This window comes from Camellia sinensis, chromosome 3, assembly GCF_055761805.1.
Source record: "Camellia sinensis isolate YWXY chromosome 3, ASM5576180v1, whole genome shotgun sequence".
In the NCBI taxonomy this organism is placed as follows: domain Eukaryota; kingdom Viridiplantae; phylum Streptophyta; class Magnoliopsida; order Ericales; family Theaceae; genus Camellia; species Camellia sinensis.
The window spans coordinates 36,433,222-36,505,310 of record NC_138963.1 but is presented as its reverse complement, the minus strand read 5'-3'; the positions used below and the strand labels follow the sequence as shown (position 1 = coordinate 36,505,310).

General features: G+C 35.6%; 3 protein-coding genes and 1 long non-coding RNA gene across 4 annotated transcripts; 1 reads left to right on the top strand and 3 right to left on the bottom strand.

Annotated features, from left to right (window-relative positions):
• Window positions 1-15,641: 15,641 nt before the first annotated feature.
• Window positions 15,642-16,760, bottom strand: LOC145821427 (uncharacterized). The gene has a single exon (XM_082917943.1). It carries the CDS (start codon window positions 16,758-16,760, stop codon window positions 15,642-15,644), a length of 1,119 nt encoding a protein of 372 aa, XP_082774069.1.
• An 8,157-nt stretch (window positions 16,761-24,917) lies between these two features.
• On the top strand, window positions 24,918-27,712 carry LOC114262886 (uncharacterized). The gene is made up of 4 exons (XM_028203314.2): window positions 24,918-25,365; window positions 26,312-26,422; window positions 26,589-26,669; window positions 27,265-27,712. Exons 1-4 carry the CDS (start codon window positions 25,114-25,116, stop codon window positions 27,337-27,339), a joined length of 519 nt encoding a protein of 172 aa, XP_028059115.1. The 5' UTR covers window positions 24,918-25,113; the 3' UTR covers window positions 27,340-27,712.
• Window positions 27,713-41,425: 13,713 nt separating this feature from the next.
• Window positions 41,426-43,575, bottom strand: LOC145820955 (uncharacterized). Its single transcript, XR_014362997.1, has 4 exons — window positions 42,459-43,575; window positions 42,217-42,265; window positions 42,086-42,138; window positions 41,426-41,799 (listed from the first exon to the last, which is right to left on the bottom strand). It is a non-coding gene; the product is annotated as an uncharacterized LOC145820955 (long non-coding RNA).
• An 87-nt stretch (window positions 43,576-43,662) lies between these two features.
• Window positions 43,663-46,922, bottom strand: LOC114305670 (uncharacterized). Its single transcript, XM_082917615.1, has 4 exons — window positions 46,530-46,922; window positions 44,865-45,011; window positions 44,699-44,789; window positions 43,663-44,220 (listed from the first exon to the last, which is right to left on the bottom strand). Exons 1-3 carry the CDS (start codon window positions 46,596-46,598, stop codon window positions 44,721-44,723), a joined length of 285 nt encoding a protein of 94 aa, XP_082773741.1. The 5' UTR covers window positions 46,599-46,922; the 3' UTR covers window positions 43,663-44,220; window positions 44,699-44,720.
• Between the last annotated feature and the right edge of the window lie 25,167 nt (window positions 46,923-72,089).

The following is a 72,089-nucleotide window of genomic DNA, read 5'->3' as shown; positions in this document are numbered from 1 at the left end:
ATGGGTCAATGCTATAAATGAAGAGTTAAAATCCATGGAACAAAATAGTGTTTGGGATCTCGTCGAATTGCCTAATAACTGCCAAAAGGTCGGGTGTAAATGGGTCTTCAAGACTAAACGTGACGCAAAAGGCAATATCGAACGATTTAAAGCCAGACTTGTTGCCAAGGGTTTTACTAAAAAAGAAGGCATAGACTATACAGAGACCTTCTCTCCAGTATCCAAGAAGGACTCGCTTAGAATCATCTTAGCATTGGTAGCTCATTATGACTTAGAGTTGCATCAAATGGATGTGAAAACTGCTTTTTAAATGAGAATTTGGATGAAGAAATTTATATGGAGCAGCCAGAAGGATTTCCAAAGAAAGGTAACGAACATTAGGGGTGAGCATGGTTCGGATTGGATCGGATTGGGGTAAAATCAGGACCAATTTGTTATCTACGGTTCCTGAAAAATTGGAACCAATCCAATCCGTTTAAATCATGGAACCAATCCGAGCCAATCCATTTAAATACGGATTGGATCGGTCTAGGACCACGGATTCACATAATTAAATAACAAAAAAATATATATAACACTTTAATTTCATAAAAATATAAACATAGCACTATATTAGTTCCACAATAGCAACATCTATTTCTATAATAGCGACATACTGTGCTAGAATTTAAACAACCATAAGAAAACTGGTTTCACCATAAATATTTAGACCATTACAAATTAAAACTAAAAACTAACAAACAAAAGTAATAAACGAAGATATTATACAGTTTTAGGTTTGAGTTTAGATTTTATATAGAATAAGAAAAGATACTATGAGGGAGGATGTATAATAAAAATATATACTATTTGTATACGGTTCGGATCGGTTCCAATCCGGAACCGTGGGGTTCAATTCGGAACCAATCCGTGTACTACGGATTTTTAATTTTTCAATCCGAAACCGAACCACGGATTCAAAAAACCAATCCAAACCTATCGGATTGGATTGGACTGGATCAGATTACGGATTTCATGGATTCCTTGCTCAGCCTTAACGAACATTTAGCGTGCAAATTAAAGAAATTCATATATGGCCTTAAACAAGCTTCCAAGCAATGGTATTTATGGTTTAATGATACCATTATCTCTTTCGGATTTAAGGAAAATGCAGTTGATCAGTGCACATATCTGAAGGTTAGTGGGAGCAAGTTCATTATTTTGGTGCTATATGTGGATGACATTTTGTTAGCTAGTAATGACCGTGGCTTATTGCATGAAACCAAGGAATATCTCTCCAAGAACTTTAAAATGGTCAATATGGGTGAGGCAAACTATGTTATTGGCATAGAGATCTTTAGGGATCGATCTCGAGAATTGCTAGGACTATCTCAAAAAGGATATATTGATCGTGTTTTGGAGAGATTCAATATGCAATTTTGTTCAGCAGGTGATGCATCTATCACGAAGGGTGATAAATTAAGTGAAAAACAGTGTCCAAGGAATGACTTGGAAAGAAAACAAATGAAGGACATTCTATATGCTTTGAGGTTACAAATCATGCTTTATGGTTACGAAATTTCATCTCAGGACTTGGTGTTGTTGACTCAATTGCCAGGCCGCTAAAGATATATTGTGACAATACCGCAACAGTTTTCTTCTCTAAGAATGGAAAGTACTCTTGTGGTTCCAAACACATGGAAGTAAAGTACTAAGTCGTTAGAGAAAGAGTCCAGAAACAACAAGTGTTAATTGAAAACTTAAGCACATCTCTTATGATTGTTGATTCATTCACAAAGGGATTGTCACCAAAGGCATACAAAGAGCATGTTATCAGGATAGGTCTTTTAAGCAACCCTTGATGTGTATGGTTAATCGTGAGTGTTTATTTTTATTTGACACTATTTGCGCAATAATAATTTTGTTTCTATTTTTCCTGTTTCTAAAAGTGTGTGTACACATTAATTTGAATATTGATAAACAGGGAATGTCTTAACAAGACAAATTACAGGGGCCTTTCAGGAAAATAATTATATATCCCGATAAAGGATTGGGTTGGTGAAGGTTATCAATGGTGTAGTGCATAGAAGGAAATATGACATAAATGTTATATAACCGCTATGACTCACATTGGTGATCTGAAGTAATCACAGTATTATAGTTTCTAATATATCTGAACTTATTGGCTATTTTTAAAATTCATGATCGCGTGTCAAAGTTTTTAGTGTGGAATCCAATGAGTCAAAATTTTTTTATAAGTTGCATATTTTTTGGAAAAACTCATAATTGCATCATAATCGGCTTAATGGGCCAAGTGGGAGAATGTTGGATTTATTTTCTAGTGTGGCTCAATAGCCTACATATTTTTACATGTTTTATTTTATTTGGACTCCACAATTAGATAAAGCCAATATTATATATAAAGTTCAGTAATTAGAATTTTAATACAATCACTCTTCTAAGATAAGAAGGAAACCTTGATGAATTAGGAATTCTTCTGATAGAGTTTATTTGGCCATCTTCTCTCCTCTATATATGGATGGGTGACTTCCCTTTCATATCATGAGCATTTCTCCATCACTCTAAGTTTATAGTCATCCTAATTAAGAGAGACAGAGAGAAGAAGGTGAGCCAAGAATTCAAGGTTCAACTATTAGGGGTATTTTCTCAACTTCTTTAATTCAATGGCTGACAAAGCTATTTTCGTTTTATTCTTAAGTTGTATTGAATTCAAGATGCTGTTAAGTTTAATTTCGCATTATTATTATGGTTACATGTATTATTAATACTTACAATAACAACTAATGTATTTAGTAGCCAAACACTTAACTAACGGCGACCACAATTTTAATCACCAAAAGTTCATATTTGTCGACTAATTTTGTTTTCGTTGGAAAAGTTTACTATACCACGAATCTGTTTTAGTCACTAAAATTACATATTCGTTGACTAATATTTTGGTCGCCAAAGAATAACAATAAAACTATGGCTGTCATTTGGCGACTAAATTTCTTTTGGTCAGTAAAAATTAGTATACCATGACTAAAACAAATCTTAGTACCTAAAAACTAGATTAACGCAGACTATTATTTTTTTTTGTCGCCAATAGATAACATAACTCGACTAAAAAAATTTAGTAGTTAAACCCTAAACCAACGTTAACCAAAAAAAATTTAGTCGTCAAAAGTATAAATTGTTGTAGTGCATGTTCATACACAAGTCTAGGCCCAGTCCAAACTAAAACTAAGTCCAACTTTAATTGATACCTACTTTATAAGACAATTCTCATTCACAATTCAATGATTTCGGCTTATTATTTTTATATTGTAATATTATCATTTAAGAAAATACAACTCCATTTGAACCTACTTCAACTGGCAGTTGGGTTTCATTTTAATTTCTAATTAAAGTTGTCCAAAAGTCATTAAGTATGTTTGGTTTCAGTTTTCCAAGTTTAGTTTTTTGTTTTTTGTATTTTTTTTTATTTTTAGTGAATATTTTTAAAATTTTAAGCATTTATTTTTTTATTTTTTTTAGATACACCTTACTTAAATGTATCTAAATAGTAAAATAATTATGAAAAAATATTTTTAAAAAATTAATAAATACACAAAATATGAAAAATATAGTGAATTTTCTTTTTTTGTTTTTTTGGTATTTAGTGACTTTTTAAAAGATTTTTTTCACAAATATTATATTTTTTAAGTATATTTATGTTATGTGTATCTAAATTTTTTTTAAAAAAATTACTTAAAATATTTAAAAAATTCAGTAAAAACAAAAAAAAAATGAAAAATAACAAAACAAAATTTTCTAAAAAGTATTTTCTACAAACCAAAACCAAGCAAAGTATTATTTTCCAAGAGAGTCCACCAACCATAACGTCATTCACTTATAAACAACCATAACCTCATCCACTTATAAGCAAGTCGGACTCAAGATTTTAACAATTTATATATATAATAGTACTGTCATTTAGATGCCAATAGAGGTTTAGTTACCAATCCAAATTATATGGGGGTGAGATAGTTAAGATGGTATGTAAATGCGTGCTAATTAATAGAAAGTGATAAAATTAAAATTTAAAATTTTGCGTATTAATTAAGTATTTGTGAATCAATGATATAGTTAAAATATGTGTTTAAGTGAGTATAGCAATAAATAAAATAAAATGTGTTAGCTCCTCTCCTTTCTCTCTCTTCTCTCCTCTTTGTTACCCCCATCTCTGTATAGTTAACACGCATTTTAACTTATGAAACTAACACATAACACTTTCGGATGAAAATTGTCATGGGTGATTATTAACTATTAACAATTGACACTAATAATACATTTTTGTTTGGGCGGACTGGATTAGCATTCCCATGACTAATAGTCCTAGGATTACGAATCCGTTGGATTATGTATCCTATCTTAACTAATAGTCAAGTTTAAAATAATTAGTCCGTATTTCAATTGTTTAACCAAATATCAGATTAATAATTTTGTTGGACTATTAGTCCAATCTCAAACTCATGTCCACCCAAACAAACATGATCTTAGAGAGTCCATTGTAAATGCTCCCATGAAAAAAATTCATCCAAAACTTGTTGAAACCTAGTAATATTTCTTAACGTGGAAAAGCATATGAAATTTAAAAATAAAAATAAAATAAAATCAAAGGAGGACTTATCTAGCTAATTACTTCTTCTAGACATATTTATGGATATGTAGACGTAGACACATATGCATAAATCTATAAGGAGATACATACCATTGTTGAGGTGAAATTAATATTCTAATTGACATTGATTTGTCAAATAAGCCAATAAAACACCTATGTATCCACAGGAAACATGCTCCTTTGTTTCATCCATTATTTAAAAATGTTGTTTTATTTGAGTAAGAAACCATTAGCATAACATAGAGGTTATAACCATAGTATAAAATTTGTCGGATTCTTCCGTTGCAATTATAGGTTGCTGAATCTAATTTTCTACCTACTACATCTGCAGGGTGTATATGGGCGAGTTTGAATAGGCCAAAATGGGCTATGTGATAGTAATAGCAGTGGTGGAGGTGGTGGATGTAATATGGTGGTGGTATTGGTGGACGAGGTGGTGTGGTGGAGGATATGTTACCTATTTTTTATTTTTTTATTTCAAGAAATGTGGATATGTTACCCTTTTAAATGGTTTAAACATGTATCCCGTTTTAACTCATTTAAATCTAATTTTATTGGACATTGGACTAGTTTAGTAGGTGTAATTGGACAAATTCATAGTTTAGGTTGAATTTGTCACCTCTAATCAAACTTTGACATGATAGTTGGCCTAGTGATTCATGTAGCTTTCTCTTGGGACAGTAAGAAGGTTAGGGGATTAGGATTCGAGTCGATGGAACGACTACAGTCCTTTTGTTGTAATCTCATTTTTTAATCCCCTAACATCTTATTGTATGACCAAAAAAAAAAAACAAAACAAAAAAAAAAATTTAAGCAAGAAGTTGGTGCACTAAATATACTTATTTTTTATTTTATTTTTAATGTGTTGGATAAATTTGTAATAAACTAATTAATTAAAGTCTCAATCTTCTAGATAAGAATCCATATCCATACGCAAGAAGTTAAACCAACCAATCCTTTTCACAATTTATTTTGTGTGAGTATTAGTTTCAAGTTATGCATATCATAAGTGTGACAGCATAGAGAAAGAGAGGTTATACACGTCATCAATACTAGCAAGTGAAGCTTTCAAATTAAATCGAAGCAACTATTCCCTTTGTGTGTGAAAAGAATCTCTTGCCAAAAAGAAATTCTGACCCCATAAAAATAGAATAATGTTATATACATTAATTAATATATTAATTAGTGTATCAATTAATGATATGGTATAATTTAAGAGATTTTTGATATTTGTAATTTGTATAATAAGTGAGGTTAATAATAATGTTATAACTAATATTGATACACTAGTTAGTACACTAATTGATTGTAACTTTATATATTTTGTTTTTTTTAAAAAATTTAATACCAAGTTTTGTGTCGCTTTCACTGGTATGTGTGTTTATTCAATGCTCAAAATTGGCTCTCAACTACCTAAAATATTTGAAATACATAATGAATTGCTTGTCCTTTTAGGCTGTTTTTGACACTCGGCAAGTTGATCTTGAAATTAATATTGAATTTTACTTATTTATTATAATTTTTTTAAGAACTTGAAAACTCATAAGTTTCCTTTCGGATAGATAAATTGAAAATGAAGAGATTTATAGTTAAATTATATAGAAATAAAGTAGAGCAGGTTGGATAGATTGAGAAACTAAAAGTGGTAGAATTATTTTATTATGGTGTATTCTTACAACTATAATCCTCATATAAGGGATAGCAATTCTGTTTTTTGTATAACGCCGCGTAGAAAAGAAAGATTTATGTAGCTGATCCCATTTGATGGAACTTAGGCCATGTTTGTTTGGGCGGACTGGATTAACATTCCCATGACTAGTAGTCCTAAGACTACGGATCCGTTGGATTATGTATCCTATCTTAACTAATAGTCAAGTTTAAAATAATTAATCCGTACTTCAATTGTTTAACGAAACATCGGATTAATAATTTTATTGAACTATTAGTCCAATTCCAAGCTCATGTCCACCCAAACAAACATGACCTTAAGGTTTGGTTAAAAAAAAAAAAAAAAAAAAAACTGATGTTTTTAGTAATTGCTAAAACAAACTACACTTTTTTTTTGGGTGAGAAATGATCATATTAATCTTACTTATTTAGCAAAAAAACAAATATGTTTTTTTTAAAACTAAAAATAGCTTGTTTAGCTATTTTCATACAGGGCCTTACCATGAATAATTTCAAATAGCTTTTTTAAAAGCCTCGTAGGGGTGTTTTAGGAAGATGATTAAAAGTTATTTTTTTGATTTTTTTGACTTTTTTATGAGAGAGAGAAGTAAGTTAAAAACTGGAAAGTAACTTTTAACCCGCTTCCCAAAATAGCTCATAATCTATGCTCCATGAATGATTACAATCCATTTTTTTTAAAAAAAAAAAATTTCAAATTCATAAATGCAAAAACATATCCTTTTATGTTATAACTTTTGTAATAGTTTCAAATCTTTATGATGATTTTATACTTCTTGTAATGAGAGCAACTGACTTCTTTTTTGCTGTTGGAATGTCATTTTCAAGAAATATATAAATATGAACAAACTTATAGTATAAAATAGCTTGGTGGTTATTCTACAATATTATGGTGATGCCTGCTTTGATGCATTTTACAAAAAGAAAAAGATAAAGTTGGAAAGGACGACGCAAACAAACAAAAATTAAAAATGTTTCTGAAATGTAGCATGAAAATGGGAAAGAACAAAGAATGCAAAATTAGAGAGCTATAAGTAAAATGTGTCAAAAAGTAATTTAGAAAATTAGAAAAAAACTAATACGAATTGTAAGCCTAGAGAAGAATAAAAATTTGTATAAAAAATGCATGATTTTTTTGGATAAAGAGATAATTCAATCTAGTGATTTGTGAGGGAAAGGACTAGATCGGCCAGTAATTGAAGAAAAGCCAAATCATATAAAAAGTCATCTATTGTATGTAAAAAACCAAAAAAAGGGTCCAAGGACAAAGAGAAAAAAATTATAAAAACTATTTTTTTCCCAATTTTTTTTTTGTCTTGTGACCTAAAAAGCAAACATATAATTTGACTTTTTCTACCAAAACAAGCAAAGTTCGACAAATAGAATTCATTAAAATTTGTAATAACTGAAGAAAATCATTCAACCCTACAACAGTTAACATCAGAAATATAAAACATAAGTAAAGGCTATGATCGACATGCATATTATAAAAGTTATGAATTTTTGTCGCATTAGTTATGATCTATTTAGTTATGTTATGAAAGATTACAACATATATTAGTTATGAACCATTATTTTTACAATATGCATCTTTTTAATAGTGTGAAGTATAATCTTTTCCTAATATGACGAAATATATAACTATTTTTTTATTTGCTTAATAGAAAATAGGCATGCTGTAATTATATAGTTTATTAGTGGACAAAGTAGGAAAATATTTAGAAATCCATTTGTTTATTTAATTAACTATGAAGATTGTTGTTGGAGCTAAGCGCGAGGGCCATAGCTGAGAATTTATGGTGCAGTTGGTTAGCTACCCCTAACCATATGATACTCTGACGGTTGTGATGTAATGTTGAAATTCTTGGATCAATATCAATGGAAAAAATGCTAATTATTAAAAATTAAGGGTAAATTATTCTTCACTTTTTATTTTTGATCACTTTTTCATTTGATCTTTAAAATTTATTTTTTTCACTTTAACTCTTTATATTTCAAGTATTTTCCACTTTACTCTTAAAGTTAATTTTTATTTAAAATTAGACAAAAAATGTCATAATAACTGTCCTATAACATAAAAATATATTATTGCATTAAAATTTAAATTTTATGTCAGAGGTGTGAGTTATATATAATAAAATATTTTTATATTATGTGACTGCTAATGTGTCATTTTTTTAATATTTAATTTCGAATAAAAATTAACTTGAAGAGTAAGGTAGGAAAAACTTGAAATATAAAGGGTTAAAGTGAAAAAAAAAAAAAAACTTTAAACGCTAAACTAAGAAAGTAACCAAATATAAAAAAGGCAAAGTGAAATTTACCTCAAATTAAATTACTTATCAATTGTGAAGATATTCGCAGGTAAACATACTTTTGTAAAGTGAATTAAGAAATTTGAATTGGCATAAATAGCACTAGAAAATTATTTAGAGTACCACCGTATTATGTAGAAGCTGAATCAAATAGATTAACACAAATTCTCAAAACAAAAAGGATATAAGAAGTTATAGAAGCTGCACCAAACAACAAAATGGGTCAAGTTAATTTCATTTGTCCTTTGAATATCACGCCAATATGTTGAGTTGGTACTCAGCTTATAAGAGTTTGTATCAAAGAATTTGGTGCGATTTTTACTTCTACCCCTATAAAACAAGAATAACTTAAATAAATTAAAAATTTTAATTATTTAAAAAATATTTTAAACTTTTATTTATAATATAAATTTTTAACTTGAGAAAAATTATTAAGGCCAATAACCGTACCAATATGCTGTCAAGTTTTGCTATATGTTTTTTTTTTTTTTTCCTTCTTCCTAATTGAGCTCCAAAAGTGGACACACACACACACAACAATGTCATTTTAAATTGGCAAACATAGCATTTAACTAAGAAATGTCTATGCTTTTCAATTGATTAATACTATATACATCAATTTATATATTAATTAATATATTAATTAATGATGTAACATAATTTAAAATATTTTTAATATTTATAATTTATATAACAAGTGAGATAGATAATAATATCATAATTAATATTAATACATTAATTAATACACGTAATACGATCCTTTTCAATTAGGTAGAAGTTCCCTATCATTGAGGGCTTTATTAAATCAATTTAACTCTGCATCACGCGAGGGGATTTGATTATCTGCATAAACAGCCACCATGTGATGATGAAACCCATCTTAAGTAAGTGCAGAATCAGTCTGATTGTATGATCAGGGCCGTTCCATTCATGGGGTAATTTAGTAATTTAAGCGAATGAACTTTTTTAATAGGTCAAGTGCTGAAAGGGTCCCACTAAACCAGTAAAATAAATGTCTAGGCAAAGAAATAAATGAAAATTTTAAGATATACACACACATACTATTTTTTTTTTTATATATCTATGTATATATATAGTATACATGCATATTAAAAGAAGATTCTTGCTATGAAGTTCTTGTTGGGAAGGTAGCATATTTGTCAAAAGGTTAGCTAAGCTGCTTCTGCCCTCTGCCCTGTTTCCTACTCTGCTTGGCCCTATAGCAAACTTTTTCCTAAAGCACCATATCTTCAAGTGATGGCAAAAAAATAAAAATAAAATAATAATAATAATAATAATTTCAATCACATATTAATATCTAACATTTTTATATGAGTTTGAGCAGTGTGGATTTTTTTTTGTGATTGAATTTTGTGTATATAGAAATCCTCTGATTGAGAGAACTACATTTTATGTTCCAATCCCATTGTCATTCTATTTAAAGAGATAGATCAAATGATATAGAGAATGTTTGGGATGAGGGGACATGGGATAGTAAAACATATATTTTCAACCTTTGTGAGAAAGCTATGATTAATTCTATCAATAGATTTTGTGTGTATAATATCCGTAAAACACAAAAGGAGATAGAAAGAGAAATAATATATATGTAGTGAAGCTCCATAATTTTTCCTAGAAAACTCTTTAATCTCATTGGAAATACACTCAATAGACTTGTTTGACAGAGTTTTTGTTATAAGTTGAAAGGTGAATTAGAAGTAAAAATTAAAAGTACCTCTGTCTTTTAGCTTATTCATTGATTTTGTTGAACTTATTTAAATCATTTTAATCTCATAACATGTAAGTAAAAATTGTACCAAAAACTCCGACTCGATTCTCTAAAATTAAAAAAAACCACAAACTCCACAAAATGCACTAAACCGTCACAATAAAAATATATCTGATGGGTGGTGTTGTAGCTGATTTTTCATATTACAGTCTGTATCTGCTCTGAGCTCTCTAAGCATGAGACCAATTCATATATGCTAATTTTAATGATTGTACACATGAACAAGATTCATAATATATATGACAGTAAACAAGTGATATATGCCAACGGTTCTCTCTTTGAGCCGGCAAAAAGGAAGCGTTACGAAATGGATTTCTCATAATTTATTTCATTTTTTTATTTTTACAGACATGGTGTATTACAGATATAGACATGATAACAAATATATACATATACTTTTATTATTTATTATATATATAAATGTTATATGAGGCCATGAATGTGAGTGACTATGTGCATGTGTCAGCCACCCCATACCATCTTAACCCCCATGTGGAATAAGCATAAGAGTTAGTTGGAATTGGGGCTTTGTACCTACTTGACAAAATAACTACCTTTACAATGACAGCTCCATCATCCATGTGCTTTGTGAACACCTAAACAAGTTTTCATATATGACATATAATAATATTGATGTGAAAAATTTATTTGAAACCATTTGTAAGGTGCCAGGCCTTTTTTGGTATCATTTTCATATTTCATATTTTTAAAAAGTAAAAATAAAAAAAATTGAAAGCACTAATAGTTATTTTATTTTATTGTTAAGCCCATAGTCTAATGGTATGAAAGTAGCGTGTAAGTACTTGCAAAGAAGAGATTGGAGTTTTAACTTTCTCTATTAACTAATTTAATAATAAACAATTAATTTTTATTGATAAAAAAAATTATTTAAATGATTCAAAATAATTTTCGAAAACATACTACCACTACTAAAAAAAATACTTTTTGCGACCGCCATAAACCGTCGCAAATAATAAAAAAACAGTCGCAAAAGACTTTTTGCGACGGCCCATGCGACGGCAAATGGGGGTCGCGAATATGGGGGTGGCAAATACTTTTTGCGACGGCAAAGCAACGGTCGCAAATTATTTGCGACCACCTAAACTACTTATGGCGACCCCTATTTTGCCGTCGCAAAAAACAAAGAAAAATACTAACATGATCTTTGGCGACCATCTTGTTACCGTCGCAAAAAATTAAAAATAAAAATAAAAATAAATAAATAAATAAACAAATTGTGAAACATTAAAGCCCTTTTACCTATCCAGCTGTTTATCAAACAAATTAGACAAATCAAACCCACAGCTAACCTCTAGATATTCTTCCTATTTTCGTCAAATATTAAAGCTTGAACAAAATAAAAACAAAAAATGTCACAATTAAACAATTACTTTTAATATGTGAAACTTTTTTTCATCATATTCCAGTTGGGGTAATATCTGTCAAAACACTTCCAGTATACAATACTACTAATAGAACTTATAAAAGGCATGTCAATGAAGCACAAGCATTTCAAAGCCCAAATGATGAACTAAAGGTTTAAGATCTAACACGAGGCCTTTAAAGGACTGGGAACATCATTGTGAGAAGACATAAAAATGCAATCAAGTAAAGACAACCAAACATGCAGAACTAAGCTTCTTATGGAGCTCATCAAATTCCGATTGATAGCATAAGAAACCACATGTGTTAACAGCATTAAAATCCACAAGCAAAAATAAAGGTGAATAACCAGTAGCAACAATAATTCTTTGTTCTCACATGATAAAAAAATCTTATTCCAATCTCTAATCAGAGTAAGAGGGGAAGGGGAATGGAGGCAGGATAAGACAAATCATTGCTTACTTCTAATATCCATACTACCCTTGTTTTTTACCGGTCATACCTGCAACCACCTGCAAAGATGCAATCCGAATAATCAAATTAGTTAAAATTACCCGTGCACAAAATTCTTCCATCAGGTACATATATATTTGAAGTAGTACATAAAATGCCCGTAACGTAAAAAATCACTTTCGAAATGTTGAAATGCATAAAAAAAAACCTTAGGGGTAAAGTACATGGTTTTTATAGGGGAAGAATCCTAGTAATTTTTCTAGGCAAGACATCAAAAAGGAGCCCAAAACTCCAGTTATCAAGATCTAGAGAAAGCAGCTGGGAAGCACTAGGGTCTACAAAAGGCAGCTATTGGAAGATGCCTAGTGATTACAATAACATCCTAATCTCATCACACCAGCACCAAATATAATATAAGGCCCACCTACAATATGTTAGTATAATGTGTTAATAATTTCCATATGTATATATGCAAATTGATAAAACGTAAAATTCGTCAATTTGTAAGTATTGCACCTCTCTCAAGCTCATACTCCCAGCCATACCCTGTGACTCTAAGAACAAAACACGTGCCGTTAGGTTCTTGATCATCGTAGTGAACCTAGACTCAACGTCTTGTGTCACACGCTGTGTGATCTCATCAATAAATGAAGGGGCTGCTAATGATTGGGATGGGCCGCTTCCTCGCGCATACACCGCACTCCAGGGCACTCCTCTCCCATAGGTCTTGCAATACCCATGTCCATCCTTCCCAAGGATTTTATGGTAAATCCCATCGCAATACTCAATCGTATGTTGCTCCTTAGGAACTTTCCAAAGATGCGCATTATATTCCTCCTACATTTTGAAAACATAAGGACAATGTTTGGTAAAAAGCAAAATATGTGTAAAAACATGTAAACCATAGACATACCACAATTGCTACCACATCAGGATCATTCAGGTTGTGTGCCCTCTTCCAGAGACTCATCTTATCTATTCGCTCTCCTTTATGTGTCATCTGCATTTTTTTGCAAGTTAGGAGCTCAAGTCTTCACAACATAATAAGTAAAAAATGCAGCACTAGGTGCAGCCACAAGTGTCACACCAAGTGCACTAGGTGCGTCTGCGGCTGCAGCTACAGCAGCAATTGTAGTCACAGATGATGCCTTAGGTGCAACCACAAGATCAATACATTGAAACGAATATCTGAGAAAGATGTCCTTCCGGTCGTATGTGGAGGCCCACGAAATCCCCGATTAGAAGAATTCTTCTTAGCAATCGCCTATAACATTGGTTAGAATATCAAACATTAGTTATTTATCATTAAAACATTAATTAAAATTTTATAAATAATACATATACCTGCACTTCTTTACTCGCCCAATATTGTACAAGTTTCCTCCACTGGGTTGGCACTATGTTACTAGGTACTCTAGAAGCAATGTCCGGATCATTCTTGAATGGAACCCAATACTTGGACTTTGTCTTGCTTTTATGATCTTTCCACGATGTCCTACAAAGTCTCATGCAAACCTCCTTGAATTCATCTGGACAGTATACCAAGTTGTCCTACAAAGCACAAATTGAAAGCCAATTTCATCCTCATAATTATAGAGCATACACAAATGCACAAGCAAGCTAATAATTAATAACTAAACACAATTAACAAGAAATCATAAATCAAATAACTAATAACTTGGAAAAATTCAAAAATCTAAGCATAAACCCTAACCGTAATTAGCAAAAGGGAAAACTATATACCTTCACCTCTTGCCAAATATTCTCCTTTATATCAACATGCATCACATTCCAACTGAGATATGTAAGTGGGACTTTATGCCCGCTGCGCACGATCAACCCTAATTGTCCTTTCAACTTTTTGCCATCATCCTCCACTGGCTGAAACTTATCATCAAATTTTACTTGGATCTTAGTGCCTGTACCCCATTCCTTTATCCCTCGGGCAAATCCTCGACCTCGTCGTGTTAAGGTAGTTGTTTCTCCTCGGTCGATTAGATTTGGTTTCCACATCAAGGAGATAGCGAGAACAAAAGTTCATGCATTCTTCCATCAAATACCCCTTAGCTATTGAGCCCTCCGGATGAGCTCGATTACGCACATATTGTTTCAATGTAAGAAGAAACCTTTCAATCGGGTACATCCATCGAAACTGTATTGCTCCAGCGATCAAAGCTTCATCAGCAAGATGTATAGGCAAGTGTTCCATTATGTCAAAGAAAGATGGTGGAAAAATTTTTTCAAGATGACAAAGAGTTATTGCTATACGATCCTGAATATATTCCAAATCACTTGTACGATTCACTTTGGAGCACAATTGTCTAAAAAAAGTGCTCAACTCAATCAATGGTTCAATCACATTCTTAGGCAAGGACCTCCGTATAGCTAAAGGAATAAGTTGTTGCATCAAAATATGACTATCATGGCTCTTAAGACCCCAAATACTTCTATCTTGTAAGCGCACATGTCGCGAGATATTGGATGCATAACCGTCTGGTACTCTTACTTCCTTGAGTACTTTGAGAAACATATCTTTCTCATCATTGATCATTGTGAATTGTGCAGGAGGTACATAAACTTTATTGAACCCTCTTGACTGCAAGTGCAATGGTTTTCTGATATTCATTTCTTGTAAATCACGTCGAGCATTCACATTATCTTTGGATTTTCCTCCAACTCCTAGTATTGTCCACAATATATTATCGCAGACATTTTTCTCTATGTGCATCACATCGAGATTGTGTCTTATTAAGTTGTGCTCCCAATACGACAATTCATAGAATATACTTTTTTTCTTCCAATTATGGCCTTTTCTTCCGTTATTTTCCCTCTCTTCTTGTCTCCTGAACATTTCCTTCAGGTCATTCCTCTTGTACTGACTAAGGACACCTTCTGATTCCAACTGATGCAACATCTCAGATCCAGATAAAATTTGAGGTTTTAGTCTCCATTCTCGACTACCATCAAATGATACTTTATCCTTTCGAAATTTATGATTAACTGGTAAGAAACGACGATGACTCATGTATGAATACTTCCTACCATGCTTCAACCAATATGATTGAGTTTTCACATTGCAGCAAGGACAAGCATATTCACCTTTCGTACTCCATCCTGATAAGTTGGCATAGGCAGGAAAGTCACTGATTGTCCATAACAAAGCTGCATGCAATTGAAACATTTCATTGGTTGATGCATCAAATGTTTGTTCACCTTCATCCCATAATTCTTTCAACTCTTCAATCAATGGTTGCAAATACACATCGATCTTATCGCCATGTCCTTTTGGCCCATCAATCAGCACAGACAAAATCAGATTTGGTTGTTTCATGCACATCCATGGTGGTAAATTATACGGAATCAACACAATTGGCTAAGTGCTATGAACTATATTCATTGATCTAAATGGGTTGAATCCATCTGTAGCTAACCCAAGACGTACATTACGACTATTACTAGCAAAACAAGTGTTTCGCCGATCAAAGTCCTTCCATGCGAGGGAGTCAGCAGGATGCCTTAACACACCATCATCAACTCGTTCTTCCGCATGCCATCTCATGAGCTTTGCCGTTTTCGATGACATAAACAATCTCTGCAACCGTGGCTTCAAAGGGAAATACCTCATTTGTTTTGCTGCTACCCGTTTACCAGATTCCCTTTCATCATTTCCAACACCACCATTTTGTTTCCATTTAGAACTACTGCATATAACACATTTATCAAGCTTTGTATCCTCTTTTCTGAACAACATACAACTATTGGGGCAAGCATCAAAAGTCTCATATGTGAAACCCAAATCTGTAGTAACCTTCTGAGCTTGATAATATGAGCTTGGAAGTTTTGTGCCCGTAGGAAAAGCCTCATTCAAAAGTTCAAGTAACATGTCAACGGACTTGTCAGTCCATTGATTGAGCACCTTCATATGCAAAATTCGAACAATGAATGATAATGAAGTAAATTTGTGACACCCCGGGTACAGATCAGTTTGTGCATCTTCCAAAAGTTTAAAATATTTCAAAGTTTCGTCATTTGCCCCTATCTGAACCGGATCATCTTCCTCTACATGGCTTGGATCACTTGCCCCTGCTTGGGCAGGATCACTTGCCCCTGCTTGGTCTGGATCACTTGCAGTTGGTTCATCATTCTCAACACCCATATGTGGAATTCCCAGGGCCTCTTGTACCATCCCAACCACATCATCTCTAGTCACTGAATCCGCCATTAATGTTTGGTTTTCTTGGTTACCATGTAATTGGACATAGGATTCCCCATGATGAATCCAATTTTTGTACTTTTTTACGAACCCATTGGAAATAAGATGCTCCCTTACAACCTCTCGTGAAAAATTGTATCGATTACTACAAAATCGACATGGACAACTAATCGATAAACTTTCATCTCTATTTTTGTATGCAAATCTCAAGAAATTATCAATCCCATTCACGTATTCAATTGACATCCGATTTGGCAAATCAATCCAATTCTTGTCCATCTTTCTATTTCTTTAACTGTTTTTGTACACATCCATAAAAAGAATGAGTTTGCAAAGTATCACAATAACAATTGCATATTATAGTTCAAAAAGTATCACAATAACATTGACATTGCACCAATAGGAAATGTGATATGCATGATTGGCCTGCAAGAGAATGTAATGTTTTCTACTTTAAGGAGATTCTCTATTTCGACTGCTTTACCTTAATATGAATTGCAAAAGAGTATTCAGACCATAGTTATAAATATCAGCCTAGACTAATACACTCAAGTATATTTATAGGAATGAAAATCAAGTATATTAATAGGAATGAAATTTGGAGGTTGTTTATAGGTTGTTTGTTTGTTCAGTTCTCAAATCCATTTATTGATTTGGGATTTGGGTTTTCCTTAGTGATGTTAGCGGATCAGTAGGTTAGGTTAGAACAGCTGGGCAATCAACGCTTCTCCATAAGCTCGAACCCCAAACCTAAATAGATAGTGAGAATCAGGCATATCTTTTTTGTAATCCTTGTTTTTTTAAGACCAATAGCAAGATTTCACACAGTTTTCCATTGGTGATGACTACTTACTACCAGGCTAAAAAATGTAAGATGGTAAAATCAGCCACCACATTTGGTTCAGTGTCTAAATGCTCCATACTACAACTTCACAACTACATTGTAAGAGAGATATATATATAATAAAATAAAATTCAACATATTGGTAGCAAATATATAAGCTCTATAGTAGACTGTACATGGTATTTCTTGAAGGAAGTCTCATTTTTCAAGCTTAAATATCCTTATATATTTACTTCATGGCATTTCTTCAAAGTAACAACTAAAACTCTGTTAAATGCCCATAATTCTGCTATCAATAGGAATTCTGAAAACAAGCAGTAAGTGTAATCTGTTTTTAGCAGACAAAAATGCAACTGATCAAGGATCTTTTTAAGGTGTTGAATGTGTTGTTTGGATTTGTCAACTCCTCCAGATGATTGTATTTGCAAGTAAAGAAATATTTCTTACTTCTCACACGAATAAAAGAGATAAATTTCATAATTTTACCTAAATCCTATTTAATTTGAAGTACATTTTTAAATAATTCACATCTTATCTAAAAATATTATATAATATTTGAGTGTTTAAGACGTGTCTCCGTACCCATCCCAACTTTTGGATGTATATATCTTAAAATTTAGGTTTAGGAAGATATAACGCTTGAACATGCGCCCACACCCGATATTCGCACCTGAGTCCATGTAGCATAGCTTTGAACCCGGCCAACTTTCACATTTTTATGATTGTTTTGAATTTGCTTTTTCCTGGGTATCTTATTGACCACAATACATCAATATGTTAGTTTACAGAAATTGAATTATAGATGATTCAAAGATGTAAAACACATGAAAAACAAACGAGTTTTCTTTTGCTTTTTCCAAACTAATCAGTGGAAAGCTGATGGGATTCCAAAGCTTCTGAAGTGTAATAGACCACATGCAAGTTAATAACAATGGAACTAGTTATGCTATTGGCTGTGTGGATGAGTAGGTAGTGAATTGCAATTATCTATGTTTCTCTAGAAGCTTTGGTCGAATCATATAGGTGAACTATTCAAGGGTTGCATGGGGATTAAAAAAAACTCTTCTTCAAAAGAATTTGGACATGCTTTTTTAAAATTTGTTTGTGAGAGTATCTTGAAGTGAACAACGCATAAAGTCTTAGACTTCTGCAGTGTTTGCACTTCTCTCAATGTCTTTGGAATTATGCTAAAGAGAAGTGAATTGGATTTCGATTGTTTTTCTTAGTTTTGCTAGTGATAAAACTCAAATTTTCCCTCCTAATTGATTTCACAAATTCTCAGGAAGGCTAGCAGTTTGGCTTGATTAGGCCACATGGCCTGTGTTTTTCAGTTTGAACAGCTATTGCTTCAACTTTGTGATGCCCTGAAATTCCTTATTTTCTTTGATATGTTTTCTTGACATTAATTTTGAGGCTTTGACTAATTTTTTTCCTTTCCTTGCAAAACCCTTGAACTAACAACGACTACCTTCTATCAATTTCGTTTCTGCATAGTATAGTTCCATTCATGTCATTTTCCCTCTTTTGCATAAGAAGTTTGTAAATATAATTTCAACCATTATTGTCTCTCCTTTCTGTTATAGACAAGTTATTAGTTATAAGTCAACCAACTCTCTCCATTTCTGGTTTATACATTTCCACATTCATTATTTCCTTGAAAACCTTGCTCTCTTTTGTGAATATATGGTTTACTTACACTCATTTGTTGCCTGCAAACCTGGTCTAGCACAGCGTTATAAATTTATTTGATTCATGTTAACTTGGTTAAATTAAATCTGTCTTTTAGTGGCTACCTAAACAAAACAATTTCGAGCGATGAAGATGTGTCATTACAGAGAGTAAGATTCGAGCGATGACGATGAATCGATGAAGATGTGTCAAACATTACAGAGAAGACAAAGAGAAGTGTTTAGGCTTACCGATTATGAATCTCGATTATGAATCAATCGAAATCTTCTTCAACAGCATCTTCAAATCTTCAAATCTTCAAATATTTGGCTTCAAATCTTCATCAACAGCATCTTCAAATCTTCAAATTTTGAAATCAAATCTTCAAATCTTCACTGTCGAGCGAGAGAGACAGTGAGATTCGAGTGAGAGAGAGCGTGGAGATTCAAAAGAAAGAGTCGAGCGAGACAGATTTTGAGAGAGAGAGAGAGAGAGAGAAGAAAGAGAGTTCAGATTTGGGAAATTAGGAAAAAATGGACATAGGTCACGTTTTACGTTTCACGTTTTTTGTTTTGGGGGGGGGTGTTCAAGTAAAATGAGATTTTAAGACAAAATTTTTTTTTTTTTTGCGACGGTTAAACAGTCAGTCGCAAAAAATTAGACGCAAATAGTCATATACTAAGGTATCGTTTAGTAACTTCACAATTTTTTTTTTTGTTTACATAACAACATTAAATATGTTTATCGTTATTTGTAGCAAAACAAGATTAAAAAAAAAAAAACAGTATGCACATATTTTTTTAAATTATTTTGAAATATAGGTGACGGAGGGTGGCTAGATGTGGGAGGTAGTGATTGAAAGTGGTCATCAATGATCAAAGATAATGATCAAAATTTATTTTTGATAAGAGATGATAGTTGAAGGTGGTTTTCAGTGGAAGGTGCTGGTAGTAGGTGGTGGTGACGGGAAGTGATTGCTGGCAACCAAAGCTGATTTCTTACTATGAGAGGCATAGGTTGTTGGTGTTTGTGGCAAAGAGGGGGTAGGTTGTCGGTGTTTGTGGCAAAGAGGGTTGGAGGGGGAGAATCAATAAATGAAAAATTAATTTCTAAACATAAAATCAAATTTTTTTTTGGTAAAATATTTAGTAAAATTTTGTAAACTACTTATGATTTTTTAAAAACAAAAACAGACACTAAAAATAAGTTTTTGTTTTACAGTTTTCAAATTTTTTTATTTTATATAATCCAAAAACTATGAACATAAACATTTTATAACGGAATAATTTTATTTTTATTTTTATACAAAAATAAAAACAAAAACATAAGAAAAAACAAAAACAGCAGGAAAAAAAAAAATACCAAACAAAATAAATTTTAAAACTCTTCTCAGAATAATGTGTGTAGCATCAGAGTGGATTTCACGAATAATTGTAGAGACAAGTTTTCAATTTGCTCAAACAATCCTATTTCTATAAGGTGAATTGTTCACCTATATCTGTTTTTTTCAAGTGGTGGTTGGTAGTTGGGTCGTTCCAAGTTATGCTTTTGTAACTCATATGCATGCGTACAGATTCATTGATTATTCATGGGTAAAAATTACATTGACTTTTTTCAAAACTTAAAAAAATTTCTCAATTTTTTTAAAAAAATTACAATAAGTCTTATAATTTTAATAACTTTTATTTTAGTACGGTTAAATTAATAGACCAAAATTAATAGACCAAAACAATACAAAGTCTATATTTTTATGTAAAAGAAATGGTAATATTATTTTTTATTTATATAATTAAAATTTTTTTTAATGAAAAAGAGACTAGTGTTATTTAAATCTCAAGAGAGATTAATGTAATTATGTCAAAACTGTATTCATTTGGAAATTGGGTTGACTTTTTGATTTTTTGACTTTTTGACTATTTTAATATGGGTTAAAAAATCTCGTTTAGATTGGACTGTTTGGCTTTTTAAAAAAAAAAAAAAAATTGCGAGAGAAAAAATAAAATGATTATTGTTTGAATGTAACATTTTGTTTTATTAATTTTTTAGTCTATTTTGTTTATTGGTGACTATTTTAGCTTGGTAGCCCCATGCCAAACAAGGGCTAATTGTATTTTCTTCAAATTTCAAGGGAAGTTAGTATAATTTATCATTTACTTATTTTCAAGAAAACATATTTAATTATTTAAGGAAAAATAACAATTCAATATATATTTTGAAAAGGTAAATTACAAATAAATCCTCCAAGGTTTGATTAAAATACGAATCACCCTTGTGATTTTTGAAAATTACATTTTAGCCTTGAGATTTATAATTTCACAACAAATTGCCTCTTTTATTAATTAATTATGAAAGTCAATTAATAATTTTTAATGATGTTAGAAATATGTTTCAATTAATAATTTAGGTAATTTGTTATTGTATATGAGATCAATTATGAATTTTATTTTTTAATTAATTATGTTAAATAAAAAATTCTGATAAGAGGGTATTTGTAATTTTTCAAATCACAGAAGTAATCTGTACTTTAAGAAAATCTCAAGAGGTGCATTTATAATTTACCCTTTTGAAAATCAATTACAAATCATTGATAAAATTTATAAATATTAATAATTAAAATTTTAAATTTTTTAATAAATTAATAATAATTTTGTGAAAACAATATTGTGCGGTAATTTTCCCATTATTTAAGTATGCTTTTTTATTTTGGATAAATTATATTTTTGCCATTTTTATGTTTGGTCATTTTTTCACTTTGGCCCTTAAAGTTTATTGCCTCTCACTTTGGTCTTCATATTTTAAGTTTTTCTCAATTTACTTCCAAAGTTAATTTATGTTCAAAATTAGATAAAAAATAATACATTGACAGTCACATAATTTAAAAATATTTTGGATTCGTTTGGCATTGGTTTTTTAAGCCAACTTTTTTATGTTAAGACTTTTTAGCCTCGTTTGGTTTTTGTTTTGAGGCTTTTTTGACTTTTGTGGAAGAAAAGTGTAATGATTATGGGTAAAATATAGTATTTTGTCTTATTGGCTTATATGGCCTTCGTTTGCCAACTTGGGCGGGGTTGGGTTTGGGGCTATTTTAGGCCTTGTTTGGGATAAATTAAAAAGGTCAAAAAGTTACTAAAAAACTAAAAAGTTTATACTATTCAAGTGTAGCTTGTGGGGATAACACTAGGACAAAATTATTATTTTATCCTTTGAATTCAACTATCTAAAAGTCAAAAAGTTAAAGGCAAAATGATTATTTTAATTTTACTACAATATTTTATTCTACATCTTTTCGTAAAAAGTTAAAAAATTATTCCAAATATATATTTTTTTCTCTACTTTTTTAACTAAAAAGTTAAAAAGTGCTATAACATATCTCGAACAACTATTTAGGCCAAGTTTGACATGATTGAAAAAAAACAAAAAATCAAAAAGTCACTATCCTATTTAAGTCACATCATCTTATTTAAGTCACATCACCTCTCTAACACATCACTTCAAACCCAACCCAAACCCAATCCATATTTCATAAAAAGTCAAAAAGTACACTTATTTAGCCTTCCCAAACTACGAAAAGACAAAATAGATTTTTTAGCCTAGTAAGACAAATTGTTACATCTAACCCATAATCATTATATTCTTTCTTTCATAAAAAGTAAAAAAAATAATAAAAAAATCTATCCCAAACGAGGTTTTTTTGCCCCAAGCTAAAATAGTAAAAAAAAATCAAAAAATCAACCAACTTTCCAAACGAACTCATAGCCTATTTTGTCTTTTTGTGATTATTTAGCTCCAAAATATTTGCCAAACCATGGCTTTATTATATAGCTCACACCTCTAATATAAACTCAAATCTCAATATAATAATTTATTTTCTATATTATGTGATAGTTATTGTAGCATTTTTATCAACTTCAAGAATAAATTGAAAAAAATTTAAAATATGAAAGGCCAAAACGAAATAAAAAATAATTAAGAACCAAAATGAGAAAGTAGCCAACATATTTAGGAAGAGAATTGGGCTAAAGTAGCCAACTAAAAAATAAAATAGATTAAAATAGCTAATAAAACAAAATGGGTGTTTGGCAAATTATTTTTTTAGCTTTGGGTTAAAATTCACAAAAAGACAAAATAGACTAAAATAGTCAATAAAATAAAATGTTACATTAAAACCATAATCATTTTATTTTTTCTATCACGAACATCATATCCAATTACAAAAATAATCCAATCATTTTTCCAAACATAAATAGGTTAAGAGCTAGTTTTTTTGATTTTTTTTTTGAAAAAATGTGTAAAAAATAAAGAGGTGATGTGACTCAAAAAATGTTAAAAGTCAAAAAGTTGGCTTAATCTCTTGCCAAAAGGGGCCTAAAATAGACAAAAACTAAAATAACATACTAAAATAGCCAGCTTTATAAACGAGGTCAAAATATCACATTAAATCCATAATCATTTCACTTTTTTTCTCACAATCATCAAATTAACTACAAAAAAAAAACTAACCAAGTTCTCAAACACAAGCTATGTTAAAATAGCCAAAAAATCAAATAGCTTAGATATGATCACAATTTATGATAACATTAGATTTCTCATATATGATATTGTCATTAATTAGGTTATTTTGAATTTCAAATTTCTAACCATATAGATATGATCACAACTTATGATAATATTGGATTTATCATATATGTTATATCATTAATCAGGTTATTAATTAATTAAAATTGGGAGTAGATGTATCCACAAGAAAATCACAAGATCTATTGGATGATAAATTTTTTATAGAACCACATATTATAGAAATCTTTCAAATAGGACTTATAAATATTCTACCTCAAAAAAAAAAAAAAAAAAAAATAAAACTAAAAAGATGACTTTGGTTGACCAAATAGAGCCCATTTCTCAAACAAAGGCAAAATGTAATTTATTTATTTTTTCTTGTTTTTGAAATTAAATAAATTATAAATACACACGTTAAGATTTGATTAAAATATAAATCTCTCCTTGTGATTTAGAAATTACATTCTACTCCCTAAAGTTTGTAATATCATAACAAATAATTCATTTTATTAATAAATCATTAAATTAATTAACAGTTTTTAATAATGTTAAAAATATGTTTCAATTAATAATTTATATAATTTTATTATTGTATAAGAGAATAATTATAAATTTTATTTTTTAATTAATTTTATTAAATAAAATTTTTAATAAAAAAATATTTATAATTTTTCAAACTAAGGCCATGTTTGATTAGGGGTTTAAGAGGGTGGATTGGATTACTAATCTGTGGACCCACCAACTCTTGTTTGGATGCAACAAAATATCATAGGATTAGTAGTGAAAGAGGGCTTAGTAATCCCCCTATGTAAGGGATTAGCTTGGGTGAATTTTAAGTTAGATTAGGAAAATAATAAGAGTATTGAGTCTATTTTATATAAAATTTTTATTTTTTTTAAATTTATTTTTTTTACTAAGTACACCTATTTGTTTTATTTTTTTTAATATAGAAATAATTTATTTATTTATTTTACATAAAAAATAATTTAACAATCTCATTACTAATCATCTTTTATACTATTATTAAAACAATCACACTTTTTCTTAATTCCCTTCCTAATAATCTACACATTTAACAATCTCTTCACTAACAATCCCCTCACTATGGCTTCGTTTAGGAAGAGCTATTTGGGTTTTTTTTGACTATTTTAATCACAAAAGACAAAATAAACTATTTTAGTCACAAAAGACAAAATAGATTATTTTAATCACAAAAAATAAAATATCACATCCAACCCATAATTATTACACTTTTCTCTTATAAAAAAATCCAAAAACATTCAAAAAACTTTTCCCAAACTAAACTTTTAACTCAAGTTAAAATAACCAAAAAAAAATTAAAAAACCAAAAAACCAACCTACTTCCCGCACCCATTTACACTTTAGGGGCTGCCTTGTTCATAAGCACCTTCAAACAGGACGAGGAGAGAGAAACCATCATTCCAAAGCCAAAAAAGAGAGCGAGAGGAGAGAGAGAGAGAGAGAGAGGGTGGAGATAAAGCGAGGAATTCAAGGAAGAAGAAGGGTTTCCCAGAGAGAGAAAGATAGAGAGATAGAGAGAAGATGACTCAAACACAGAGGCAGGCAAGTGAACAGCAACAACAAGCACTGATGCAATCAGGGCAAATCTCTGGAAGCTTGAGCTTCAATGGAACCCTAACTAAAGAAGACGAAGAGATGTCGAAATCGGCTCTCTCTACTTTCAGGGCTAAGGAAGAAGAGATCGAGAAGAAGAAACTCGAGGTCAAAGAGAAAGTTCAGCTTCATCTCGGTCGCATCGAAGAAGAAAATCGACGATTAGCTACTATTCGCGAGGTACATCTCTAATTCTCTCTATCTAGCTACTAGATCATGTTCACAGTTTAGTTTCTGAACTAGAAATTTACGGTTTTGAGCTACTTTGCAGAAGTTTAGTTTGGGAAATCAGTAATTTCAGAGACTCAGTAATCTTTGTAGATCAATTAGTCACTTGATTTGTGGGTTTTATATCTTGATTATGTTTGTTCGAACCTGAATTTTAGGAAAAAGGAAAATTAAAGTTTGTTTCTTTAATCAAATTAATTTTTCTGGCAAAAGAGGAAAAAAATTGAGGAACCCTAAAAAATCTCACCTAATAATGACATGACAAAAAAGACGTCAATTTTTGATTTGTAACAAAACCCAATTAGTGGGTGAATTGTTAGCATCCCTTGGAAAAGAATGACATAATTTTACCCCAATACATTTTGGCGTCACACATATACCAAGTAATTACGCAACACAAGTCCTAGGTGGCCCCAGGAGGGTCAAAGTGGCCTCGGTGGTCGCGTCCTGGGTGGCCGAGGGGATCAAGCGCGCCCGGGTAGCCCTGAGGAGGTCAAGTGATTCGTGGGATTTGGATCAACTTGAACAATTTCAACCTAAAGTTTTTGAACAAGAAATTACACAGTGATGTATTTTCCATCCACTTTTGATGGGAAAAAAAATTTATATTAATGAACTATGTGGAATCGCTCTTTTTATTTTGGGTTTTATGTCTTTTGTTATAGCTGCAACAAACATATCATTTACTAATTGATCAATAAACGAATCATGCTTTGTCATTAAGCATGTCAAAAGTACAATAATTTGATGCTAGTGATGGTTGGTGCATGTGTATGGAGATATTGGTGTCTGGTAATATTTCATAAAAAGTGTCGAAGTGGTGTTGGTATGGACATGAGTTGCTTATGAATTGCCTTTCCAACAATTAAATGTTTGAAATCAAATACACATCAATCAGGAGCTCGAGGGGCTGGCAGATCCGATGAAAAAAGAAGTCTCAGTTGTTCGTAAAAAGATTGATGCTGTCAACAAGGAGTTAAAGCCACTGGGTGTGACTTGCCAGAAGAAGGTAAAACATTGCCGACAATTTAATTCTTAACCTTAAAGATCATGCTGAGTGATGATACCATAATTTCACAATTCAGATGTAAAGGTTCATAGTTTAGTACTCCGATTAATTGATTAAGCAAGAAATTGGATCAAACCTTTGAATTTGGGACTTTTGTTGGTCACAGGAGAGAGAGTACAAAGAAGCTCTCGAGGCTTTCAATGAAAAAAACAAAGAAAAAGTACAGCTGATTACCCGATTGATGGAGGTTAGTATCGTGTTTATTATCAATTTTAATTTTTCTTATTTGGAATAAAATATAATTTAGCTACAAGGCACGGGCACGGACACGGACACGGACACGAACATGGGTACAGACATTGGGCACAACTATTTGTTAACGTTAAGATATGCACACAGCAGGATATGACAAAAAGTATATATTTCTGTATATATTTTTGTTTGCCTTGTAAGAGATATGAATGTATGTGCGGGCTTATTTTTATTTATTTTTTTCCACTTAACCTCTCTTTGTTTACATATATGTTACTTTTGATCCCAAATCAACTTTCGAAAAATTTGAAAAAAATCGACAAAGGCGTCCTAAGGTGTAGCCCGAACACAAGACACGTGTGTTTGTGAAGTGTCCCCAACTTGTCATTCAAAAAATGAAAATAATAATAAACTGATACACCACACGGCGTGTCCAACTCGGTGTCCGATGTGTGTAAGACACGGACACGGTACCGACTTTGAATTCACCATGCTTCCTAGTAATTCAGTGAATTTCTTAATTTTACGTCAAACATTTTTTTCTTTTTTCTAATTGTTATTGCAATTGCATTTGGTGATTTTTTGATCAGCTGGTTGGTGAAAGTGAGAGATTGAGGATGAAGAAGCTGGAGGAGCTGAGTAAGAGCATAGAAACGGTACGCTAAGATTGATAACCTAATGCTTGATTGATAGCTAATTAGGTTTTGTGTGGTGTATTTATTTAAGAGAAGACTTCTATATTGTCTGTCTGTATATGGGTGTCTTTGGGTTTGTTTGTATTCTATGATTTTCTTGTTTGCTTAATTAGCTTTTGTTGGAGCATTTGCTGATTTAGGAATGGGAAATACCCCCACAAACAGGTTTGTAACCAAACAGGTCTCAACTTTTCTTCACATTTTTCTTCTTTTACATTCAACTCTGCGCTCTCTCGAGTTGTGTAAGATATGGTGTGTTCTTTTAATTAGATGGAAGAATGGCTTCCCAAATTGTTTCTTGTGTAATCAAATTGGTTTAAGATGAGAGAATTTTGCTTGGTCATTGCCTTTTGGAGCGATTACTTGCAAAGTAATTGCAAGTGCTATGCATTTTGCCCAATGGATTAAAAGGTTTTTCTTTCAAGTTGCTCAAGTAAATGTTGTGATGGTGGCTTAAATTGGATGTTTGGTGAATCAACATTTGCCCTAAAAGCCCCCCAAGCAAATGGGGTTGGGTGGTTGTTGAAGGGTTTGTGTTTTTGGAAAATGTACTAAATTATGTAGTTTGTGGCTGTTGCATTTGATTTTGTTTAAACACTCTGTATGTGGGGCAAGGTTGCATATATTTAAGCCTTTTCCGATCATGCTGTGTTGGGAGTTTTATGGTTTCTTTCGGTTTTTACATTACTTTTAAGGGTACAAATCTATCATCCAAAACAAAAGCTTTCACAGAATTCGGGCAGGACTGTCAGGCAGAATCACTAGGCAGATACTTTTTTTGACCGTTTATGATTTGAGGCTAATCTATATAGTTCATGAATGTTTATGCTCTCTCTCTCTCTCTCTCTCTCTCTATGGGCATGATGAATACTTAAGATAATGGGCCCAATTAACCTGAGGCACCCGGATTAGTTGAAACTATTTCAAATTCATACACGCGTTGTTGTCATTCATGATTCTCTCCCTCTCTCTCTATCTCTCTCAATGTTCTTTGCTCATATGATGAACTTTCCGAAAGATCACTTCTCTTTTTGAATTTGAATTCTGTGTTGTCCTCTGCATAAAAGTAGGATAAGACGAGCTGAAAAACCAATGTGTTGATCCACCAATAATTGTGTTTGCCTTTAACCCGCATTTACCAAACAATGAGTGGGAAAACACACACACCGGGCCATCAAATTCATGTTAGAACTTTGAATTGAAATTCTTAAATTATTTTTGTTACTCCAAATTCCAGAAATACAATAAGATTGGGAACACCATTTCCAACAAGCTTATTCACTATTTTGTAGAATATGAGGGCAGTTTTTTTTTTAGATTTTGTTTCCCTATTGAAGTATTACATTTAGAATCAACCCTCGAACTCAATTCCGTTGTGCATCCTCACGAAATTTCTTAAATAATAATAATAACAACGGTACTGTGACTAATACCTTTGGACAGTTTTTTAATATTCCCCCTACCGACCCCAAGTACTGTGTGTTTGGAAATCAAATGACTTATTGCAAAAATGCTAGAGGTCCCAAAAATTTTATCAAAAATTTTACCAAATGTCTCACATGGGTGTGGGACCCACATGGGACCCACATTGTGTGGGTCCTACACCCATGCGAGACATTTGATAAAATTTTTGATAGAATATTTGGGGTCTCTAGCATTACTCGACTTATTGTTGATACAGTTTATGGAACATTTGGATAGACACGTGGTCAAACAAAGGGCAAGCGATATTAAATAAGGATCAAATGGCACATGCTTTAAAGTTGCATGAAATATGGTAGAGGGCAAGCGATATTAGTAAGGATCAAATGGCACGTGCTTTAAAGTTGTGTGAAATATGGTTGAGTGATGGAAAATGTTGTGGAGATTAAGATCCATTGCCTTTCCATGAATCCTAGTAGATTTTGGGTGAATTTTATCATTTAGTTCTTCAATTTCATGTATTGCTATTTTTAGAAAGTTTTCTTTGTAATTTTTTTTGTAATTTTCCTTATTATTGTTGTGTTAATTAAGGAATTAACTTACTTGGTTGTTTCTCAGTCGGATTGGGTCCCCCTTTATCATAAAATGGTTGTAAACATTGTGGGTCTTTAGTTGATAATCAATATACAATTCTTTTCGAAAATGTCTATCCTTTTTGGGTCCGGACTGTCTCCTGTTCATATCTGGGACAGTCCGGTCCAATTCGGCCAATTGGATTCACTTTTGGACCATTTTTTTTGTAATTTGAACTGTTCATATTTTAGGATTTGTTGAGTACATTATTCTTGTAAAAAAATCATGTGGATTAGATAACAAATATTATGTATTCAGATCACTTTTGTCTAGAAAAAAATGGATGGTCAAAAAATTAACGGTTCATGAAAAAGTGATTTGAATACATAGTATACGTTATCCGATCAACGTGATTTTTTAGAGAGATGTAAACGGTTATTCGTGTACTCAACAAATCTTAAAATGTAAACGGTTTGAATTATTGAAAAGAGGCCTAAAAGTGGGCTCAATGGGCCATACTGGAGGTGGACCGGAGGCAAGCCCAGCCTTTTTCTATAATTTGATAATCTTAAAATTTAACAGATTTATAAAAGAGTTGTAGTGTTCTTGTTGCAGTAGATTATACTATTCATGTTAAATAAGTAGATTTAGGTCAAGTTTGGTAATTGCAAAATAATCTATCTTTTTATCTTTTTATTTTTTTTTCATCACGTCACATCACCTCTCTATTTTTTGGCACATCTTTTTGTAAAAAGACAAAAAATACACTTATTTAGGTCATCTCAAACAACTCCTTAGAATAAAGAGAGAGAAATGGACAAGAGAAGAGCATAGTAGATTTAGCTTTTATTAAAGTGGTTGGAGGATGATGATGAGGCTCTTTCGGTTGGTGGCTTGTCCCTCTTTTTCATTAAATGCATTTTCTTATTATATATAGTATAATATAATATATTGGAGTATATGTAAAGTGGTATGATCTTTAATGGGGTGGTTTTATATCTTTCACATGAAAATTGAAGTAAAATCAGAATCAAAATCAGAGTTGGAGATAAGGATGGATCCAATACTCCTTTGCTTTTTCCCTCATTAGGATTAGGTGTTTGGTTACATCTTTCACATTCAATAGAATCAGAAAGAAAGGGCTCTGAACTCTGAAACATCTCAAAAAAGTTGGATAATAATCTATCATCAAAAGCAAACTAGATAAAAAAAAAAAAAAAAAGTCTTGTATTTTGACATTATTTTATTTTATTATATATGATGCATAAAAAATGCTTATCCTAACTCTCGATGTAGCTTAAAGTGAAATTTTAATAGTAGGATTTTTTCAAATAATATTGGGTAAAACTGATCTCTCAAGATTTAAAAAAAAAAATATAGTAAGTCTCATAATTTTGATATAATTATATGACCTCCTTTTTAGTACAGTTAAATGGATCAAAACTAATGTAGATGGTGTAAAAATACAAAAATAAACAGACAATATATATTTTCATGTAAAAGGGAAGATAATATCATTAACTAATAAATTATTGATGAAAATGGAGCTAATGCAAATGGTGTGAATACACAAAAATAAACATATGATATATATCGTATAAAAAATATAATAATATTATTAACAAATTATTGATGAAAATGAGACTAAGTGTTATGTGAATTAAAATCTAAATAGAACTAAATATAATTATATCAAAACTGTGAAATTTATTGTATTTTTTTCAATTATCGAGAGAGGTCAATCTAATTTACCTAATAATATTTATTATCTTTTTTTATATTGTACTTTATTATGTAAAATTTAATTTTCTATTTCGTTTTTATGATAAAAATTTTGAAGGTTTAATTAAAATTATTATGGGGATAATGTGTCAAAAGCTATCTAATAAATAAAATGAAGACACACACACACACAAAAGTGTGCTAGGCTTAGGGAAATTTTATTAAAAAATATAAACTATTCTAAAAAAAAAAATGTTTCGGACCCCAATTAGGCTGACCCCACGCACCCCCAGCTGATGTGGACAATCACGTGATATTCACGTGCACCTTCAGCCCACGCACCTTCTCTTTCTCTCTCTCTCCCTCCATTCCTTGACTTCGACGGACACCCAACTCCGTCCTTTCCTTGACTCCTACAAAGGACGTCCGGCTCTCTCTCTCTTTCCCTCTCCCTCCTTGACTCCGACGAAGGTCTGACGAAGGATGACTAAGAGGTAACTCCCAAGAGAACACTTACAACAACGTACAGCTTAGCTCAAGACCCACGACCACCACCATGGAAGCCCTGTCCATAATTTCAACACTCACCAGTTGATCCAACTGTCCCCAAATAAACACAGTCAACATAAATGCCGACAACACCATGCCTTTCGGCGAATTGATTTTTATTTTATTTTATTTATTCTGTCTTCTTTTTTTCTATGCTTCTCTTTCTCCTTTTATTTTCTTCACTAGTTCAACAAATTCAATCAACAATAGCCAGATCAAAAACAAATTAATATTATGTATCAGTATACTATAGGAAACCCATTTGCCAATGTATAGCAATTTCAATATAATCTAATAAAAATACTGAGGATTAAGATGCATTTGAGGTTTAAATTGCAACAATTTACGGGAAATAAGTCTCATAAAGACTACCACTGCTCCTTTTCCTATCATTCCGACGCCAATGCCAAAAAAAATTTAACCTTTCGTTGAAGACACTTGAAACCCCTTCAAAATTCTATCCTAGCGGTGATCTCGATCTTGATCGCAGAGCTTGTGAGAGAGAGAAATCAGAGATGGAAGAAATCGCCGGAGATGGAGGAGAGAGAGAGACGCCGGAGATGGAGGAGAGGAAGGTCATTGGAGACAGGAGGAGGAGAAAGGCAAAGCATTTGTTCTGTATTTTTTTGGCGATCATGCTACGTAGCTCGAATGTCGCGGCTCGAAACGCGACTCGACACCAAAACGATGTCGTTTTGGTATCGATTTTGGATTTTTTTTTTTTTTTTTTTCCTGGTTTTGCAGAACGAAGAAGAAGAAGAAGAAGAAGAAGAAGAAGAAGAAGGGAGAAGAAGAAGGGAGGAGGAGGAGGAGGAGGAGGAGGAGGGAGGGGAGGGGGCCATAAAAACCGGTTTGAGGAGGAGGGGAGGCTGAGCTGCGACGGAGGCGGGGCTGCGACGGAGGAGGAAGCAGAGGCGGTGGCGGGAGCTGCGACGACGGCGGGGCGGGGAGCTGCGACGCCGACCTTCTTCCTCTCCCTCCCTTCTCTTTCTCCTCTCCCTCTCTTTCTCTCCCTCTCCCTCTCCCTCTCTTCCTCTCGAGCCATTTCGAGCCTGGTAGCTTCAAGCTACCAGGCATTTTCCTTTTTTGGGGGCAATAATGACATCCTTTTGTTCTGTATTCTTTTACTTTTCCTTTTCTTTTCTTTTCTCTTTTTTTTTTTACCAGAGAGTGCATACACGCATTGCAGTTGCAAAACTTCTTTGAAAGTGTGTAACCATCTCCACGTCATTGAGGGTGTAGGGGTGATATTTGAGTGGGGGTCTATAGCGGGACTCTTTTAAAAATTAGTGGGTATCTTTTTTTTTTTTCTAATTTTTTTTTGTTATGACTGAAATTTTGGGGGTTAATTAAAACCTTTACTAGGGCTATGAATTTTAAAGTACTATAAGCTATTCAATAAATAGAATTTTTAGATTCAAAGTGAAGGCTATGATGGAATTTAAAAACGCTAAGAATTTTAAAAAAGAAAAAAAGTGAACATATAGCAAATTGTTTAATATATTTCAATGGAAATGATACAAAACTCTAAATTTAGAGTTTTAATTTGAACTCTAGTGATGTAGTAAAGTGAAAAAAAATAAAATAAAATTGGGAGTTCTAATAAAAGAGATTTAGGGGTTGTTTGGGATGATTTTTTGACTTTTTATGAAATATGAGTTGGGTTTGGGTTGGGTTTGAAGTAATGTGTTAGAGAGGTGATGTGATTTAAATAAGATAATATGACTTAAATAGGATAGTGATTTTTTGACTTTTTGTCTTTTTCAAGACATGCCAAACTTGGGCTTAATGAGTTTTAATAGGGGTGGATCCCACTGTGATTTGATATTTGACTTTTTGTTTTTTGAATAATGTTTGAAAGCTCTAATACAACTCTAATGATTTATGGAGAGTGCCTATATGAAGGTAGGACCCACACTCCTCACTCTATCCCTCTCTGTTCTCTCTCTCTTTCCCCTCACTAGATCTCCATTTAGAGCTATGTATCATTATTTTTTTTTGTAAGTACTATAAGCTATCCAATAAATAGAATTTATAGATTCAAAGTGAAGGCTATGTTGGAATTTAAAAACGCTAAGAATTTTAAAAAAGAAAAAAAGTGAACATGTAGCAAATTGTTTAATATATTTCAATAGAAATGATACAAAGCTTTAAATTTAGAGTTTTAATTTGAACTCTAGTGATGTAGTAAAGTTAAAAAAAAAAAAAAATGATTGGGAGCTCTAATAAAAGAAATTTAATGAGTTTTAATGGGGGTAGGTCTCACTGTGATTTGATATTTGACTTTTTTTTTGGAATAATATTTGAGAGTTCTAATGCAACTCTAATGATTTATGAAGAGTGCCCATATGAAAGTGAGACCCACCCTCCTCTCTCTATCTCTCTCTTCGACCTCACTAGATCTCCATTTAGAGCTCTAGTATTAGAGCTATGCATCATTATTGTTTTTTTTTTTTTCTTCCTATCACATCATTAGAACTCAATTAGAGCTCTAAAATTAAGAAATGTATCATTGCTAAAAAAAAGCACAAACATATGGAGTCAACTTATTGAAGCTCCTCTAGAGCCCTATATTTAGAGCTTCTGATTTTTTTTCATACTTCAAATTGTCTTTTACCAAAGTCGGCTTTCTAAAATAATAGGCTTAATATTTTCCAAAATATGTGAGGGGTTTTTAATGGATACCTTTGACAAATGGGGTTTTTTTTAATGCTACTTGTGAAAAATATTTTTTAATAAAAAGTATTTAGTTTAAAGAAAATATTTTTTAATATTTGGTGATGGTGATGGTGATGGTGATGGTGATGGAACAAAGATGTGATGGTGGTGGTGGTGATAATAGCGTCGGTGGTGATGTAGTGGTGGTGTGGTGAAATTGATAAAATTTTATTCGGAAATGCCTGGTAGCTCGAAGCTACCAGGCTCGAAATGGCTCGAGAGGGAGAGGGAGAGGAGAAAGAGAAGGGAGGGAGAGGAAGAAGGTCGGCGTCGTCGCAGCCCCGCCCCGCCGTCGTCGCAGCTCCGGCCGCCGCTGCTGCTTCCTCCTCCGTCGCAGCCTCGTCTCCGTCGCAGCCCAGCCTTCCCTCCTCCTCAAACCGATTTTTATGGCCCCCTCCCCTCCCTCCTCCTCCTCCTCCTCCCTTCTCTTCTTCTCCCTCCTTCTTCTTCTTCTGCTTCGTTCTGCAAACCAGGAAAAAAAAAAAAAAAAAAAACAAAATCGACACCAAAACGACGTCGTTTTGGTGTCGAGCCGCGTCTCGAGCCGCGGCATTCGAACTACGTAGCACGATCGAATTTTATTATGAAAAACGTTTTTCGCTTTTTAAAAGGTAAAAAATATTTTCTATCTAAATATATTTGTTTTTCATTAATTATAAAAAATATTTTATAGTTAACTTTTGTTTTTTATTATATCAAATATTAAAAAAATATAAAAATATATTTTTTAAAAATTATTTTCTACCCAAACAAACAGATTAGTACAGTAATAGATATATGTAATACAATTATAACACACAATTGTAATAAAATAATGATAACATCATAGGATCATTGAAAACCTTTGCAAGAGTTCAAGATTTGAAGGTAGACTATTGACCCATCACCAGGTACGTGGAAGTCTGGGATTGGGTTACAGTTCCAAATTGACCGCAACTAGGCTATTCAAATTTCCAGTCCAATTACACATTTTTAAAACGACAGTGCTACGTAACTCAAATTTTATGGCTCAAAAGTGGCTCAAATGGCCAAAACGACGTCGTTTTGACTTTTGAACCATAAAATTTGAGCTATGAGACATTTTCCTTTTTAAAATCATATTCAAAAAATAGAAAATAAAAAATCTACGTCAAGGAAAAATGATTGATTATGAACTTGCAATGCAACAGGAATTTTGGAGGAAAATGAAAGTGCTTCTAAAATACTATAATTTCAGTATTTGGAACGGATTTGAATAAGGGTTCGTTTGACAAGATGGTTTGTGGTTAAAATAGTTACAAAAGACAAAATAGGTTATTTTAACCATAACAAACAAAACATCACACCCAACCCATAATCATTGCACTCTTCTCTCACAAAAAAAGTCAAAAAGTCCTTCCTAAACCAAGCTTTTTAGCCCAGACTAAAATAGTCAAAAAAAACAAAAAAGTCAACCCATTTCCCAAACCAACCCTAAGAATTCTTCTTTTTGCTTTCTCCACTTCTCTACATAAATTTTACATTCTTAAAACCAAGATTGTGTGTATGTGTGTGTGTTTTTCTTCGAACAAGACTCAAATTGTGCTTTGATCATGAAAATTCATGATGTAAACACAATCTAAAAGAATGTTAGTCATTTAAAAATAAAAATTAATAATTAATCCCATAATTATTTAAAATTTATTATTTTTTCATTAAAGATTTCTATTGAAACCAAAATGTTTAAATTGTATTGACAATTTTTTTTATTATTTACAGTAATGAAATTCTCATTTTTCTTTAGGATTTCTGTTATCCAAACAAGCAACGAGACAAAGATGGGGATTAATTTCCAATTTCTTACTGTAGTTTTTGTCCAATTGAAATCTGAGCACTGCTTAGTCCAACAATTCAACTTGGTCATCTCTCCATGTTTTCATTTTTCATTTTTTATTTTCATGTAGTGAAAAACATAGAAAAATTATTTGACAAACTATTTCTTAATTATATTTCTAATTTTTTTTTTGAAAATAACTCACTTTTTAGAAAACACCAAAAAGTTAGTTTCAAAATTTCAAAAAATTGTTTCCACAAAAAATGAAAACAATGATAACATTCAAAAAAAAAAAAAAAAAAAAGGCAAAGCGGAATGAGCTTCACCTTTTCAATTTAGGGGTAGTTGGTTGGGCCCAAAAAGTATATTTGGGCCAACTATAACTGTGTTGGGCCAGAGATGATTTTGTTAGTTAACCATTGCTGTGTACTAGCCTGTTAAGAATTTAACCACGCCAAGGCTCTGATCGAAATTTGAATTTTGGATTTGCAAAAGAGACAACAAAAATGAAGAGAAAATATAGAGAAAAAAAAATGATGTCAAATATAAAATTTTTTGGGGGTTGGGTTGGGTTAAAAAAAAAGAGAAGGGAATGAACAGATCAAAAAAATTCATATTTTTTTAGTTATTGAAAAATATATATAAGTAATTTTTATTCTTTTTGACAAATTTAAGATCCAAAGATGCCGCTGTGTTTGGTTTGGGAATCTAAGAAGAGATTTGGAAAGCGAAAAGAAAAAAGTTAGGTGAAATGAGAATAAAATATACTTACATTTCACCTAGTTTCACACACCTTTTCTCTTTCCCTTTCCAAATCTTTCCCCCAATTCCCCAACTAAACACAACATAAGTGATTGTTACATAAAAAAAAAAAAAAAAAAAATCTTCCCCCTGCCCCCCGTGCCAAAATAATAATAATAATAATAATAAGTGACTGGATCTCTATCTTGGGCCCATATGAAAATTTTTGTTGAATACTTGTTCGGCACATTGGTAACTGGATAGAGACTAGGCCTAAGATCAAGGCTCCCTCTTAGGCAATGTTTAAATTATGAATTTAAAAAGAAAAAAAAATATAAATTATTTTTTTTTTGCATTTTCTTTACAAATCTCTATTAATAGAGTCCCTTCTTAGCCCAACACATCTCATATGTCCACGCAATGTTCCAAATGGTGCCCCGTCAAGTTTAGAGTGGCCTAGACATCCCTTTTTTTTTTTTTAAAAAAAAAAAAAATAATTAATTATTTATTTATTTTGATACGTGTCCTAAGGAAGGTCTTTAGGGCCTATCTTAAGTAAATTTGAGATGGAAAATGTTTAGTGGCCTGAATTTTTGTAGTTCGAATGGTTCGAATATATCAAAACGATGTCGTTTTACACTCAAAACGACATCGTTTTGAGTGTTTTGAGCTATTCAAGACATGATTTTTCGAATCACCTATCATTATTGATTTGAGAATCAAGTGATACCCACTAGTCACATGATCTAGGCAAATGTGAGGGATTGACACGAGAAAGGAAATGAACACAGGAGAAAAAGAAAGAAGAAGTTGTATTATATACTGATGAGACTTGAATTCAAACATCACATACAAAAGCACCTCATTCACCATGTATTCTTGATCCTCATAGTTTTTTTTTTTTTCCTTCAAAAAAGTTCTTTGTTAGAATTAAACAGGTATAACATTAAGTGAAGAAGTTGACTTCTTTTTGTTTGGTTGGGTTACGAATTTGGGTGGGGGGGGGAGGAAATTGATTGATTACTCTTAGAAATATGAATATAAGTAATTTCATTTCATATTTCATATTTCACAACAAAAAATTATATTTCACTTTCTCTTAATCAAATCCAAACGCAACATAAGGAGAATATTTCAGTTTGAGATGTGATAATTTTTTTTTCCTCATCAAATCAATAAATATTAGCAATCGGGAACAACCCATGTTCAATTAAGTACCCAATTAAGCTAATTAATTAATTAATTTTGGTCGGAAAGACAAGCAATCAAAGAATATCTAAATTAGATTAATCCCAAACATTCAACGAACTAATCTTCAATTAAACTTGTGAGTTAAGCCTAACACCTGTCCAACATCACAATATGGAAGACAAACCATTGTCAATTGATCACAACTCTTGCAACTCAATAAGAGACTCTACCTCTACATTTGTGAGTTTTATTTCCCTAATATTTAATTGAAATATCAATTTTACAATTTAAGTGTTTAAGTAAATTGGGATGACTAAGGATTATATAAAAAAAAAATTTTGAATAAAATTTCAATACAGAATTATGTGACTTCGCCTCCGTTTGGGAAGTGGGTTGGCTTTTTGGCTTTTTTGGCTATTTTAGCCTAGGCTAAAAAGTTTGGTTTGGGAAGGGCCACTACAAGAATTAACACTTTTGGCAACAAAAAAATTGGTCGCTAAAAGTCAATTTTTGGTCGGCAAAAGTTATTCGCGACCAATTTTTTTGGTCGCTACTTTGGTCGCCAATTGAGGGTCGGCAAAAGTAATTCGCGACCAAAATTTTGGTTGGTCGGCAAAAGTTGGATTTGCCGACTAAATTTTTGGTCGCTAAATATTTAATTACCGCGACTAATTCATTTTGTCGCTAAAACACTTTGGTCGCGAAAAGTCGCCTTTTGCCGACCAAATTTCTTAGTCGCCAATTGACACATTTCGCGACCAAAAAGTTTGGTCGCCAATTGTGACATTTCGCGACCAAATTTTTTGGTCGCCAATTGTGACATTCTGCGACCAAAATTAGTTTGGTTGCCAATTGTTACTTTTCGCGACCAAAACTGTTGGTCGGCAAAAGTGAGTTTCCACGACCAACAAAATTTTTGGTTGGCAATAGATGTATTTTTTGCGACCAAAACTCTTGGTCGGCAATTGTCATTTTTTGCGAAAAAAAATAATTTATTTGTCGCAACTAATAAATTGGTCGCCAAAGCAGGAAAACAATACACCTGTAATTCCTAATAATTCATTCAATCCATAATAAACCTATAATTTTAAAGCATCATTCAAATTAACGGATGCTTTAGGGGCTCAATACTCCAGAACTATTTTATCTTAATATATTGTCATGCTTTGTTTACCAAAAAAGAAAACAAGGTGTGTAAAACTTCTCTAATAAATAATATCAAAATTTTCTTCTATTTCTTTCTCAAGCTATGTAAGGGCACAAGTTCATAGCATATTCATCGTCATGTGATGAATGTGTCAGGAAAGAAAAAATTATAGAAAAATAAAATATACTTTTACAAAATTTTCTCATAAACTAATGTAACATCAAATAATAAATTTTAAAATTTTAACATAAAGCCAAGCTCTTCATATCTCATGTCAATCCTCATAATCATAATCCACACCATAGGCTCCGCAGCTTTCAACACCTTCACCGTAATCAGTCTTGTGGTCAAATTCATTATCATACTTTCTTATTTCAGACTCAATCTGTCGGTGCTAAACTTCTTGTTAAACTTTGTATCGCATTTTGCAATTATGCCTTCCGTGTTGGCATTCTCAGCACCTTGGCTCTGTAAAGACATTGAAATGGATGTATAGAAATACATTAGCTAACTCTCAGTGTAGCTTTGTCTCATAGCAAGAAATAAATTTCAGATTAATGGAACAAATATAACAGTAAAATAACATGGCATCATATTGTAACTTGATTTGTTAGATTTGAAATTGAGAATTCATGTAAATATGATGAATAATCCCACCAAATGATTATTTCAATCCTTCCATCTAACTTGAGCCAAACACACGCGGCTTATCATCATACAATTACCTGTTTTAGAAACTGTATTTGAAAAAAAACATTAGAAAATGACAATGACGACTGTATTTTCCTCCACGCCTCGTTTTCATTTATAAAAAGGGCTGCAACCTTCATTGGCAGGAAGAACTGAAGTTTCCTTTGTTAAGTGCGCCATTGAATTACCATAGGACAACGTTGGTTGGAGTCATTGCAATGGAGTTGAACACAACTTGCTTTAAAACTTGCAGCATACCTCAACATCATCGATATCAGAAAGGCTTTCTGACTCGTCAATTGCTGCCATTCTACTCAGATGCTCATATCTATGCAGCTGACCAGATACCTTGTTACCATCTTGGCATCCATCAAAGCTCCTGAAACATCAGAATGTTACTTTGACTTAAGCTTTCAAGTTTAATCCCTAAAATAATGCATGACAGGAATTTCATGAGAACAATTCGTTACCCTTTTGGGTATTCAAGAATCCACTTCTTACAACATCTGCACGTACTTTCGAGGACGGTGTTACTTCTTTCTCTAACTAAAAAACAAACATGAAAACAGAAGTGTGTGGAAAGATAAACTTGATCCAAGATCTCTCTTACACACCTTAAAGTCATTAGTTTATCAATCACGGAACAGAAACAAGGAGTAATGAGGAAGAAAAAGCTACATAATCCTAAATTACTTCTAACAGTATATTTGAATATATATCTCAACCATAGTGAAAAACTTGGAAAATGGGAAACAATGCACAAGATTGTGAGCAAAATGTCTTTGTAAGTCTAAGGAATGGAGGCAAAGGTCTTTTAGTTTATACAAATTACAATACACATTTCATGAGAAGAAAAAAAAAAAAAACATGATATTTATCTTTAAAATTTGAATATGCCATGCCTTTAGCTCATTGGGTTGGGATCATATATTTCCAAGCTAGGGAGGGATTTAGGAGATAAATGGCAGGAGAAGTTGAAAGTATACACAACTGAATTCTGATCTCATTACCCTGAATTAGACATGCTGCTAGTTTAGTTTTCCACATCTTTTTTATGCTTCAAGAGTCAAAAATCTTTTTTTTCTTCTTTTTTCATTTTTAAGATTTTCTGCGCATGGGCTCAGCTAGTGTTCCATGGGCCTTCTTTTGTGTCACATTATTGTGTTTTTATACATGATCCTTAGTTTATTACTTTGTTTAGATCAATTCTGTAACTCAATTACCTTAGGGGTCGTTTCTTAGTGTTGTCTTCAACCTGTTTCAGAAGCACATTTCAGTTTTCCTCACACATTATTCAGTCTGGTAACTTAAGAGGATATAATCTTATCATAACAAGTCAACAAATATTTGTAATAGGAGTATACCTGAAACAAGACTGGACAGAAGATCTTTTCCTGCCCTTGCAGTTACAATGGTGTTGTGAGCGCCAGAGACACAAGGACCATGATCAGCAGCACACAACATTACGCAAATCTGATAAGGTCGCATAAGATAGTGAGAACATAGACCAAATTGTACTTCTGACTTGAAGAGACGTGCACAAGTTCCATTGACCCAAGCAACCACAGGTTTACTGATTTTCCCCTGTTTCAGGACTTCCTTTGTACATATAAACATGTATGTACAACAAATAAAGAATGAGATCGAGACAGAGAAAACTTTGTCTATGTTATCGGTATGAGGGGCATTGAAAGTAGATGAAGCTGAATTAGATGGAGACATAAATGTGTTAAAGTGGTTGGGAATTTCACACATTGAAACATCACCAAATCCATTTGGATTTGCAAATTGCTGTCTCAAATTGTTGACACCGTGCCCAGATACATTATGCATGGCTTCCACACCAAGTGATGTTTGAGAGTTCTGCATGGAAAAATACCTCCTCCTGCAAAGGAAGTGTTTACTAGGATGAATCCAAGAAAATGACTTTTTCTCTTTTGTAAAGAAATTAAATCATATAAACTTGGATTAATTAAGCCCCAAATTTCTCATTTTGCAAGTATTTAGCTCAGCCTACAATTGAAATAATAATAACTATCCTCCAAGTGCCAATGTCTTACTACGACGTGCGGTGTATGACTTGTTTGGCAAAGTGCTACTGCTAGCAACTAACTGAAAATCTCATGGATATAATTTTTATCAACATTATTAAATGACAAAAAGAATGCTACTGTAATTCAGAGGACCGACTTCTTGTCATTGGTTGAGAACTATGAAACCATGCCTGCATGCAAAAACTATGAGATTGTCTTGGAATGTCATATTGAACTGTGTTTCTGCAACAATGTCAATATATACAGACCTTAGCCAAATAGAGATTACTAGCTTGAAACCCTCTTTCAACCACATTCCTGATGGACAAAAAATAACAAGAACATATGACCGAGGCAAAATTCAATCATCATCTATGACATAAATGCTTACTCTGAAACCAATGCAAACATTGAAACTGAATAAACTTAGAAAACATAGGTGATTTAAAAATTAAAAGTATCTAGAAACATGTGATTCAGCATCACATGTATAAAAAGTTACAGGAGTCACCTAATTGAATTTTGATTCAGATCACTTGACTGTTCATCAACCAAAGCAGTATTTTGAGGGAATAAATTGTCGTTGCTTCGTTTCCTCTGAAGTACACCCCCAAGTTGCTGACCAGATGAGCCGGCTAATTCTGCGGGCTTCCTGCATTTAACATGTTTACTTGTCTAAAGAAGTTGGTGGTATAACAAAATCTGGTTCTTATTAATTGGATCAACTATTCATCTCCGCATAGAATACCCACCAATCAGTCTGTTTAAAAAGGAGTTCCGAGACATGCCATTATTGTACAGTAAAAGCTATAGTCTCACGCATATGAGAGTACGTACAGACTGAGAGAGTAAACCAATTTGAAGTAAACCAATTTGATAAAAAATCATTTTTCTGGACATAAACCAAAAAATCATTTCCATTTTAAGTAAACCAATTTGATAGTTATCTAGAATACACATTTTTCTATTTCCTTATGTTGCACTACATAAACCAAGTCCAGCAGATTTCCATTTCAAGGAGTGACCAACAATATTGTTCCAAAGAACTTTTCCATCATTAGAAATTCATATAAACAAAAGTGATAATATAATGAAAAGGTTAGATATATGTGCCTTAGTTCCTTTCTTCAAATTACATCCACGTAAATAACCATATAAAGTGACATTTCTATTGCATTTATTATCCATATGCACTCTTTCTGGAGGTGTGACATCTTCAAAACGATCTACCAATACATAGGGATGGGTAGTTCGCCAAGACAAAGGATGAAATTTCATAACATAAATGAACCTTGCAAGATTGTGAACCTCACATTTAGCATACCTGCTCAATCAGAAAATGGATCATAAATCTAATGAGTATTCTGTTAAGGTATTGATTATTTAATTACAAGATAGAAGTGAACTTGCAGATTTCAGAACAAGAGGCAGTCAAATACTTACTTCCTATGAATAAGACCAGACAAATAGAATAGTTTAGCTCCATCATATATTTCGGTCCAGAATCGATGCTTGAGGCACTGTTTTGTTTTTTTAAGTGTCTTTACATCCTTGAACTTATCAATATGTGTAAGAACTCCCATAATTTTAGGGAATCCATGATTTTGCAAAATATTAAGGAACTCAAAAGTTTCCTGCAAGAACAAAATACCCCATTACACCAGATTTACTATATAATAATAATAATACTTAGATCAGATGAGCCAGACCAACAAAAATGTCCATAAATTCAGAATAAATTGCGAGTGAAACAGTTAAAATAAGAATGGATAAGTTGGGGAGGGAAAAAGATTAAAAACAAAATAAGATAAATTACGGATCACAGGCATTGCACAACACCCATCCAATGATTTTGACGAGCTTCAAAAATCCGTAAACTTTGTAGTTAACAACCAATCAAATTTGATTATTATTGCCAGAAAGAAAATTATAAATATGCAGGTTAGTGCATCATTTTACCAATCGAACAAAAGCATTTCCATTGAATGCTAAAAATACACTTGCTACTCTCTAAGCCTAGGCACAAAAACAAAACAAAATAAAATAAAATAATTTCCAAAATAACAGAATCATATATGACTTGATACTTGCTTATAATAATACAGAAGTGGGTTAAAAAATTTCTTAGTGGTAAAGTAATATGCCAATTAGACCTTACCATTTCAAAACCGTAACTTCCATCAATGAGAAGCAGAGCTAGATCAGCAAACTTTGCAGCATCAATCATACCATTAATATCATTTGGGCACTCCACAAATTGTGCCTTTGCTTCCCTTAAAAAACAAAAACAATAGAAAAAAAATTGACCAACCACTTCTACCTCAACCGGTGAATACAAGAAACCCTGTGAACATTTCCAATCCTTCACTAATTCTTTCCTCAAATTCACATTTGATGAATAAAGAGTTAAAAGTGAGCCCCAATCATTTCATCAAACTTGTATCAAATCATGGGAGAGCCAAAATTTTAACCAAATCAAGAATGAACCAAATCCTTCACTAATTTCCAACAATTTGATGAGATTTTCTTGAAAAAATATGATTTTTTTTTTTCTTCATAAAAAATCGATAAAAACAGGTTTTTTGCATAAGAAACAAAGAGTAAGGATTAGAGTGTTCCAGACCAGATCAAGCTTTCAACCAAATTCACTCAAATTTGATTAAAAAAAAGTAAGTATAAGGATTGGAGATGCTCTTATCAGTGAAGTTTGTACTTAAAAAACCCAAACTGGTTAGGGAGAGCATATTAAACCTGACACAATAGTAATGGGTCCTCAATCATCTGGTAGATTATGCTTGGTGTAATGCTTCACAAGACACTTTATCAGAAGAGACTTTCCAACCTTTAAAAACAAAAAAAAAAAATTGAATCCCATTATCATAACTTCATTACTAGCTACTAAAAAATAGATAATTACCTGGGGAGGACCCTGCACCACCACAACATACGGTGCCGGTTCTCCGATAGACCGGTCAATCGTCGGTACATAAAGCCTCCACTGCTCTTTCTCCGAAGCACGCGATTGCAATCGCTTCGCTTTCACAGTCGAACTAAAAGCAAATGCCTAAAAGACATAGCAAAATTAGTTTGTATGGACATGAAAGTAAAATCTGTGTGTTACACATTAAGAAAAAAAGATGAATCAATGTAATACAGAAAAATCTACAGTCAAATCTGTGAGTTGATACATCAAAGTAGCACGTTAAGGAGGGTTTATCCATCAATCAATGGATTAAGAGAGCATCCATCACCCTCCCAGAAAATTAAGAATCCTGGGATGAGATTGCAGATAACTAAGTATTGCTAGCTGACTGTTCAATGTGAGGTGTATAAATTTGAACAGGAAGATGTTTCAAGTAATAATAAAAAATGGGTGGTTTAAAAAATAAAAAAGACAATCTAGTTTTGGCCAGTTAATCAATGACGTTAGGAGGGGTGAACCAGATACAAACATAACCTTTGGCATTATTTGCATGCAATGGCTACTCTCACACAAACTTGTATTCCCATGATTGCCAGGCCAGGGATTTCACCATTGAACCAAGCAACGCTGCTTTAATGGTTCGAAAAGTACAAAACTTTGAAAGTAAAAGAAAGGGGGAAAATTTAAGAGGAAGTGGCACAAAGAGAGAATTAAATCCATGCACATACAAAGAAAAGTAATGGCCACAATATGGAGCCTTTGTTAACATAACAAACCATACTAAAATATCTAATCATGGAAGTATGAAACACTTGCTGCAACTTGTGGCACTGCATCTCATAACTATAATATCTATCACTCAAAACAACTATAAATAAATATTATAAAATGGGTCCATTCACATGGTTTTCTTTGTTGCAAACTTGCAATACTAACAATTCAAGCTCAAAGCTGCGTATGTTTCCAATTTTGAGTGATCATACACATAACAAAAATTTCTACTCCATCCAGTATGTCACATGAAGATGTAAGGGCAATAATCTCATTGATTTTTTTTTTCTTTTCCCCAAGGTCCCCTTGATGAAGAAAACATGACAGCTTTCTAAAGTAATTTCATATACATTTACAATAATACAGTGGTGAGGCAGTGCAGCACGCACATGATCCATAAGGCATAGTAACAGGACTTTAATTCAAACATTTGGCATCCGCATCCTGTACACCAAATAACAAGGTTCAGAAGACAAGGCAGGGACATGATACACATGAAGCAATGCAGCATGTATGTAGCCCAGAATGCATGCAGAGAAAACGTCAAATTCAATTTTTAGCATCATGTAAACCAAACAAAACAGATCAAGAGTCAAAGCAGGGACATGACACAATGAGCAAATGTATTATTAGAATTATTTAACTTTGACCTTGTCCTCCATCCCAAACAGGGGATGGGTCCAAAAGGGTGTTTTACACTAAGTAGTTCCTAAGAGACATTTTATCAAATAGTTTGAAGGCAAGAAAAACAGACATATATGTAGGCAAATTGGTACAAACGTATACACATCATTTCATATACACATACAAATAGGTACAAACATATAAATCTACAAATTCAACAAAAGTTCATAGTTTCCTCTACAATGTGCAAATGATTATTAGTACCTTCAAGATTCCAAGTACTCTAGTGACATCTTCCTTCATGAGCTTCTTCCTTAAATCCTTACAATACATCAAACTTAGAGCCTCAATGTAAACTTCAACATCATCACAGTCAGCAATCTCGACAATGTAGGGGTTAGAAGTTCTCTGCTGCTTCGACCACCGATCGGAAAGCTTAACCGCGAAGAATTGGTTGTGAGCAACCAAGATTTGCCGAGAGAGAGATTGATATGATTCAGGGGGGGTTGGGAAACGAAGAACTTAATCAGTAGAATTTAGAAGACTAGGAAACCCATGGTATTATTGCAGAGCCATAATCAGTAGAATCAAATTTGGGCCTTTTTTTACGAGCCCAAGACGAAGAAAACTAGGGTTCCCTATGAGGCCATGCTTAGCCTCGTATAGCAGCAATTGGGCGGTGGTCAGCCTCCCGGAACAGTCGCCGTCGCTGCTGATGAGGTTTTGGGTGTTTTGAAGAACAATAACCCCAACAAGAGGGAGGAGATCGAGAAATTGTTGAACCCTATGTCGAATCATGATTTCGATCAGATGGTTTCCTTTGGGAACCTAATCACTGATTTCCAAGAAGAAGAAGACAATGTTATGATTGATGATAATGTGGGTTTTACTGTTGTGTTTGACGAGGAAGAAGAACAGGAGGAAGAGAATGGGTTTTACTGTTGTGTTTGACGAGGAAGAAGAACAGAATGGTTTTGATGATGATGATCTTAAAGTTGAGACCAAGCTTTTGGGTCATCTCCAATTCGATAATTTCAGCCTTGTTAAGTGTTTGTTGCAGAACCGATTGAAGATTGTGTGGTGTACTCGTCTAGCCAGGGCCGAGGATCAGGAGACGAGAGAGAAGATTGAGGAAGAAATGTTGGAATCTGGACTGGAATTGGCTGCAATTCTTGAGCAATTGCAAGCCGATTGAGAGAGAGAACACAGAGAGAGGGAGAGTAGGAGACAGAGGAGATCAGGGCCTTCTTTTAATTTTTTTTTTTTTTTGTTTTCCAGGTACAAAACGACGTCGTTTTTACTTTGGCGACCAAATTTTTTTTGTCGCCAAAAAATTTCATTTCCCCCCTCCCTGTTTGAAATTTCCCTCCCAAACACTTTTGGCGACCAAAACACCATATCAGTCGCAAAAATGCTACCTTCGGCAACAAATTTTTTTAGTCGCTAAATCTCAATCAATGGTGACTAAAATATTAGTCGCTAAAAGTACAAATTTGGCGACTAAATTTTTTTGGTCGCCAAAATGTAACCTTCCGCGACCAAATTTGAAGTTGGTCGCCAAAAGCATACCAATTTCTGCGACTAACTCATTTTGGTCGCCAAAAATATTGATCATTCGCGACTAATTAATATTTTGGTCGGCAAATGTCATTTTTTTGCGACTAAAAATTTTTTGGTCGGCAAAAGTGGTCGCCAAATGTGTAAATTCTTGTAGTGGGCTTTTTGGCTTTTTTAACTTTTTTTGTGAGAGAAGAATGTAATGATTATGAGTTGGATGTGATATTTTATTTTTTGTGGCTAAAATAGCCTGTTTTGTCTTTTATGGCTAAAATAGCCAAAAAAGCCCCGTTTAGCCTATTTTGTCCTTTCACTTTTAGCAATAACATTCTATACTGTCCACATTATTCTAAATGAATTTTTGAATAACTTTTTATTTATAAATTATTTTTCAATTATAATTTATGTTATATTTGATCATGCTGTAATTTCTAATTCATTATACTTTATTATATTGCGATTTATTATAATAAATAAAAAAAATACAAGCCACATTTTTCTCCACAATGAGAGTCTATGTGCCCATCCCTAATATCTAAGGTTTGATATATTTTGTTAAACACTATATCCATGCCATGAAAGCACCCCATGACTAGGTTAAAACAACCCGTCTTTGTATATGCGTGGTTTATATAAATACAATGAATGAACATATATATGTACATAGAGTGAGAGAGATTGTCCTTTTCCTACCATGCGGAGGATTCGCTTGTCTCCTATGAGAGGGACCTACTACATGAATACAATATATGAAAAGTTGCTTATGAAAGTGTGAACCTTTTGATGAGAGAGAGAGAGAGAGAGAGAGAGAGAGAGATCAAGGTAGTAGTAGTGGCATAACCATGTTTGTCTGGAGTCAAAGAACCCATACATTCATGTATCCACTACCTCAACTTCACTTCTGAGATGAAAACAAACAGTCTCTTTGGTTTCTTTTCCAATCATATTTTACTCCATTTGTCTCAACTCTCACTCTTTCTCTCTCAACATTTATTGACCTCTTTTTTTTTTCTTGGTTGCTAGCTGCCTGTATTTCATAGTTTATTCTTAATTTAATTTACTTCTTTTGTCATGATATTTTTAATAACTTTGTCAACCATGATGAGATCCACTTCTTGCAGTGAAGTATGGTAGAGGAAAAAGAAAAACTAACAAAACAAAAAGAATCCAAGAATGTTAATATTGAAATTGAGGTGAAAAGTGTCTCCCAAATATGTGAAAACGATAAAAAAAAAAAAAAAGTAATAATTTTAATAAAAAATGTATTAAATTTAATGAAAAGTTTATCATGTTAATGTCTTTTTTTTTTTTCTTCTCTTTTTTTGATGGTTAGATCACTTGTTGATAAGGCCCTACAATAAATAATAATTTCTCTTGTAATAATTATTGCAAGGGTAGTTCAACGGGTGTTTAAAAGTGGTTTAAAGATGATTCATGATTAATTAGATGAGTAATGCTGGACCTCAAATATTTTATTAAAAATTTTACCAAATGTTTGTGGGATATGGGATCCCACACCCATGTGAGACATTTGGTAAAATTTTTAATAGAATATTTGGGATATCTAGCATTTTTGTTAATTAGATAGTCAAAATCACTGTAAGAAAATCTTACAATTGTATTGCAAGAATTATTGCATTGCAGAGAATAAAATTCCATAGGAAATGCAAAGACAATACGTCATTTTCAAGTTCGCTGGGAAGACAATTGTAATCAGAAGGATCCCTCCGGTCCAAAGGGCGCCCGTTTGGATTAGAGATCAAATTAAGAGTCTCGTTTTAATAATTTGAACAATTTATTTTATTAAATATTTTGTGTATTTTGTCTATAAAAAAAATTATATCGATTTGATAACTGCAATATATTTAATTTATTACGTTTATAATTAAAAAAATGTATAATTTATTTTTAAAAATAAAATTATTATCTATTTTTTTAATAAAAAATATTTGACAAAATAAATAATTTAAATTATTAAAAATAGAACCCGTTATAAATCCCACGTACCTAAATAACGCCCTCCAATCTGGATGAGAGGTGATCCTTCTTGTAATAATAGAATCCTACTACATTTATATATATATTTTTTGTCTACTCACAATAAAAGTGAGCCCATATCATGTGATTACGCGGAAGGTACTCCCATTATGAGTAGACAACAACAAATGTTATATATATATATAAAAAAACGTGATTATAATCTTAGTGGTAACAATTAAAAAACCTTCAAGGTAAAATTTAATAAAGAAAACAATGGACACGACCCTTTGATGCATATTATTGATGATTTATTAGGGATATTAATTTTAGAAAAATGCTTCCCACCCCCAGTTTTCACGACTCCCAATAACCCCCAGTGAGGTGGCACTCACGTGATTGTCACGTGACTGAAAAATCTATGTATCTGTTAATAGACCCAAACACACAGGTTCACATTTCATTTTGAAATTTTGCCCCCTCCCCCCTCAAACAGGTATATGTCTTCGCTCCAACGGTAATAGCTACTGACCTCCCACTCCGACGCCTGACTCCCACTCCGACACCGGCGACCACTCCTTCCCTTCACTCCGACACCGACAGCTCGTTTCCTAATCTGTCTGTCTCTCTTTCCCTCTCATTCGACGAGAAGGAGGACGAGATTAAGAGGTAAATTTAAACGAAACTGAATGTTATAATTTATCTGCGTATATAAAACAGGTATATCTACGTAAATTTCACTCTCTCTTTCCCTCTCTGTATATGTATCTATCCGTGAAGCCCCGACTGTTTGTATGTATATCTGCGTATATATATATCTATCTATTTCCTGTTCGATGAAAACCTTGATTTGAAATTCCTTTTCATAAATTTTCTTTTCATTTGGGAATTGTCGCATTTTCATTTACGAATTGCGGCCTTTTCATTTGGAGTCTTACATTGCCTTAAACGTGTTCGATGAAATTCCCCAACGAAATGTTTAATCTAATCATTTACCTTTTTGAATTGGTTCAATTTCTCCAGTGCATAATTTCTTGATTAAACATACATAATCAAGAGTGAAAACCTGTTTAATCAATTTCAGGTTTAAAGCACTCTTGATTATAAGCAATTGCTTATAATCAATTATGAAAACCAAGATAGATATAGGTCAACAGGTTTGTAATTGCTTATAAGCAATTATGAAAACCTAAAAATTATAAACAATTGGTTATAATGAAGAGTGAAAACCAATTCAAATAATTGCACCTCATCACCATGTGTTTGACCTGTAGGAATTTAGCAAACCTGTTGACCTGTTAGAATTTTAGCAAACCTTTTGACCTGTATTAGCAAACCTGTTGACATGAAGGCCTCTTTGGAACACGTACCGGTACATACATACTATTTTCTATGCCAACCATATAAGGATAATACGGTGTTTGAGCTTGAGCTTGAGCTTGAGCTTCAGGTTCAAATCGGAGCAACTTAGCGGCCTGTATGTTTTGAAGAATAATTACAGATTGAAATTTATGAATTGCTTTTACATACTTCAATAGACTTTGTCAAAAAAACATTTGAATACATATTTTACCTTTGCTTTTGTTTGTTTTTTTGCTGTTGCCTTGAACCGATTAACAATTTGATCTACTTTGGCAACCTTTCGTTTCGTAACTGGACGACCTCTTCGCCGAGCAACCAAATGACTAATCACCTTCCTACTAGTACCTCCTTGTGTAGAACCGGTGTGAATCGGACTTTTTGTTGAACATGGTAAATTACTCCCATCACCGGATTCTTCTTTCATGACTCTCTCCTTGATTTCATCCAACCCAAGGTCTACAATTCTAGTTTTGCCTTCAGAGTTACCAGCAAGTTGTACAATGGCAATCAATTTTTTGTTCATCCTCTCATAGGTATTTGCATTGAAATCATTCCCAAAGCCGGTGTGTGGTTTTGATGCATGCGTATTCTCTATCCACATCTTTTCTCCACCGACGCAAAATGTATTTACTTGACACCTCATTTATTCATCTTCTGACAAGCACAGCGAGTGAGTGAGCACACATAATGCCTCTAAACTCAAACAACCGACATATGCATTGAACTTCACATTCAGTTGAATTAAAATAGACAACAAAGTCCACATGCTTCATCTTCTCAGAAACTACCATCGCTTCTTGGACATTATATATAGAAATTGATCCCTCCTCTTTCACAATCACCGCCTGACAGTAAACTAATCTCTTCAACTCTCCTTGAACTTCTTTGAATTTTGCATTGGTGTAGGTTTGCTGAAATTGCTTCTCAAACCCGTATATAGTTAGGCAATCAAACAATTTGTGTCGAGACTTGAAGTCTGTTTTCTTCTCTTTCTCTACCTTATTTCTCAAGGCATTGTCATATTGTTCAACGAGTTGCTTCAATGTAGTTTTTGGATTTACATATCCATCAAAAAATGTATTCATACTTTCACTTCGTTGTGTAGTTGACATGCTAGCCCAAAAAATGTCTTTAACATAGACAGGTACCCATCGATTCTGCTCATCATATAGTACCCCCAACCACTCATTATCATAAAGATTGAATGTTGCAAGCATCTCTTCCCATTTACTCTCAAATTTAGCTCTTGTCAGACAGTTATAAATTGCATTTTGCATAGCCAACTTTATGGCTTCATACTGAGCATATCCTTTCAACTTCTCTGAAATTTTCTTCATGATATGCCATAAGCACCACCGATGTCGAGCTTGTGGAAACACAATTTCTATAGCATTTTGCATAGCTCTACACTGATCAGTTATAATAGCTTTTGGCGGATGATTTGGTATGCAACTTAACCATGACTTGAATAGCCAAACAAATGTGTTAGTGTCTTCACTAGACAACAATCTACAACCAAGCAAAATGGACTGTCCATGGTGATTAACTCCGACAAATGGAGCAAATGGCATGTCATATTTGTTCGTCAAATAAGTTGTGTCAAATGAAACGACATCTCCAAATGCTTCATAAGTCGCCCGACTCCTTGCATAAGCCCAAAACAAGTTTCTAATGCGAAACTCCTTATCAACATCAATCACATAAAAGAATCTCTCACTATGTGCTTGCATCATCATAAAATAACTTTGAAGTGATTCGGCATCACCTTTCCCAAGCCTCAACCTTCTAGCTCTCTCGATGTAATTTCTTGCATCTCGCTCGTCAAATGTCAATGGCTCGTATCCCCCCGCTTCAACAACCATTGAATGAAAGTTCGTAGACACCCCAACCCCTGCTTGATCATTAATTTCTAATCTTCTCTTCACAGGAGTAAGAATTTTCTTATTCATTGCAAAATGACGTGAGTTGGTGGGAATCAAATCATGATTATGCTCAAGGTTAACTGTGGTTAGTTTATATCTCTCATCCTTTTGTACACTACCTCGCACACTTGCTGTGCAACCAATTTTTGTGGACAAACATGGCTTCAGAGGGTTGACTTCTGATGTCTTTTTTCTCTGCCCCGCTCGAGAACATTCAATTGCAAAGTTTAGCAATTGCCCATCATCTCCAAAATGTTGTGCTTTATGAGCTATAGAAAATCCAACATGCTTAGCATATTTTTCATAAAATGTGTACACCTCTTCCCTTGAGCTAAAACACATACCCTTCTTAGGTTCTTCAACGTGTTTGCCCTCATTTATTAAAGGATTCTTACCAACATTTGAATCAACCTCCATTTTTCCACTTTGCGTACTGAAATAACAATTAAACAAATATCATTTCCGTAACAATGCCAAAACAAAAATACTGTTTACAGATTATGGAACTAAACTTCATATTTCAGATTTTATATAAACTCTTTACAGATTATGAAACTACACAGTTTACAGATTATGGAACTATTCATAATTGTGAACCAAATTTCATATCTCACATTACTTATCTCACAAAATTACTTATCTCACATTACTTTTCTCACCAACTTTCATATAAACTGTTTACAGATTATGGAACTACACTATTTACAGATTATGGAACTACACTGTTTACTTATCTCACAAAAATGTCTACAAATTGCTCATATTCACATTACAGATTATATAACACTGTCCAAATTTCATATTTCATATTATATAACAATTACTCATAAAATAACCACAGTTAATCATAGGTCCAAAATGACAGATTATATATCATATTATGTTTACAGATTATATTTCAGATTTCATAGGTCCAAAATGACAAATTGATTAGAATTAATTTCAGATTTCCTTCCTTGTACCGAATTTACGATTACAAGTAATTGTGTGCATAATATGTTTACACACAAGGAATGACAAATTAATTAGAATTAATTTCAGTAATTTACCTAAAAAACACAACTCTTGTCCAAAATAACAAATTGATTAGAGTTTACAGATTATATTTCAGATTTCAGAATTAGCATATAACTGAAAGAGAACTCAAGTTGGATTAGCATATGAAATTGATTTTTTACCTCATAAACCAGATTGATGGACAGAGACAGAACAGAGCAAAACCAGACAGAGCAAAATTACAGGAATTCTGAGGATAGATGAGAGCGAGTAATCTGATATTGCTCAAAACAATAGCTGTTGTCCAGAATACACTTTTGCAGAAATTCCCGGCGAGCTATGGTGGAGGAGGAGGATGGCGGCGAGAGGTGAGGATAGGCGAGGGAAGACAGACGAGGATAGACGAGGATGGTGGCGAGAGTTGAGGACAGACGAGGGAAGACAGAAATTCCCACTTTTTCTAAAAAAAATTTTCCAGTTGTGTTTACACATCAGCTGCCACCTCATCACCATGTCACTGGGGGTCTGTAGCGGGATTGTTAATTTTATTGCATATTTGATCACTTACTCATAATGGGAATGAGATCCACATATCATCAAGATATGAACCACACTTATTGTGAAAAAGTGATAGAATATGTGATAGAATATAATATAATGTGTCTATAATCTTTTCCATTATTAATACAAGTCAAAAGCAATGATTTAAACACCTAATAATACAAAGACATCCTCCTCTAACTTTTTAATAATTATTATCATTTTAAATTTTTTTATTGAAGTTATTTTTTCATACATTATAAGTAAAAACTACACAATACTATGATATAAGTTCTCATAAGTTCACCCAAAAAAAAAAAAAAAAAATCATAATCACCTTTCCTAAGATGTACCAAAAAAGTGTTCATGTCATTATGAAAATGTAGCTTAAAATGATAATGTTTGGATTTATCTAAGCGCTCCCTTCACTGTTGACTTAATGATAACTTTTAAGTTTTTACTAGTAGGAAAATTTAATAAGACAATTCGGTAGTTCTAATTTTTCATCAAAAAGCCCGAAGTTTATTTTTTTAGATTTTTCTCCAATCATTGGGCATTGTAATTTTCCATTATTCACATTTTGCCCTTACCAATTAGAAGAATTGCTTTAAATTTTAGTTTATGTAGTATAAGAAGAAAAAAAGAAGCAGATATAATACACGTGTTGGATTAATGTATAAGTTGACCTAAATATAATTTCTATTTCATACAAATTATATACAATCTTAAAATTTTAACAATTTTTGTTGGAGGAAATTTTATAATGCATTCTTATAAAGGGATACTTGTCATTTTGCATAGAAAGCTAAATACTTAGGAAGATTGTCAAATAATGTCACCTGAAAAAGGTTATTAGTAAAACTAAAAATGTATGGGCGTGCTATAAACATTATTAATACTAATAATGGATATTATAATTTTTTTTGTAAATTTATAATAATTTTTAAAAATTACCACTAAATGGTAACCCCCCACCCTAAGCAAAAAAAATAGCTTTAAGTCAATTGTCAAAGGAGGTGCAAGTTAGAGATAACAACTCTTTCAGGCAATGTTTGTTTTATCGGTCTCATGCGTAGGAGGAATTATTCTGTTTTTTAGGAATTCTAATTAAGTTGTGTGTCTTTCTATTTTATTAGTTGTTTTATGTAATACATAGAAAAAAAATAAAAATAGTAGGTATATAACTAACAGAATTGTAAGGACATACAACGTAAGATATGAGACGGACATATATTGAAGAGGTTGAATGCGAAACAGGTCGAATCCAAGCCTTGGGCCGGTCCAAACTTTTAAGCCCAAATCCAAGTGGGTTAGATGAACATGTGGGCAAGCCAATTAAGCCTAACCCTATGATCAACAGTCAACCCAAGGCCTCAAGCACTTGGGCCAAACTCGCAATGGAAAGGTTAGTCCAGCCGTGACGCTAGGCTGGGCCGAGCTGTAGGACTCAATCTTCGGACTGAACTGACGGGCCGAACCCATTACCAAAAATCAAAGTGGGCCAAGCCCACACAAAGATATCTAAATGAGCCAGCCTATCTCTATAAGCAGTGTCGCAAAGGGCCGAGCCGAGACACAACGGTATCGAGCCGAGGGAACCACTCAGAGAAACGTGAAAGCTGTGAATGCATGCATGTGTAGGCCGCCACCTCAACTGGTCCCTTTCACCTAGAATCACGGAAACGGTTGATCGAGGGAATGTGGTCTGTTATCAGCGTGGCTACAATGAATATATGCACTCAATGTTAACTACCAGATGGTCCCCTACCTAGGAGCAACGTTAAAGGAAGCTTGGCAGCATCGAAGCTTCATGAAACTATCTTGGGCAACAAGTAAGGAGTCTTGTATAAACAACACTCACTTTACATTGGAGGTAACTAAGTGGAGCTGAACCATACTCACTTAAACACAACTCTCTACATTTAGAGTGCATATTCCATCTTCTTCGATCACTTATTCTCACACCGAAGGGGTTATCTTGCCAACTCCGGCCGAGCAGTTCTAACGGTGCTCACTGTTGCAAGGTCTCAATTCTTGGATAGTCCAATCGGGTGTGAAGCTCCAGTCCACAATCATCTAGTACGACATTCGGTACGCACATATGTGATAATTTTTCCATACTTGGGTAGAACAAAAAAAAAAAAAGTGACGGGATTATTAATATTTTTAAGGAGGGAATTAGCAATCTTATGAGAAAGCTGGGAATCCATTTTGTGGACTTGTAATCCATAAGGTCCTAAATGTTTTCTTGGTGACTGGGTGGTCCCTTAATTTGTTTGTTGACAGTTTTACCACTACTAGTATTATTGATTAACATTTGGTGTGGGTTTGTATGAGATAAGGTGAATGGGTGTTTGTATGTCACGCTGATCGAAAAAGCACACTAATATTTTTGTAATTTAGTAAGTGTGTAACACTCAAAACATGAGACGTGGGTTGTGACGTTATAGACACCCCATTTTTGACCGACCTTAAGACTCAGACGTCACTGATTGAGCGCTCGGTGATATTGCATATTGTGCTCGTCCAGAAGTTTCAGAGTCCTGGCTGCAAGCCTTGCCCTCGGACTTCCGGACTCTTTCATGCCTTGCCTCGGTTTGCGAACCAGCCTCTGTTTTCTCTGTTTTCTCTTTCTGAAGGGAGGGAGAGGTCTCGTAGATCATCTCTCAGTGGCCGTAGGCTACGTTTCGTGGTCGTAGGCCATTTTTCCTGTTTGGAGCCCGGTTTCCGGTCTTTCGGAGCCGACGGCCGTGTGCCTCGGCTCGGGACCACCTAACCACCTCCGTTTGCTCCGATTTTTGGTATACATCTTATTTCCTCCATTTTGAGGAACACTGTGGCCCGAAAGACCAACTTCGTGGTCGAACGCCACCTTCGGTGCTTAACAGCCCATTTTCGGGGCCCCGGGCCGCGTGTTTCGGTCCCTGAACCTCCATTTTGCATCCGTTTTGGTTCATTTTTGGTGGAGACCTTATTTTCATAGTTAGGAAGCTTGTAAGAGGGCGGGAGGCCAGCAATTGTTCTGAAAAGCCAACTTTATTTCTTCATCGCTCTCCGACGCCTGTTTTCCTCACTTGAAAGCCAATGTTCACCACCCCGGGGCCACTTTCTTGAACCCTAAACCACATATTTGTGTTGTACACACTTGGGAGGCCACCAATATTTGGTGGCCGACCAGTAATTGTGCCTAACCCTTTTGAACCCCTCTAAAAAATGGTCTTTTCTCTTTTCTGGTTCACTTTTTCTGGGTTTTGACCACATAGTCGTGTTGTGCACACATGGGAGGCCACCTTTTTGAGGTGGCCGACCAGCAATTGTCATTGACCCTTTTGACCCTTGGCCGGCCGGCCATGGGAGGTGGTCGGCCGGCCCCCTGAACCTTCTGAACCTGACCAGCCATGACCCTCACCTAGTTCCTTACAGCTGCACCCTCTGTTTCCCCCCAGATCCTGTATCCAAGGGGGGGTCTTTTGGGGGGGAAATTTGAATTTCATTTTCCCCCATTTTCTCCACTCCTCTCCTCTATAAAACCAGCACTTCCAGCTACATTTGGGAGGGTTAGAAAATTTTTTTTGAGCTTGGTATACACATCTCTCTCTATCCCTCTCATCCAAGCTTCAAAATACCTTGGTTCTTGGCCATTTCTACATCAACTCCTAGCCTATCAATCTACACTCCATTCCAGCAACTTGAGGATGCTTTCCAGAGGTGAAGAGCTCCCAAACTTGGCCCAAGAGTTGTTGGAGCTTGGCTCTACAAGGGTGAGTCCCTTTTTTCCTCTTTCTTGTCTTGTTTTGCATGCTATCTAAGCCATACTTGAAAGATTTTTTGGGCTCCGATCCAAACTGTAAATAGTCATATTTTGACCCCCTTTTCATGTTTGATCAAGGACCTCCGGCTGTTTGAAGTCTCCTACTACCACTTGCCTCTTTATCTCTCTTTTAGGCCAATTTTTGCATAGTATTTTAGGCTTATTTGTGAGTTGTTTTGGACTTGGTCATAAACTGTAAAATAACTTTTTTTGAGCCCCTCTTCAACATTTTTGAAGGGCTCTCCTCTTTTTGAGGTCTCCTACTATCACTTGCCTCTTTATCTCTCTTTTAGGCCAATTTTTGCATAGTATTTTAGGCTTATTTTTGAGATGTTTTGGACTTTTCCATAAACTGTGAAATATCTTTTTTTGAGCCACTCTTAAACTTTGTTGAAGGGTTCTCCTATGTTTGAGAACATAAGCTACCACTTGTCTCTTTACCCCTCTTTTAGGCCTTTCTTGCATGATAGTTTGGCCTTATTTGTGATTATTTTCGTGGCTTGGTGTAAACTGTAAAGTGCCTTGTTTTGAGTCCCTATTCAACTTTGTTGAAGGGCTCTTTGCCATTTGGGGCCAGCTTCTGTCCCTTTGTGTTTAATCTCTCTTTTAGGGGCCATTTTTGCATGACAGATTTGCCCTATTTGTATTCATTTTTGAGACTTGTTATAAACTGGAAATATGCATGTTTTGAGACTTTCTTGCATCTGTCTTCATGCTTCATGATCAAATAATGCAGGCTTTGTATAGCTGTAAGTCATTCCATGTGCCTAGTTTCGAGTTTCGGGGTTCATTCCATGCATCGGGTGCCATGTTTCCATGTTTCGGGGCTGTTTTGTATCAAATTTCAGCGCTGAAATTTTCATGTTTGCATACCATATTCCATGCCTTGCCATGCTTTGGTAGAGTGGCATTTGTTGCCTTTGGTTCGGTCATCAGTTTGCGTGCATGCGTGCACGTATTTCGAGAGTCTCATTTTTCATCTCATGGCTACTGATGTGAGTGTGGCTGAGGTCCACTCATGTTGGTGGAAGTCCATTGTGCATTGTGTATGCCATTTTATTTCATAGCATTGCGTATGCTAGGTTGTATGTTAGAGCATTGTGTATGCCTCGTTACATCGTGCATTGTGTGTGCCATTTCATAGCATTGCGTATGCTAGGTTGCATGTTAGGATTGCATTCATGCATGTCATGCATATTGCATTATGCTTGGGATCGGAGTTAGCCCAAGCACAGGAAATGAGGGACGTTTCGTACTCCGAGTGACGAAACGTGTCTCAATTTCCGGTCGCTGACACTCCGGATTATCCATGATGGAGTCTAGGCCTTGTTGTGTCCATATGTGCATTCATTTCATATTGAGTCATGCAATTCGACTTCTCGGCCATCATGCATCGAGATGCGTGATTGGTGGCACGAGGATCGAGGACTACACTCCTTGAAGAGTAGTCATGCATACATATGTGAAAATACTTTGCCATGTCCCTTTGTTGCTATCTGTTGCAGCAAATCAGAAATTAGAAACCTTCTGGAGCCTGGCACGCATCCCAAGAATAATTACAAACAGAGGCAAACCAGGGCATCGCAAGGGATTTCCGCGCAAGGCAACCCGAGCATACATCATTCATCATTTGGAACAAAGCTGAGGCGGTCCATGGATTTGCGTGCCAATTTACTACTTTCCTAGATTAATTTGTTAATTAATTAGGATTCTGTATTTATTCGGGACTGTATTATTTATTCATTTGGAACTGTATTATTTATTCGGACCCTCTGCGCGAGGGCAATGTTGTAATAAGTGTGCGTGTGTGTGATGTATGTCTTCCAACCCCACGTCTTTCTCCCTTTTATTTATCAGCTTATGATGGTTAGATTAGCGCATGTTTCAATTAGCATACAGTATGATAGCATGTTTGCATTCATTCATCTGTCTTGCATGCACCGGGCTCGGCGCATCATACTAACTGCATTTGTATCTCAATTTCAAGTTGAATACATGTTAGTTGTAGCATTTCACATGCCATCTTTAGAATAGCCGAGCCTATCTTAGTTGCATTTTGCATATGTTGCATTAGGCATTTCTGTATAGTTAGGATCATCCATGGATTTCTAACATAGCTTTTGTTTTGGCTTGGAGTACTCGGTAAGTTTTATGCTTTAGCATCCTTGCATGCGTGTGAATGACTGCCATGATAGCATGCTTACCATGAGGCTATATGCTTATGTGATATAACTGCCTGAATGCCTGTGGGTGAAGGTTGAATTATTTGAATTGGAATAAATGCATTGACTGTGAGCTTTAAGCCCACTAGATAGTGGCAAAATCATGTTTTCTAAGCCCACCTAAGGGTGGCAAATCCACGTCTTAGCCTACTTGCGGGTAGCACCATGAAACCATTTTCAAAAATAAACATGAAATGTTTTGTTCCAATTTAAACGATTCAGTCTATACTTGTATGCTGTGCGCATCACATAGTAAATCTAGGCTAATAACCGGAATAAGAACGCATAATGTTTTCAAAAATAGATATCATGGTTAGTAGATGTCGATCTTTGATCGGGCGAGCGGGGGTGCTCACGAAGTGACCTTCCCCAATCGTACCCAAGTTCCCGAGCCGAGGAAACTTTGGTGATGACAGACACGTGGCCTTAGGCAAACGAGTCAGGGTTTCCTAAATTTTCCCAAAATAAAACATTTAGGTGGCGACTATGTATCTGGAAAAGCAGTCTATGTTTGGCATTTCTTTCAAAATTTGTTTTCTCAAAACGATTTGCCGGATTTGGACTCTTTGGTTCAGATTTAGAACCGTGATAATTTGAGAGTCCTGAACGTTAGTGAGCCCAATATGAACAGAACGGGGGGGACTCGCCCTCCCGGGGCGTTCGGGGACGTCTACAGTTTCTGGTGACTCTGCTGGGGACTTAGAGAACTTGACTCAAACTCATGATATCTGTTTTTTATTACACTTATGTGTTTCTTTGCATTGCATTTGCATTGGTGCGCCTAGGACACCGTGTTTGCCATCTGCTATTCCTGAACGGTTTGCCGGAGGCTTGTCTTGTCAAGGCATGACCATAAGGCTGACTGGTTATGGGCTCTGCCAGTATGGGAACACAAACCCCGATTTTATCGGCGCACCCTTTTTGACCATTCGACCTAGTGCATATTCAGAATCCATAGTGACCATTCTAAGTTAGGACAGGTTGCTTACCCGATTTAGGTTGTTTGAAACCGCTGCGTGCGTAGTGAAACCCTAGCTCCTGACAAAATAGGACAGGGAAACCCTACCCCAACATAGGGGTGTTTTGGCTCTCACTTGTCTGCTATGTGCCTTTAGAGTGCGTCTCTATAGGAATGCATGTATCAGTCTACAAGTTTGGACATCAGGCCTGCGGGCACCAGTTTAGTAGTTTGGGCATCAGGCCTGCGGGCACCAGTTCAGTACTTTGGGATTCAGTTCATCTGAGGGTATCAGTTTACGGGCAGAATTTTGGGCAGAATTCTGTAGGAGGCACAGTCATTCAGCTCTGCTCATATGGGTTATCGTGAAATCGGGCTGAGATGCTGCATGTTTTCTCTTTTACTAGGTAGTCTGGGAACCATAGCTTCAGAGGGCTCCAATATCCCCCGGGTACACCGAACTTGTATTGATAGACTTTGTCGGGTCAGAGATTCAGTTTAAAGGCAATCAGTGTTCCTTTACCAGAGGCAGGGTGAAAAGGCCGGTCAGGCACAGACCACCAGTACAGTAGCTACCAGCTCAGTGGTCTTTGAACAGCCAGGTTGAGATTTCTGAGCCTACTGCAGACACAGATATACCAGTTGCTCAGTTAGATCAGGACAATATGTCAGGTCTGGAAGAGATGGTGCGCCTACTCCAAGATAGTATGAAAGCCATGCAGCAAGATGCTATCCGTCAAGCGGAATTCACCAAGCAACAGGCCGTGGTCATAGCCCAACAGGCAGAGACAATTGCCAGGTTAGAGCAGCAAACTGGAGTATCTACTTCACACCAGGCTCCTCCCCCACCAAGAGTTCCCATACTCGGGGAGGCAACCCATGTCCAGGATGATACGGACATTCCAGGCGAGCCAGCTCCGCTCCCGGTGCTACCCCAGCTATCTAAAACACCCACCAACCTACCAGACTCCCCCTTTGAGTTCGAGACGGACCCCACAGCATTGAAAGTGAGCAAGCTTGAGAAATTGTTCAAAAAGTCTCAAGGGGCCCGCTCTATTCCTGATATAGAGGATGGTTATACCGACTCAGTGGTGACCTTGCCGGAGCAGTTTAAAATGCCGTATATCGATCGATTTGATGGCTCTGAAGACCCAATGGTGCACCTCCAACTGTTTTCTGATATCTTGAGGCCAATGGGTTTGACCACAGCCCAGAAATTGTCACTATTCGGCCGAACCCTGTCTGGGATAGCCGCAATCTGGTATGCAAAATTGGAGAACTCTGTGAAACAGAACTGGGAAGGGCTAGCTGAGGCCTTTATTGCTCAATACTCCTACAACACACAGATCGAGGTCACGACTCGTGATCTCGAAGTCACCCGCCAAGAGCCAAAGGAGGGTTTCTCAGAGTTCGTGACAAGATGGAGAGCAAAGGCCTCAATGATGACTACAAGGCCTTCCGACAAAGATCAGATCAGGATGATTGTTCAGAATCTGCATGGCAAGTTGCTGCAAAAGATGGTCGTTCTACCTCTGTTTACCTTTCCAGCCCTTCATGAAATGGGGGTTCAAATCGAGGATGCCATCAGACAAGGGATCTTTGCAAAAGATAATGAGCCTTTGAAGAGGAATGTTGCTCGTAGTTCCAATGCTACTACTGATGGTAGCACAGCTGCGAAATGCTTAGAAGTAGACACTATCACCACTTCCCTCAATGGCCAAAAACCAACCACTTCAGCTCGGCCCCAAGCCCAAAAGTTCAACCCTCTTTACATGAGTCTCTCCCAAGCTTTGAAAAAGCTGCAAGAAGAAGGGCACCTAGAACTCTTAGAACCCTAACCCCTTCCAAATCCTCTTCCACCAAGATATGACCTAGCTAAATACTGTGCCTATCATCAACAACACGGTCATGATACGAACCATTGCATCTGCCTCCGTCATAAGATTCAGGATCTTATTGATGAAGAGACCCTAGCTCCACCCAGAGGACTTCAGGTTAATACTGACTCGTCACCTCCCCACCTCAACCTCATCCATACACTACCATCCACCTTCGACCCCAGCGTATACATCACCCCAGCCCATCTACCCAAGCCTGAGGTGTTCATTCTAGAAAGCATGGACTTATGCATGATGGATGCACCTGGACCCCATTCATCTCAAACCCGTGAGCCCACTACTTCTGAGCTGAAAAGAATGATCGAAGATCTTCAGAGAACTGTGACAGATTTGGCCTCCGGGACATTGGCTCCGTCATCAACCACATCACATACCAGGGAGTTCGTGTCAAAAGGCTCCCCAGTCTTGGAACGGGCTGTATTTGAGGAATGCCAATCCCTTGGCAAAGTGGAGGCGAGTGGAAAAAACAAGATAGGGGCGGACATGGATCCCCATGAACATTTTCTGTTGGCTGTTGAGGCTTTGAAAGCCGAGGGACTGAACAAAGAGCAAGTGCTCGCAGTTGTTGCAAAAACTGTGGACGACATTTTCGCCACTCAAGTTGGGGGCAGTTTGAATTAAGGGGCAAGCCGAGAGAAGGGTCGTTGTATCAGAAACATTCCTTTCAGCTATAATCCTGCACTCAGAAGAGATCAACAAACCAGGCCAGCACCTGCTAATCCCTTTACTCGCAAAAATCCACAAACCTTGAAGTACCAACCCCGAGGTCAAAGGGTCTTCCATGCCCTCTATATGCCTTTGTCCAAAGCTCTCCAAGTCCTTGTTGGACAAGGCCATCTCAAACCCCTTGAGCCTCGGCCTCTCCCAAATCCTCTTCCGGCTACGCATGATGCCGTCCAATACTGTGCCTTCCATCAGCAAACTGGCCATACTACCGACAACTGCTTCCGTCTTCGCCATGAAGTACAGGATTTATTTGACAACAAGGTCATTGCCGCGCCAAGCTCTGCAAAGTCTATCGGCACTGGATCGGTGAACTTAGGGGATAATGTGATCATGTGATCGGGGGATGAACCAGCTGCGGGTGGCACTCGATTAAACTCCAGACGTGGGAATGGCACGCACTGTTCTGAGCAATATGCAAACACCAGTTTTTGTGCTTTCTAACTTGGGTATTGAGTCAGTCTTGTTGTTTTGTATAGAGTCAGTCTTTTTGTTTTGGGTCTGTCTTGGTGTATCGAGTCAGTCCTGTTTTGTTGGAGTCGAGTGATTTCGGGGGTGTTACCTCAGACATTACTTGCTTGTTTTGTGTTTGTCTTTTCGATTTCTTTTGAGTCTGTTTCTGCCTTGGAGCCAGTTGTGCCAACAGATTCTGATTGAAATAGCAGTGATTTTTGCACTTTTGTGTTTGCTTCTGCCGTGTGCTAGTTGTGCCGGGATTTGAATGAAACAGCAGTGCATTCCACCTGCTCTCTTGTGCCTTGAAATTATTGCATTGACCTAAGTTTTTCAAAACTTTTTTTGAACACTGCGGTGAAAACGAAGAGGAAGGAATTCCTCGGGTTTTGCAAAATTTTGATCGATTGAAAGAAAGAGAGGCATGCTAAGCCCTTAATGAATGAAATCATGCTTGTTAGTATGAGTACTGGGAAGGATCTTGGCTTGATCCAGATTGGTTCTACATTGTCTTCAGCGCAAGCGACTAGTCGCTTTCTTAAAAGATTTCAAAAAATGTTTTGCGCGGTCCTGCGAAGACCTGTGTGGAATCGCTCTTGAGATTGTGCAGCCTAGGATCGCTCTCAGCTTTGAGACTCGACCCCTTGCTTTCAAACCTCGAACTTGGACTCAGAAAGTTCAAAGGTCAACCATAATGTGAGGCCTGCGTGGCCAGATTCGAAGCAGCCCTCGAACTAGGGGCAAGAAAAGTCAGATCAAGAAGATCAAGTGTTTTCAAAGGAAGCTTGCGAAGCTAGATCAAAAGCCCTCAAACTAGGGGCAAAACTGTCAGATGTGCTCGAAGAGTCAAAAAAATTGGGATGTTTCTCAGGCTAACAAAGATCGGCAAGAATGCCAAATCCCAGAGGGGAAGAGAGAAAAAAGTATTGCTAAAGAAAAACTGAGTTCCGATCTACAACACTAGGGGCAAATTCAGCCTCCACGGGATGGACTCCTACATCGTCAGCGAACAGCAGCCACTCTCTTGGATTCAGACGGATTCGAGATCTCAGAACCATTTGACATGGACCAAGCTACACTTTTACCCTTGAGAGGCTCGCTGGGCCGAAAACCTGGAAGGGCGACCCAGGCAAAAGTTAGAGCAAGAAAAAGAACAAAAAAAAAAAAGAAGAGGAAAAATGCAAAGAACAAAAAAAAAGAAAATAAGAAAAATAAGAAAAAGAAAAAAAAGATGAAAAGAAAAGAAAAGAAGAACATAGCTCGCAAGGTTGAAAACCTGAAAGGGCAGCCTTGCAAAAGTTAGAGCGCAAAAGGAGAGGTTAAAATACCCAAGTGTACCTTAACCCCGAACTACGTAAGGCTTGATTCCAATGTTTGGGATACGTAGGCAACTTCATTCTGAAGTCCAGCCGTAAAACACTTCAAATTGACTGTGCCCATGTAATGGTTTTGATCATCTTTGCTTTCTCTATATCCGAGAATTTGGTTGTGTTCGTCACTCTGAGGACTGACTACAATGTGCTGCGGGGCTATTCAGACAAGGGACAACTTTCCGTTGCCATTCAATGTGCTGTGGTGCCGTTCAAACAAGGGACAACTTTCCGTTGCCATTCAATGCGCTGCAGTGCCATTCAAACAAGGGGCGACTGTCTGTTGCCATGCAGCTCCCCTCAAGCAAGGAGAAATTTTCCTTCGAATCTGAGGTTGTGCATCTCGAGAGTGGGTTCTATGCTTGTTGAGCAGTGGTCGTTTGAAAAAACAGTTTTTGAGAATTTTTACTAAGGTTGACTGATCTTCTCTCGAAAACTATTCCATTTTTTCAAAACTGGACCTTTTTCTTGGACCCAAAAAAGGAAAATTTTGAGTGCTCATAGCCTCACTTGCATGATTTTAAATCAGAAAATTGAACAAGCATGTTAATCTAACTCTCATTTTGGTCAAAATTGTTTTAGCAGAAAGCCAAAAACAAAAAATGGTCAAAATGATGAACTAGGGGCACAGTTGAGTCAAGTGTTCTGTCTTTTCCCCATTGTCAACACACTTGCTAGAAAGGGCACTCTATCTGCCATAAAGGGCATTCTACCTGCCAGAAAGGGGGACCATTGAAGCTGACCACAAAAGGGTAGAAAGCTCTCACATCCTCCAAGCAACGAGGCATCAAGCCAAGTGCGAAGCACGAGCTGGAATGGGGCAAGATATTACGCTTCCTCATCTGGACAGATCTGATCACATCCAAACTCCCCAGCAGAGCATCATCAACCGATGTCAGCTGCAGATTTGCTATACACCTAGTTGTAGCGCAATGCCTCTGTGGGAGGAATTCACTAGCTGTGCGCAGAAGAAAGAGAATCTAGCAAAACGCTAGGGGCATGAGCCCGCAACTTCTTGTTTATCCATCAACCATCCAGGGGAGGGATAAAAAATGAAAGATTAAAGAATAGAGAGATGTGCGCTGAGAGAAAAAGTGAGGAAAAGGGTTTTGTGAGAAAAGTCGAGCCTGAGGGCCGAGTGATGTGCGAATCACAAATAAGAAAGGGCGGGAAACAATACCCAGAGAAACTGGCTCCTCATGCACCAAGAGGTATCTTGCCTTTGTAACACAGCTGAGTGTTGTGTCTGTGTGTTTTGTTTGTCTCGATTCTTGTTTTGAGTCGTTTAAGTGTCAATAAATGTGTTTAGGTTGTTTTACCTTATTTTTCCTTTGTTGAGTTGTGTTTAGGTTGTTCTACCTTTGTTTTCCGTTGTTGAGTTGTGTTGGCTGTGGTCAATTGTAGGCTCAATACCCGGTTAAGAATTCATTTCTCAATTTCAAAATGAATCGTTTTGTGCTTAGGAGTGTTGTGTCGTTCTCCACATTTGTGCAAAACAAGATTTTGTTCTTTCAAAACAAAAAACCGCAGGGTTCTACCCAGGTCATGTGAGAACAGTAAAACCAGGACCTATCTGAAGCTATATGGGTTCCAGACTGCAAAACAAAAGAAAAGAGGGAAAATTTGGAGCATTTGAGTTTGTTTCAACTTCTACAGGTTCCGTTTTTGCATCCCGTCTTTTCAGATCAGATTGTCTGTTCAGACTGAGCTGTGTGCCGAGTAAACCGAATACTTTGTAATGAGCTGCGTGTTCAGAATGAGCAGTGTGCTGATACGAGCTGCGTGTTCAAAGTGAACAGAATACTGTGTTGACTGTTTCACTGTTTCAAGCCAGAACGCCAATCAGAAGTACTTTCCTTGAATACCATTCCCCGTCAGAGTAAAGCGATTTACCGCCACTCACTCCATGAGGTGCTTTCTAAAGTGTCACTTTGTTTGTTTATTGCATTCCCTAAACGTCATGCTCTACATCGCTTGTAACATGTACTGTATCATCGCACTTATTGCATTCATTTGCATCTTGTATTATCTCTTATTGTTTATCCTTTTACGCTGGGCAGCGTTTAGGATCGTGGTCCCCCGGGACTTAACTTAGGATGCGTGGAACGTGCTCTTGAGTTACCTGACCTCTTCTCACGATTTCAGTGCGGTTAGAGTTTGATCATTCCTCATACGATTTCAGCGTGTTTGGAATTTGTTTACCTCTTCTCACGATTTCAGCGTGGTTAGAGTGTTCTTTCCTCACACGATTTCAGCGTGTTTGGAATTTATCCTAGGTTGCGTTGTAGACGCACTGGGCGAGTTGTTGTTGGACCTCCTCTCACGATTTCAGCGTGGTTTGAGTGTCCCGTTCCTTACGCGATTCCAGCGTGTTTGGAATTTATCTCGGGACGCGTGAAGCGTGAGCCTGAGCGGTTATTTTCGTACCTCTTCTCACGATTTCAGCGTGGTTAGAGTGTTCTTTTCCTCACACGATTTCAGCGTGTTTGGAATATATCCCAGGTTGCGTTGTAGACGCGCTGGGCGGGTTGTTGTTGGACCTCTTCTCACGATTTCAGCGTGGTTAGAGTGTTCTTTTCCTCACACGATTTCAGCGTGTTTGGAATTTATCCCAGGTTGCGTTGTAGACGCGCTGGGCGGGTTGTTGTTGGACCTCTTCTCACGATTTCAGCGTGGTTAGAGTGTTCTTTTCCTCACACGATTTCAGCGTGTTTGGATTTTATCTCGGGACACGTGAAGCGCGAGCCCGAGCGGTTGTTTTCGCACCTCTTCTCACGATTTCAACGTGGTTAGAGTGTTCTTTTCCTCACACGATTTCAGCGTGTTTGGAATTTATCCCAGGTTGCGTTGTAGACGCGCTAGGCGAGTTGTTGTTGGACCTCCTTTCACGATTTCAGCGTGGTTTGAGTGTCCCGTTCCTTACGTGATTCCAGAGTGTTTGGAATTTATCTCGGGACTCATGAAGCGCGAGCCCGAGCGGTTATTTTTGTACCTCTTTTCACGATTTCAGCGTGGTTAGAGTGTTCTTTTCCTCACACGATTTCAGCGTGTTTGGAATTTATCCCAGGTTGCGTTGTAGACGCGCTGGGCAGGTTGTTATTGGACCTTTTCTCACGATTTCAGCGTGGTTAGAGTGTTCTTTTCCTCACACGATTTCAGCGTGTTTGGAATTTATCCCAGGTTGCGTTGTAGACGCGCTGGGCGGGTTGTTGTTGGACCTCTTCTCACGATTTTAGCGTGATTAGAGTGTTCTTTTCCTCACTCGATTTTAGCGTGTTTGGATTTTATCTCGGGACGCGTGAAGCGCGAGCCCGAGCGGTTGTTTTCGCACCTCTTCTCACGATTTCAGCGTGGTTAGAGTGTTCTTTTCCTCACACGATTTCAACGTGTTTGGAATTTATCCCAGGTTGCGTTGTAGACTCGCTGGACGGGTTGTTGTTGGACCCCCTTTCACGATTTCAGCGTGGTTTGAGTGTCCCGTTCCTTACGCGATTCCAGCATGTTTGGAATTTATCTCGGGACGCGTGAAGCGCTAGCCCGAGCGGTTGTTTTCGCACCTCTTCTCACAATTTCAGCGTGGTTAGAGTGTTCTTTTCCTCACACGATTTTAGCGTGTTTGGAATTTATCCCAGGTTGCGTTGTAGACGCGCTGGGCGGGTTGTTTTTGGACCTCCTCTCACGATTTCAGCGTGATTGGAGCCTCCCCTTCCTCACACGATTTCAGCGTGTTTGGAATTTATCTTAGGTTGCGTGGAACGCGCTCTTGATTTGTTTTCTTTGTTCTTCCTCCATTCACGAGTCTAGCATGGTTGGCGTATGTCACCATTTTGCATCTATTGTACTCTCTGTTGCATCGTATCTATTATCTATTGCATCACATCTATTACATCAACTGCATCATATCTATTTTATCGTCTGGTCTAGGAGACCTTAAATCCTGCATCTTTATTCGCACTATCTTGTGCACTTTCGGGTCTAGGAGACCTTGAATCCTCTAAAGGTACAATTCCTTTGGTGTTTGTCGTGCCCGAACGACTTCCAGTGGTCTGGTATAGCCACTTGCTTGTGTTAGCAGTGAGTTCCTAGGAGATCAACTGAGACGGTGGAAACTAGAGTGCGAATGGCTCTTGCCTAGAACGTAAAGGTTCGGGATTTCCGAGACTAAAGTCTGGTTTAAATACCCAGAGGTATATCCTTGACTTGAAATCTGTATAGCAGCCCCATAGATTGAGGTAGCATGTGTATGCGCCTCAATTCTGGATACTGAACCAACCTAGTCTGTCACCCTGTTGGAGAATAGGGAAAGCTGCGACCATAGTTAGGGAGAATAGTAGTACCTGTGGCTCAATCAAGAAGAAGCGAAAGATCCCCAGCAGCATGAGGCAGGATATTGCATGTATGGTTCATTCGAGGCTGGTGCGACCAGACGAACCGCGCAGGTATTGTATTTTCTCCGTGTGAGACGCGGCAAGAATTGAATAATTCTCCACATTCTTAACTGCATGAAATGTAGTTGTTGCTTTGCATTCTTGCTTAAAACTGTTGCATCTATTGTGAATATGTACTTCATTACAGCTTGCTACATTTGCATGATCATTGAGATACCTTCGGCTTCTTGCATTGTCGGTTGCATTTTGCCCCTGCCTGCAGGCACATCTCTGTTTATCTCACCTGTTTGTCTAAGTCTTCGGCCTTGTCAAAAATGGGTCGTCTCTGGGCTTTGATATTCACTCCCGTTACTTATGACTTCCGAGTTCTGTCAAAGAGGGGCAACTGTAGACACCCCATTTTTGAACGACCTTAAGACTCATACGTCACTGATTGAGCGCTCGGTGATATTGCATATTGTGCTCGTCCAGAAGTTTCAAAGTCTCGGCTGCAAGCCTTGCCTCCGAATTTCCGGACTCTTTCATGTCTTGCCTCGGTTTGCGAACCAGACTCTGTTTTCTATGTTTTCTCTTTCCGAAGGGAGGGAGAGGTATCATCTCTCAGTGGCCGTAGGCTACGTTTCGTGGTCGTAGGCCATTTTTCCCGTTTGGAGCCCGGTTTCCGGTCTTTCGGAGCCGACGACCGTGTGCCTCGGTTCGGAACCACCTAACCACCTCCGTTTGCTCCAATTTTTGGTATACACCTTATTTCCTCCCTTTTGAGGAACACTGTGGCCCGAAAGACCAACTTCGTGGTCGAACGCCACCTTCGGTGCTTAACAGCCCATTTTCGGGGCCCCGAGCCGTGCGTTTCGGTCCCCGAACCTCCGTTTTGCATCCGTTTTGGTTCATTTTTGGTGGAGACCTTATTTTCATAGTTAGGAAGCTTGTAGGAGGGCGGGAGGCCAGCAATTGTTCTGAAAAGCCAGCTTTATTTCTTCATCGCTCTCCGACGCCCGTTTTCCTCACTTGAAAGCAAATGTTGACCACCCCGGGGCCACTTTCTTGAACCCTAAACCCCATATTTGTGTTGTACACACCTGGGAGGCCACCAATATTAGGTGGCTGACCAGTAATTGTGTCTGACCCTTTTGAACCCCTCTAAAAAATGTTCTTTTCTCTCTCCTGGTTCACTTTTTCTGGGTTTTGACCACATAGTCGTGTTGTGCACACATGGGAGGCCACCTTTTTGAGGTGGCCGACCAGCAATTGTCATTGACCCTTTTGACCCTTGGCCGGTCGGCCATGGGAGGTAGTCGGCCGGCCCCCTGAACCTTCTGAACCTGGCCGGCCATGACCTTCTCACCTGGTTCCTTACAGCTGCACCCTTTGTTTCCCCCCAGATCCTGTATCTGAGGGGGGGTCTTTTGGGGGGAAATTTGAATTTCATTTTCTCCCCTTTTCTCCACTCCTCTCCTCTATAAAACCAGCACTTCCAGCTGCATTTGGGAGGGTTAGAAAAATTGTTTTGAGCTTGGTATACACATCTCTCTTTATCCCTCTCATCCAAGCTTCAAAATACCTTGGTTCTTGGCCATTTCTACATCAACTCCTAGCCTATCAATCTACACTCCATTCCAGCAACTTGAGGATGCTTTCCAGAGGTGA

Excerpts from the sequence above, each read along its gene's own strand:
- LOC145821427 (XM_082917943.1), bottom strand. The coding sequence starts at position 16,760 with ATGGACAAGAATTGGATTGATTTGCCAAATCGGATGTCAATTGAATAC.
- LOC114262886 (XM_028203314.2), top strand. The coding sequence starts at position 25,114 with ATGACTCAAACACAGAGGCAGGCAAGTGAACAGCAACAACAAGCACTG. Across the intron at positions 25,366-26,311 it reads GATTAGCTACTATTCGCGAG|GAGCTCGAGGGGCTGGCAGA; the intron begins GTACATCTCTAA and ends CACATCAATCAG. Across the intron at positions 26,670-27,264 it reads TGATTACCCGATTGATGGAG|CTGGTTGGTGAAAGTGAGAG; the intron begins GTTAGTATCGTG and ends TTTTTTGATCAG.
- LOC114305670 (XM_082917615.1), bottom strand. The coding sequence starts at position 46,598 with ATGTATTGTAAGGATTTAAGGAAGAAGCTCATGAAGGAAGATGTCACT. Across the intron at positions 45,012-46,529 it reads GAGTACTTGGAATCTTGAAG|GCATTTGCTTTTAGTTCGAC; the intron begins GTACTAATAATC and ends TATGTCTTTTAG. Across the intron at positions 44,790-44,864 it reads TGGTGCAGGGTCCTCCCCAG|GTTGGAAAGTCTCTTCTGAT; the intron begins GTAATTATCTAT and ends TTGTTTTTAAAG.